This window comes from Dipteris shenzhenensis, chromosome 8 (assembly GCF_047967505.1).
Source record: "Dipteris shenzhenensis isolate YYH24624 ecotype China chromosome 8, Dip_SZ_1.0, whole genome shotgun sequence".
NCBI lineage: Eukaryota > Viridiplantae > Streptophyta > Polypodiopsida > Gleicheniales > Dipteridaceae > Dipteris > Dipteris shenzhenensis.
The window spans coordinates 19,544,433-19,616,521 of record NC_141603.1 but is presented as its reverse complement, the minus strand read 5'-3'; the positions used below and the strand labels follow the sequence as shown (position 1 = coordinate 19,616,521).

Here is a 72,089-nt window from a genome sequence, read left to right as displayed (position 1 = left end):
AACCTCTTATATGAGAAAAGAAATCCCACAACAGGTGGTTGCATATGTGGAAAGATTAATCAGCGAGATAAGGATGCCGACAGATATGCACCAAAGCTTTCAATTCAATGTAGAGGTTACAGTAGAGTCTGGAAAGCTTATGAACTTCAGGGGAGTCTCAGAATATGACTTCTTCAAGAATGAGTCAGCATGGGATAAGCCACAACTATTCTTTATCAATGAAGTTTCTAGCGATGATATCCATAACTTCATTGATAGAATAGTATATACCACCATTAGCAAAGTGGCAATTTGCAACATTATCATTTTTGTTGATAAAAAAGACAAAGAAGCCATGCAGGTTACTCTAGAGCGAGCATGTTCATCAGATTTGAAGATCTATAGTGGTGTTTATGCAGCAAAGAGAGGAGGCAAGAGAGAATGTGGCATAGCGATTCAATCTCTTGAATCATTCTTTTTGTGTATGCGGAGTCCCAACCCTGATCACTCCTTACAAAAGAACATAAGAGGGAATTCAAATAATTTGAGATTGATGCTAGAAGAGCAAGATATTCCCAGGTCCATACATTATCAAAAAAACAACTATGAAAGTCCTGCAAAAAGTGGGAGTCTCTTGCTTACCATGATGGAGAATTTGCTACCGGAAGGTTGGGAGTTCACCTTGTGCAGGATGGGATATTTATTTGAGGATCTCCTCAGAAAAGGCAACTCCACAAATATTATTGAAAGTAAGCATTTCATGGCTTATTTTCAGCTTCAAGCAATGCTATGGTTTGTGCATTCTTCCTTTTTAGTTGCTCTATCATTTCATCTTTATTGATGTTCAATGTGTTCTTCCTTTTGCAGAGCCATTGGTAAAGAGCCTCCTTTTTTGCTCTTTGATCTTCAAGAGCTTTTTTTAATCCCTAGTCTCAGCTTTGTCCCCATCTATTCTGACATCATCGAGCTGCAAATACAATAATTTGATGTGCTTCTATGCCTTTCCATCTCAGCCATTTTTTCAACAGCCTCAGCTTGCTCTCATGCGTGTAAGTCCTTTGCTTCTTCCTCCTTCACCTTGGATTCTACACTTTCCTTGAGCATTCTCTCATGTGGTACTATCTTTGTTGCATCAGTGTCTTCCATATGTAGAAAATTCTTCTTCCTATCATACTGCGAAAAAACTAATTTGAGGGAATCTCCCATCAATTTCATAGTAACTCTGATTGACTGAGATGGAAATTTGGATTTTCCATACTTGTAGTTCTTCAAGTTAGTCATCATGCTCTTGGAGATTTCCTTGAGAAAAAGATCATACATCCACTCAATTGCTCTATTGCTTCTTGAGCATGCTAGAACTTCACAGTTCCTCTCATATCAGGAAAGTTTAACACATACTAAACATCAATTGGCAAGCTTGACCTTGACTCAACCATCTACACTAATCTAAGCATTTGGTTTAAAATCTAAAATATCATTTCTCTTCCATGACTTCCCCAAGAATTGTGTTTGCAAATCACCTCCAAGGATGCCTAGGACCTTTTCAGTCTCATGATTCTACTAATGTTAATCTTCTAACTTTGATAGACAATGTATCCATCCTTCAGATTCACTTCATCTTTTGACTTGGTGAAGTTGGAGAGAGAATCCAAATTGGGCTTTCAAAGACCGTGAGGATCTCTCGTATGTCATGATTTCAATATTAGGGGAGAAATGATTGTGTGAGTAGCTCTTGCATGTCATGATTTCAAGACTAGGGCAGGAAAGACAAAGTGAAAGCTCTTGCACTATGTACTTGAGGTAGAAGAGAACTCTCAATCAAAAATCTACATCTAATCTAGGAGAGTAAGCTCTGATACCATGACAAAACATGTGTGCCTCATGATCTATGGAGCACTCTAAGGTGGATGGAACCTAAGTGCAAACATGATGAAGAGAGTGCTCATGACATGTATCTCAAGTCAATTAGGTTCCAAGATACATTAGCTTGGACTCATAAAGAGAATCTTGAGATAGTGCAAAATGCTTGATTGATATTACTTCAAATAAACCTCTTTTTTATAGGTGAGGGTACTTACATCCATTTGCTTGCTCACATGTGGGATATCTCCTCCATGCCGTGTGGCAGCTTGCCCTTTACTCATACCTTTGCTCTACATGTGCTCATGGCACCACAACTCTCAACATATCCTTCAAGCTCTTTGTTTTTATTATGCATATATGGGACATACCCTTTGATTTAAATGTACAAAATTGGTTCTATCATTTAAGAAATAATTTTCAAATGTACAAAATTTTTATTGAGATATATTTAGGGTCTCTCAGATATATTGCCATAAATTTTTGTGTAAACACTCAATGCATCCTTTTTATCCATCCACAAAATCTAGGAATCCTATATTTAGTTTCTTTCATTTTATTTTTCAAAGAGCATGCTGTGCAACTTTTGTGCATGACCTATTTCTATTCAATATATGCAAATATTTTGTAGTAAAAGCATGATTGCATTATAGGCAATGGGTAGCCCTAAGAATGTTTTTTGGTGCACAAGAGGAAATCATTTTCTTAATTGTTTCTATGTAATATTTGGGGGATGCGTCAATTTTACGAGCAAAAACCTATGAGCAGGTTTATCCGAGCGTGTTTTTCAAGAGATTTTTAAAAATGTTTTTCTTTAGGAAACATGGTTTTTACACTTTTATTTTCACTAGAACTAGATCCCTTTATCATAAAAATATACAGACTAGTCACTCATTCATTTTTACACAACATAATTTTCTTATTTAGAGACATCCCTTTGTACCCCTGTTATTACCTTAAAAAAGTGTTGATTCCTTTAAGAAACATTCCTCATAATCACTCTCAATGTAATAATACTATGCATATATAATTACTTACTAACACATTTATATCATATGGCAATATCTTTTTAGTGTTTTTATAGCATATTTATGGACATGTTTCTAAAGAAGTTTAAATTACTATAAATAAGTATTAACTTGGGCTTATATATCACTCTCATAAAATACATGTAATATTTAATACTATATATGAAATATTTTCCAAAATATAACTCCATAGATGTGCTCAAATGGGGTGTTCCGATCAATTTGAGTGGTTGAATGACTATATTTGGACATTGGATATGAAAGTTATGTCACTTTTAAAAGTGTTGTCCAAGGTAGTTTCGCCAGCGAAACTACCTTGGGAGACTTGCTTCAAAGGGGTTTCGCTGGCGAAACTACCTGGATGGCTTGCTTCAATGAGTTTTCTTTGAAGAAACTCTTTCATGAAGATAGGTTGAGAGAGGGTTTTCAATGTCACCCCCTATTAAGTAAAAGTTGTAAGAAGGATCATAAGGGAATTTTCATAGAGAAGTCTACTCTACATGTGGGTTTCTTCAAAAGCCATCCCATTATGCTCTCACCATTCCTACAGATTCACCTAAAGATTTTTGTATAAAATAGGCATTGCTATAATACTTTGCATATTTCTAAGTGAAACTATGTTTTCTTCTGATCGATTTTTGCCATATTTATGCATAGTTGGAAGCTTTTTTTTTCCTTCGCTCGGACGCTCGGAAGATTTCGCTCAGAAAATGCTCATCCCCATATTTGGGCAACTAGTATATAGAGCTTACACATGGCCACGTGTCCTCCACTAAGAACTAGCATGGTGGGGTAGTAGCACAATGCACCCTCCATATCCCTTCAAGGATAGCACGACCATTAGTTCTCTCTAGAAACTAGCATGATGGTTATACTAGAGCCAGCTATGGACTACACAATGCCACACATCCAACTAGAATGAGTGAAATGGGTTACATGATGGCAAGTGTAATGCAATATTGATCAACACAGTGATGGTACTAATAAGCTAAAATTTGTGTGGTAGGATGGCTTTGAGTAACACATTGTATCTCACATAGTGTGATGTGTTCCACATCAAAACCCAGCATTGTGGCTGAATAGGATATTATATCCACCATGTGTCAAAATTTCTTAAAAGATGCGAGCACTACAATGTAGTTAGCCACCAATGGGATGACATATGGCATTGTGTAGGCTGTAGCATTAGAGTAGTACTACGGTGTAGTTAGCTAGTAGAGGACATATGGAACTCTGTATGGTGTATCCTGCTACAACCACCACAAAACTAGTCCTAGAATTAGATACAAAGCATTGTGTCATAGTGCATTACACTTCATAGATGGGGTTTAGAGTGTGTTGCTACAAACACTATGATGTTTCCTAGTGGAGGACATGTGGTGTTGTGCAGGCTATAGCTTGCATGTACCACCATCGTGCAAGTTTCATGGAGGACATGTTGCATCATTTAGACTACAAAGCAATGCTTTAGAGATGTGAAGGATGTAGTGCACTCATACCTATAGCATGGTGGTTCTTGGTGAAGAACATATGGCATTATGAAAGTTGAACTGAACAATACTCGTCTTCCATGTGCCACTTGTGAAAAGGATAGTTGGCAAATAATTTATTACTCGTGTATTAATAACTAGATTACATTATATCTAAGAAAAGTAAATTTCAAGGATGAGATTATACCAATTATACATACGACAAGTATTGAATTAGAGGATGAGAGAAAGGAGTGCACAACTACCATGGGCTAACTACACTCTAGGTCACAAATGAAGGAAAATGAGAATATATACTTCTTCTACCTTATGGTTAGGATTAGGGTTTTCTCATGTGCCATTTTAGAGTTCTCTCTAGGTGTAAGTATATGGTTCACTATATACTAAGACCTATATAAGCAAAGGGTTCATTACAATTTTTTTAATCTTTTTGAAATAAAAAATTAAATTTTGCAAATCTAAATATCATAACAATATGTGCATAAGCAAAGTAGCTATGCAGCTATACATCTTAATTTATAAGCTATAATAAAAGAGCCCTCTTAAGCTATAGTTGGAAAACTCCAATTGCTAACAAAACTATGAGACTTTGTTTAAGGAAAGTCACTTGGTGAAGATACCTACAACCTATTCAATCAGACAATGAACAAGGTCAAAATCCTTATGAGAGCATTTTCTCTCATGATTTGATAATATTCTTTGTTATTGCATGAAATATTATATTATTTGCTATTTGTGCTCATATTATTAGTATAGGGCATATTTCCCTTCAAAAATCATTTTAAATTTTGATAGAAGTCTATAGAACCAAACTACTTCAAATTTTGATAGAAGTCTACAAAACCAAGATACTTCACATATAGCATTGGTGGGTCCTTAGTATCCTAGTTTTGTTAAAGATGAAGCCATATTTGTTAGCTTCTTGCTTTTTCAAGATAAAGCTACTCAACCAAGGTTGAAGCTATATCCACTTGTACATCTTCTAAGAACAATTTTTGTTGCCATAGAGGATGACCCATTTTGGGATTTTTCATAAGTCAACTGCAAATACCTACACACCAAGAGATATCTAGACTTAAATAAATTATGCTTTCAATAAGATATCAATATTGGTGAGGATCTTTGTTGAGAGACTTTTCACGTTACATTGTAGTTATGTAAAGCATTTGGGTACATTTTCTCTAAATTAATGCATTATGCATGCATCATATTTGCATACTCATGTCTTCTACAATGTCTTATGTATCTACAGACTTAAAATGTTTGATACTCCATGTCCCATAAGTGATGTGTTGTCTATGTTGGAATTTATCTTAAAACATAAACTCTAATATACTCCATGTCCCCCAAGTAAATTATTGTCTATGTTGGAATTATTCATGCATAGTACTTCATTGGCTTTTAAAATTTTCCCAAGTTCTCTAAAGTGTGCGGTTAGATATATTTGCATGGTGTAATATGTTATAAGGAGAAGAGCCCTCCAAGAAGAGAAGAGAAGAGATGTAAAAGGTGGGCAAGTGATTGCTAACAAATAAGAGAATCAAAAGGAGGAGGCACATGCCCATGCAATGTATGCATGGTTTGAGAATCTATGATCCATCTATGCAACGTTGCAATCATAGATCTAGAGAGTGGACAAAACAATATGCTTTGATTAGTAGAATGGAATGATTCTTCAAGAATGCACAAATAATTTTTTCTTAAAGGAAGACAAATCTATCCACTCAGGATGAGGATGGATTAAAGTTTAAAAGAGACAAAGGTACATGACTTTAATAGGCATAAGGGATGAAGAGACCCATAGGTGTATGCAACTACTATAGCATTATAAACAATAAAAGATCATTCTTTATCATCACATTGAGAAAAAAGACAAAACAAGGCATGTAGCTCAATGTAAATGGAAAAAACTACACAATAAGTGGATGTGTCATTATAATTTGCAAAGATGTGTGTGTATTTTATGAAAGCCCTTTCTATAGAGTTTTTCTTGTATAAGAACAAATGTTGATGTGGTGACACACTACAAACACTATGATGCATGTCAATGAATTGGGAGGCAAACCTCCCATTGAGATTGTGTCCGACTATAGGTTTCACTTCATCGATTTAGTCATCAATGCGATGATGAAGGAACCCCTCATACTACATAAGAAATTGACAAAATACTATCAATGTGCAAATGGTTAGGCCAAAGAATGAACAAGTTCTGAAATGATCATCCCTAAGATGGTAAATGAGCACCAAAATTATTGGGCTCACAAGCTCCGAATAGTACTCTGGCCATACTTAATAAAATTCAAGTTTACAATGATGCATATCCCATTCCAATTGGCATTCTGTCTCAAAGATATCATACCAAATGGAATTGTTGTGCCAAGCCTAAGCATGATTGTATGACACACGAATGGCCAACAAGAAGCTATTGTTAGAATTGATAGAGTCAGGTTGAGGTCTAGCCTAGGTGGAAGGTGTAATCCAGAAGAGGACTAAGGAGTGGCATGACCACCACATCAAGAATCCCCCAAAGATGCCATGCTTGTACTATTGCATAGTGATCCATTGGGAATAATGAAACAAAACCTACAATATAAGGCATCATTAGGACCCTACCAATAAAAATGCATTAACAACAGGATGATCACCTTGGAGGACCTAGGAGGTAACAACGAAGGAATATCAAGGTGTATTGGCTACATGAAATTTAGTCTAGTAGAATTCACTAAGGAACTCCCAAAGGGCCGGAACTCAGGCCACCAATCCAAAGGAGATATTAAATGTCAAATCAAGGTTAACAGGCTGACCATGCAAAATCATGATTGAGGAAAGCATTATAATTAAAAACAGAGACCCAAAAAGGTAAGAGGGCATAATCATAGAAAGGAGAGACATCGAAGGGAAAGTGAATCGACCATTAATATGTTGTTGAGGAAGCAATCCCTCAAATCATGCTTGTATAAAACCCCCCAAGATAAGAGAGCTCGCTTTCTACAATCACAAGCCAAATGAGAGCTCAAATTCTTTTGTCTCAGAGCCTCCAAGCCCCTACCATCACTCTTAAGCCTCCACCCCATAACATCTATGATTGCCAACCAACCCCCAAAGCATACAAGCATGAGGGTTAAAGGGGATGCATCAAAGAAATAAAGCTAGAGAAGCCAAACAGCCCCACCACCCGTAGTTTTCCAATTGGCTTCACCTCACGAGGGTAAATTAATTTCATGAGCTACTTGGAGTTCATCCCTCAACCAAAGCCTTGCTACCATGAAGGTCATCGACTCTTACAATAGCTAGACAAAGATTTTTGGTGTGAAGGGGTACATAGTTACCATCAGTGATGATGAAATGGCATGAGTGCTCAGGCTCCCCGAGACCAATGATGACACCCTCAACCCAATAGCAATCGACTAATTGTCTTTATTCAATGACAATGCAAGGTTGTAGGGTAGGGCTATGTCACCAACAAGAACACAACCATAAAAGCCAACACGTTCTTTCATTTTTTGTCAAACAGTATTCAATTATTGAAGACCCTGGCCACATGCATGCTGTGAAATGTTGGTGTAGTAAGCTTTGAAGGCCAGAAGAGAGGCACTTATCATGTGAACAAAGCTTATAGGTTCACAAATAAATGACCAAATCATGGAATCCAGTTTTGGGATGGTAAAAGGTCAAGCACCTCAAAGCCCACCTCTTCTTGTTAGCTCAAAGCATTGAGGATATGAAGAGCCAACCATTGTCATCAGCCACTATGAATGTGCTAGATAATTTGTCCCATGATTCCCCAAGAGAAACAAAGAAAAGTAGTGGCCCCACCCATCAAACCAAGGCTAGAGCAATAGGAACAACAACAACAAGCACCTTTGGCATGAGTAGCACCTCCATCTACATAGGAACCCACACAACCAACCCAAGAAGGCAATGGGAAAGGCATTTCTAAACCCAAAATGAGATGAGCTAGCCAACCAATAGCCCATTGATGCCATATCTAGAGCTCAAAAATCGACTAATGAGTCTACTGACTAGCATGAATAGTTAAATACAAAGTGCCGATGACTCCTCCCCATCTCAACATCGCTTGATGCAATGAAATTGACCTCAATCACTACTGCAATGTGTATACATTGAAGGTTTGCCAAGCCATGAACCTCATGTGCCACATTGCTGAGAATTTTCTATCGCTTGGCATTTTAGATTACAGATGCCAAAGGCTAGAGGAGGAGAATGGATCAAGATTGGATCATTGTATGCAACATGTGTCCTTGAAAGAGGACCAAAAGTCCTAGCAAGCCAAAATTGCAAAGGCCATTTAGGAGCGAATCACAACCATCCACAAGGCTGACAACACAATGAGAGAGATAGTATCACTTCTATGAAAAGAATTCAAGAAGCTAAAGAACACAAATCAATGTAGAAAGACATAGGTAATGACGACTAGGTAGGATACTAAATTGAAAACCCGAGTTGGCATCTTGAAGGTGCAATGCAAGAAGGCCAAGGATAAAATCCAGTATCAAAGGCAAGTTGAAAGAAGTGTAGGACAAACTCGATCAAGAGGCTCTAGAGTAGCCAAATGGATGTGGCTAGAATAAAGATGACCTACAACAACAAGTCAGATAACTCTTTCAACTCCTCACCAGTCTAAGACCCAAAATGCCTAAGCCATAGAAAGAGGGTGACAAACAAGATGAGGGCACAGTGCAAGAGCAATGGGCACATTAGCCTCCATGACCCCGAGATCCTTAAAAGGCAACCCTAGGCATGAAAATGGCAAGTTTAGAAGGGGTGAATTAAGAAAAATAGAAGGTTCATGCTGAGAGAATCTGAGTAGCTAATAAGGAAAAGAAGAGGGTTGAAGAGAGCCAAGCTACCAAGTAAGAGAAGACCTGAATGAATGAAGAATTGACAAAGCTAGCAGCTAGTGATGCCCTACCAAGTAAGAGAAGACCTGAATGAATGAAGAATTGACAAAGCTAGCAGCTAGTGATGCCAAAGGACAAGTCAAGAAAGCAACAAATTAAATAGCCAATGAAGTTAAAGAGGCCCAAGAAAATGAAATAGTAGGCTACCCATGAAGCAGAGAGTCAAGCAATTGAAGTAGTAAGGAAGGAAGCCAAAGAAGAGGTTGAGGTGCAAATAGCTCAAGTGGTGAAAGAGCAAGTAGCCAAAGAGGCAATTCACGTGGTTAGCACAACACAATGAAATATGTGAAGTAGAGCAAAATCAAAGCCATGAAACTCCGAGAGCAAGAATAGGCACAAGTGGTAGTTAAGGAGGAGCCCATTGATTTGGATACCGAGGATCAATTGCCATTGGTGACCCCACAAAGGACCTACTAACAAGCAATGCACAAAGCCACTTGACCTACAAAAGGTGGAGCACAAATGGTGCTCATCTCCCCCATATCCTTATGAATCTAGTTCAACATGAAACGAGCATGGAGGCATGCCATCAAGCTAAGTCTTGACAAGAAACAAGGGACTACTTCCACAAGCAGACCTGGTAAATCTAAGCGATGAGGATGTAGCTCAAAGAAAAGTTGGCAAAAACATTATACACCAAAATTGACTTTTGGGGATTCAACTACGACCAAAGGAGAGAGATATGTTGGTAAACTGAAAGGAAAGAGTAGAGTGGACACAAACTCATAATACTTGCATTATGGAATGAACAAGAGTGAGGTCCTTATGTAGGCACCTCTTACATGCTCACTGACATTATTGATGACTTTAGAGCTCCACAATCATCTCCTTAATCTGCTCCTAGATTCTCTCAATCATCCTATGTGGCTTTCCACCACCTAACTGTGCTTATGGGCACCTAACTCTGCCTCTAGCACTCACACATAGAAACCAAGGTGTGCCTGAGGCATACACCTTGAGATATCCCAACAAACCCCCCCTCAAGGGAATGCCTCAGACTATGTCAAATGTCAAGGATACAGCTAGCACAAGGTGTCTCATGCCATCTCATGGTGGTCATGGATCTATCAATGGCTAGGATCTCAAGCTAGCAAGGAGTCCCATGGGTGTAAGGTAAACAAAAAGGGATACAAAAAGACCTTCCAATGGTTATCTCCCCTGCATGTACATGCACACAATGTCTGCAGGAGGTACCATGGAGCAAAACACATACACATGGCCTACATCATGAGGTGACCAGAGGTGTTTACAAAACACACAAAACACAATAGTTTATTTCATTCATTTTGGAGGACTATCCAGGCTGAGTACCTTGACTCAACATAAAAAGAGAGATCTGGAGCATACATAGAGATGATTTAAAATGCATAATCTTCAAAGGATGCCTCATCTTGTGGAGGCACATCAACTTAAAGTAGATTGGCATTTTCTATCTTTGAAGTTGCTTCCTTTTTGGCTCTGCAAAACTTCTCATGATGATTGTTTTTGCCACAGTGTTTGCATGGATTGATTTTGAAGCAGTCCTTTGAAAGATGATTTGTCTTTCCACAATGATTGCAAGGTGTAAACTTGCCCTTCTGGATTTTTACAGCATAAGCTGTGTCATTTCCTTTCCTGAGCTCCATATGCCTTTCTTCTTCTTGGAGAGCAGAGATAATACCTTCAAGATTAGGATTAGGAAGATTTTTCAAAGTGGTAACAATATGATCATAATCTTTAGGCATACTCTTAAGCAACACTGCCATAGCATCATCTGTAGTGATAGGAGAGTTGATAGAAGCAAGTTGAGTCATAAGACTCCGCATGTAATTGACATGGGCTACCAAAGGAGTGCCACTAACCATCTTCAATTCAAAGAAAGAGATTTTAAGTGATAATTTAGAGATGTGAGAGCTAGCACCAAAAATCATGTCAAGCTTTTGCCAAGCTTCTGAAGGAGACTCTAAGTCAGAGATGTGATGAATATAGTCATCTCCTAAAGCAAGAGCAATGATGCCATATGGTTTCTCCTCTCTAGCAGGATCTCTTACCAGGCGTGTCGGAGCTGAGGATTCTCCAGCATTGGAGGCTGTAGAAGAAGAAGTTGAAGCTGACAAGTCCCCAGAGGTTTTCCCTCATCAATGCAAATTTCACCTTCATCTGCCATGTGTGGAAGCCCTTTCCATTGAACTTATCTATATTCAATATGATAGCCATGAGAGGGTCTAACCCAGGTATTGAGCAGTGTCTTCTCTCTTACAAGGCTAGAATAACAACTGAAAGGCTTCCAAATATAAGCATTTAATATAGCAAAGACTAGTGACCAAAATTCAATCAATGATGCTTTTTCTTACATGCTTCATAGAGGTGGCTAAAATGAAAGCTTTCCAATCAAAACCAGGTATATTAATTCAAAGCAAAGCTAAAGCCACAATTGTACTGATGTTATTGAAAACTTCAAAAACTCGAGAATACTAGAGTAGCATTTTATGTAGCATCATCTTCAAAAACTTGTCAAAACTGTCAAAATCAAAAGACTGAACTTGGAGGGCTTGTATCTCACTCTTCAAAGCAAAGGAAAAGGGGGTTTCTAAGGCAAAAGAGAGCTTATATACCACAGAAGGTCCACTGAGGAGAAAGGGTGCAAAAACACGTCAGGGCGCCATAGCTTGTCTCTATTTTCAACTAGTTTTTCTCTGTTTTCAGCTTGAATATGCAGCCATTGCTGCTCAGATTTCAGCACAAGATAGCTCTAAGTATGGACAAGCTCCCTCTAAAAGGAATTAGAAAAGCATGGAGCATGCTGAGAGAAAACGCAAGAAGAAAGGTCGATGAACTGTGCGAAATGGCGACGAAACGAGGGAGAGATTCTTCAATTTCTCTCTCTCTCTCTCTTAGCTCATTTGTTCACCATTGTGTGTGGCTATATGGTTTCTCATTGAGCTATTGCTTCATGGTTGATTGTGTTGCATGCTCAATTGTTGTGGCTTGCCTTGCTCGAGTTGCCTCTACATTGTGGTTGCGCTTGGGTTGCTCTATCTTTGAGTCTTCCAACAAATTTTGTTGTGTTTGTAGCCAATTATTCATCTTTTTTTTCATTGTAACCTTCTTGATTGTGTGTTTGTATTACTGCCACTAGCATTGAGATGTGCACCTCATTTGTTGTGCTTTGCCTCAGTGACTTTGGTACTTGTTGAGACGTCAAAGACTTTGCAAACTTTTTGTTTGAAAGAAAGTGCTACCTATTGTGCCAAATTGTTGTGGTGCATGATGGCTCCTCAATTCATCAAGTGGCCCTTTGTTCATTCAGGTGGGTGGGGCAATTGACTTTTCCAGATTACTAGAGGCATGTCTCATTTGTCAAGTGAATGCAAATCATCATGAGTGAAAGCATTGCGGTGGGGCAAGGGGAAATGCACAACATAGAGAAGAACGTTGAGCTTTGAGAGGAGGGGGGGAGAGAGAGAGAGAGAAAGAGAGAGAGAGAGAGAGAGAGAGACAGAGAGACAGACAAACAGACAGAGACAGAGAGAGAGAGGGGGAGAGAGGGGGGGAGAGAGAGAGAGAGAGAGAGAGAGAGAGAGAGAGAGAGATTTCTATTGCTGAGAGTTTTATAGTGCTTTAATAGCCAAGACTAATAGCAAGCAGTAAACCTACGTAATGGCCTCAACAACTATAAGGCATATCTAACATGACTTCGACAACAAATGCATCAAACGAGCAAAAATAGCAAACAAGTGATCATGGTTGATGGGACATAGGAAGCAATAGACCGATGCAATGCCAAGTAGTAACAAAAAGATAGCACAATCCAATAATGAAAAAACTAAAGAGCTTTTGCAATAAGAGGCCTTTGGGGTCCAATGATACCAATGAAAATACTAATGATTACTTGCAATAAGAGGTAGTTGGGGTCTAATGATAGGACCAAATCAATAGGAACAATGTAGGCAACAACCAACCACTCAAGTCACCATCTTCAAAACCTTCAAAGCTCCTTCACAAATTTTTCACAAGGTTTGAGACCTAGGACACATGGCATATTGCCATGGCATACAGTGCGTTAGATCAAGTTTAGGTATGGTTAGCATTGGTTAGCACAATGCAACATGGTACCATAGCCGTATGGTAGATAGGCTTGTCCACAAGCCACATGGTAGTATAATGCCATGTGAATAATATTGATTGCATCATCATGCCATGACATCACATGCCACAATAGCATGGTCACATCATTAGCTACCACATCAGCAATGCCACATCAGCATGGTCACATAATTAGCTAACACATCAGCATGCCTACTCAACAATGTCATGTGACCAAGATCATGTCATAAATGCCATACTTTTTCCTTTTTGATGACCGCTGTATTGCATTGAGACGTCTCTCTATAGATAGCAATATGCATGCCCAAACTTGGAGCAACATCACTCTCCAAATAGCTCATTGATCCCCTTTCATCATGAATACCTCTTGTGCTTCAAATGTGGACCAAGTCTAGGTCTTAGTAAGCTCACAAATCCATTCCCTTTGTCAATAATTTAGGCCTTAGGAAGAGCCATTTCATTCATGGCCCATTAGACATAGTAGCACTTTCCATAGCTAGGTGTAGCAACAACAAAGGAAGGCGGCCAAAGACATCTAACACTTGACAACATTACTTAATGAAGAAGATCCAAGCATTGAGGACATGGCCTGAGCACCAATGGGGGGTAATGTTGAACCCTAGGTCCAAAGTGATAGAGATTTAATGGTCAAAGATGAATGGACAAAAGTTGAGTAGCAAATCACAAGCAAAGGAGTGAGGGACTAGCTTGTGCAACACATGAGGTGGACAAGGCAAAGCAAGAAGTGATCCTTCACACAAGTCAAAATTGTCTTCACCAAGACAAAACCAAGATAACCATTTTTGGAAAACCACAAGGTGCAATGATGGGGGCCACAAATATTAAAAGATTCATTGGCCCTGCAAGGAGTGTCACGATAATTTCAGTGCTCAAGTATGGCACCTACCCTTTTGATGGGTGGGTGCACATGGTTGTAAAATGTGGGTGGTTAGTACCACCACACACTGTCAAAGTCTTGTAAATAAGGTCATAGAGGCTAGGGAATTAGGGTCACCTTGTTGCCAATACAACTCATGTGCATAGTGTGCAGTTGAAGAGTTGGTTATATATTTCCATTTCCACCAAGAGGCTAAGTAATGAAAGGCATACCCAGCTTAGGGATGAGAAACTTGATTCGGGTCACCTTGTTGCCAATACAACTCATGTGCATAGTGTGCACTTGAAGAGTTGGTTATATATTTCCATTTCCACCAAGAGGCTAAGTAATGAAAGGCATACCCAGCTTAGGGATGAGAAACTCGATTCTTAAAGCAAATGCCTTGGCAAGCACCTTGTGGGTAACTTTGAGCATAATAAAGGGTCTCCAATCCCCCATATTGATCCTATCTAGTCTCTTGGGAATCAAGTTAGCCAATCCCAAATTAACACTAGTGGATAAGCTACCATGTTGCCAAGATTCATTCACCATGTGATCAAGTCAGTTTTACTCAATGGCCTAAAATGCTTCAAGCATTCTAGTGGAGGCCCATCCATCCTCAAATACTTCCCATCATTTTTAATAGGGAATTATTGAGCTCATTTGCATTGCTACATTAGTAGCTATAGTGGTCTCATGCTTCTTATCCATGCATGCCAATAGGGAAGAGCATTCTTGTTCACAAGCGACATCTATCTTAGATGGTATTCCATTTGTTCACTTGCGCCCTCACCCAACCTTGTACATGGACTTCATGACAACTCCCTCCCTTATCACCACCATATCAATGCTCTACCTAGCCCTCTTCTCTACAATAGATTGAAAAAAGAACTATGAAGGGTAGACCCCATTGCTTAACCATTTATTTAGTGCTTCAATTCTAGCCCCTTCAACACTTCATGATTTGTCATCTCAGAAACTATCCAGCGTAACCTTGTTGTAATGGAATCCTCAAGGCTAATTTGAAGGTAGAAAAGGAGAGCCTTCCTAGGTTGTTTGAAAGAATGAGACCAAGGGCTTCATGCCTTCACCCTGTCTTCCAAACTTACTCGTGAACAAAATAACTCTCTTGATGGTAGCAGGATCCCATTATTCTCTTTTAAATTGACATTATAGCTAACCTCTTGATGGTAGCATTGCACTATTTTCTTTTAGATTGACCTTAATAGCTACTTGCTAGCACTCTTACACCCTTGGAACATACATCACATCTTTCAAAAATGATACATTCATCTTAAGGGGGATAGGATGGGTGGAGGTAACACAATTTGTAGAGAAAAGCACCACAAGATTGGGCAATTATCTAAAATTACAAAGAAGGTTATTACTCCACCCCCTCGAGGGCTCTCTTAGCCACCACCCACAACAAATGGCATAAAGTGTTCAATTCTTATAGCCCTAAAGGTAGGGTGCCATTGTTTGTTAGCAGTCCACCACCTTGTGGACTCTCTTAGCCACCACCCCTAACCAATGGCATAAAAGTGGTCAATTCTTATAGCCCTAAAGGTAGGGTTCCATTGTTTGTTGTTCCAAGCAAATTTTATGCCCCTCTAGTATCCAAGTCACTATAGTCCACAAGCCCTAATGACGAGCTTGTAGTTTGAGGTGACTAAGAGGAAGATGCACTTCCATGATCATAAGTGGAGATTGAGATCGACATCTTGAAGATCAGGGTCACAATAAGCACAAAAGCATGGGGGTATATAGAGACAAAGGCATTTAGGTCTACTAAATGTACATGCTCACCCAACCCTAAAAATGGAACCCGAAAAGAACTTAAATAATGAAAAAACAAAAGGGTTATGAGGTCCATTTTTGGAAAATAGATATTATTACATTATTTCAAAAAATGTAAACCCTAGACTTGAAATTTATTTATATAAAGTTAGTAATGAAAAATGAGTTTTAAACTCCTTACTTGGGAAAAAAATATTTTGGTATTATTTGAAACAATAACTTAAGTTGACTTGATTATCTTAGACTATAAAATACAAATCCTAAACCCTGATCCCCTAATTCTTCAACATTTCCTAGAACCTCCACTAGGGTCCAAGCTAGCAACCAAAATGCCTACAAACCCCAGATAGTGAGTGGAATAATAAGATTCTTTTTAGATGCTCTTTAATTTTCAAAACAATTACAATTATTAAAAAATTATTTTGAAATTAAAACCATTTAATGAAAAAAATTGGAAGCTTTGATGCAAATCCAATCCCCGATCGGATTTTCATGAAGATGTACACAAATTCAATCTGTTTGATCAAATTCACATGAAGATGCATGCTAATATGATCCTCAAGATCAGATTAGCATGCAGTCCTTGTGTGGATTGCATGCTAATCCGATCCTTAGGATTGGATTGGTGTGTACCCTCTGTGGAGGTTGTATATCCACATGCTAATTTGATCCCTGGGATCTGCTTAGTGCACATCCTCATCTGATCTTTGGGATCGGATTTGCATGAGGATGCATGCTAATTTGATCTCTAAGATTAGTTTTGCATTAATTTGTGTGGATTTTCGATCCCGGGGATCGATTTTGATGTATCTCTCTTGATTTTCATCTCTTGATAGTCATTTTTCATGAATTTTTTTGAAACACTTATCTTTTAAAATGGTTTTCTAGCCTTTTTTTTTTTGTTTTCTTTTGTCATTTTTTAAATGTAAAATATACAGCTTTTGTAGGTTTTTTACATGCTTTTTGCTCTAAAAAATGGTTTTTATGCTTCGCAATGTTTATTTTGCTTTGTTTTAGTTATTGTTCTTGGTTTTAAGCAATCGTTCCTAACACAATTGCTATTTTGTCATGTCTCCCTTTAAAACCTAGTACTATTTTGAGGGATTCTTAAAAGTGGATAACATGCAATAGCTCTCACTTAATATGTAATAGTGTTAGTATCCAAATAGCTAAAGTGTTGTGTGGTTGGTAAGGAGTCCCAATTTGCTTGTTTTTGTGACATAGCCTATAGTACGTGTACTCCCTAAATATTGAAGGAAGAAGAAAGGAACATGATGGATATGTACCCTTGGTAGTGTTATTTTGATTGAGCACTTTCGTGTGTAAAACAAAGATGGTTGGAACTTACCAATCATCTGTTAGAATAGTAAAGGGGGGAGAAAGAAGTTGGTATAGGCTATCAAATGCGATGATAAGCCTATGAGAAAACCTTTAAACATAATGTTAAAAAACTATGATGTTATCAAATGTCCAACAAAAATTGTTTTATGGAGGCTACAATGGAAGAAGCATGCACTATCACATTTGCTATGGGTCGACCAAAACTTGGTTATGGAACGTTCGGGTAAACCCAATCCATAAGAAAGCCTTGGAAAAACGGTAGCAATAACTAGAGTTGGTTTTAATCTCGGGTTGTTCCAATCACATGCTTAAAAAGCATTAGAGTTATAAAGCACTATGAGCACATTCATAAGAACATGGTTCCTTAACGTTAGAGGTAATAGATTGATAAACTAAAATAAAATTTGATTTAAATAATATTAGATGTGGGAAAGAAAATAATATCATAATGCAATCCGCATAAGTTAACTTATAGCCACCATAATTGGTTAGAGAGAGGAGCATCAATTTTCAAATGTTGAGACAATATTGTCGTCTTTTTGTTTAGGTCAATTAGATGTGGAGTGTAGGATTGAACACATGTAAGGAAATATAGCATTATAAGCCCCAATGAGATCACACAAAATACGTATTGTGGAGCCTACGATGGAGGACCAATGACTAAGGGACATTGCATGGAGACATTTGTAATTCTACATGAGTTTGAGAGGGTTTAGAAGTACAGGTTTGGAATGCATACAATAGTGGGAGAGGATAGCTTATTCAAGGAAATAGGTTTAGAAATGCATACCTGTGGGAGGGGGGCCACCTTATTGAAGGAAATGGATTTTGAAACATGGGTGCTTTGTGTGTTCATACTAGGTGCCTAAGCATGGGCAAGTGGGGCGCACCTTGGCGTGGCTCCCACTTGGTGTGTGTTGATCTGTGGCACAAAAAGGGGAGTGTTGATAGGCTTGGTTAGCCAAGACCCTCCAACTTGCTAACAAAGGGTTTTTAAACCATGCACATGCCAAAATGAAGACATCTGCCCTTGTAACCACATGGGGCATCCCGATGTACTTGTTCGTTTACCTCTTTTTTTAAATCTTATGTTTACTTGGTTATAAGATTTTTTGACTAAAAAACTCGAGACTCGTAAGGATTTCTTCTCTGAATATGCCTGAAAACCAAATCATTCATGATCATCCAAATCCTATGAATGAGCAAAGCCCACATAAAGCTCCACATTCTCCATTTAGGGTCTGTCATTTGCCCCTTGTCTCCCAACAATGCAACTTTCCATGAGATGTGAATAGCCATGTGTGCTTTGCGAAGGGGGGAGTTGCAAACTTGAATTTGGGTTCATTTGGAGGGAAAACCTAATATTTATGCTGGCCCCTACTCAAGAGGAGGAGCTCAAGCAGCAACCAGATGTTGTCGAAGGGATAGGGTGGTTTGTAAACCACCCCTCTGATGTGAATAAGCTATAAGCAGAGTGAGCTAGGTGGGTTGCTAGAGGGTTCCCTTGAGCACGGGAGCTGGGAACTCGAGTAACTCGCTCAGGTTTGTGGGGTGTGGGCTGGAGAACGCGTCCATGGGGCCTTAATCTATGGATCAACATAGTTGATCAAGTCGCAAGTGGGGACGGCAGGGTCTAACACAGGAATGCGGGCTTATGGAACACACTGAGCAGGAACGCGGTCTTAAAGCGGGCAGAAACCAAAATCAGGAAATGTGACGAGAATATGAAGGATTGAAATTTGTAAGGAAGTGGCACGTGGCGGGCAGGGAAGGGGTCCGGATATGCAGGGTGGGTGAGGGTTGCGTGGCCGGCCTTGGTTGAGCCTTGATTTGTCCCACATACTCAAATGCAGTCTCAGAATTCAAACAGCGAAAGCACGAAATTGACCAGTTTATTATTTTTGCCGCAGAAATTCCGCCTTCGCTGAGTGCTCTCTGCGGGAAAAGCCTCTAGTTTTCTTTGGGTGCGCCCTGTCGGATGGGATGAATGTGGGAATGCTGCGCGTGGAGACGCGGTCCTCGAGAACAAAAAAACTGCGCCGATTTCGCTACGTTGTATTGTAGTTTTGAACTTTGAAACCACAAAGATGAGAGAATACTGTAGTGTGCAGAGGAGATCAGAGGAGTGGCATTTTCTTTTGCTTGGTGTGGTGGGTGATGGTCATCTAAAATTCCACGGAGAAGATGAGCAGCCATGATTCCCGTGGCGAGCGGAGTACGCCATTGCCGGAGAGCATGCTGTGAATCGCTCAAGCAAGCAACAGAATATGGGCGATGGGGCGATGGAGACGATGATGAAAGACACCTTTTCCTGCATTTTGGGATCGGCAACGATTCAGCAGCAAAAACAACCAACTCATCGAAAGCAAACTCATCAACCATATAAATCATCTTCCTTCCTGGAAATGGACATTTTCTAATTACACAATCTAGCATAATTAGGCTTCAATGAGTTTTTGAGGATCACATTCTCAACACTCATGATCTATCTATGCACACTCTAAGGTCCAACGCATGCACGCGTGCACACACACACACACGTTGAAGCACAACTTGTGCGTGTTCTAGTGACGGTGTGCAGTGACTTGCCCAGGTCCTGAATCTGCTCACGCGATTTTGAACAAACCGGATGCTACTGTTCAACTCCCCCTCTCCACACTCTACAGTTGGAAAAACTGGTCCACCCAGCTTATACTTTAAAGGGAAAGGAGAAAAATTTCACAAAAAACAAACGCTTTAGCTTCAAAGATTTTCCCAAAAAATAAAATACACTAGTTTACCAAAACCTTTTTTTTTGGGAGAAAAATACTAGAGAAGATATTACAAAGTAATTGAAGCTAAAAGCTATCAACCAAAACCTTTATTGTGCCATGTTCACATAAGAAGCTTCATCCTCCCTTTCTATTATGTGGGTGATTAGAGGGTCCTTCTCACATCGGAGCCAACAATGTTGGACATGTGGGTTCAACCAACCTTAGACTCTTGCAAGTGAGGATAAGTACTTATCATCAACTTTATGGATGATGTGCTTAGGTTGAAAGGGGGTCCTCTTGTTGATGTATCAGCTTTGAGTGTTACACCCATGGTCCACTACGAGGGGCACCTCTGCATGGAACCTATGCTCTTTGAGCAGAATTCAAATGAGGGCAGTTGCTCTGGTAGGTAGAGGCCCTATCGCCTGAGGTAGTGTTTCTCGACATTGCAAACTTGATTAGGATTTAAGGAGCTTTGAGGTGGGTTGGCACCCATTCATCGATAGATAAGAAAACTCTCACCAGAGTGATCATTAGTAGCACGATTTCAAAGGGTATCGGTTTTAGTGCCGCTAATTGCAATTCAACTTTGCACTATTAGTCTTGCATTTTTGGCATGTGGCCTGAAAAAGGTGAGAACAACTTTGCTTTGTAGGGCCATGAACAATGGATCTAAGAGAGGGGAAAAAGCCTCCTTGTCTCCATCTCCAAGCTAACTAATAAAGCTCTCGGGAGTGAAGCTTCTCTGCTCTAGTCAAACTTACCAACTGAAGAGTTTGGATCGCTCATCCTCAAATTCCTCATGCTCAATATAATGGTGGGAAACCAGCTGCAGGTACCTCTACTGCAGAACCTGGCAGCCATGAGGGGGTGTGTACGTAGTGTGCCTTTAAAAAATCCAGGATAAAAATTCACAGCGTTTATAGATCAATTTCTGATGTCAAAAACTTGCTTCATTCATTGTTTTTTGTCTAAATTTCCATCAGATCCACACATATATGTGTATGTATCTACAGTCATATTATATTCTAGAGTCATATTATATACTCTGTTTTGCTACAAGTAGCCCTGTTGTCTCTGGCTCTGTGCCCCAATTTACCAGCGAGCTAAATCATTTCAATCTTTGATACAAGCTCTGTTTTGGCTTTAAAGTTCTTTAACACCAGACTGCTAGCAGCATAAGGCATTGCCATCTTCAATTTTTTGATACAAGCTCTGTTGCTGTAAAGTACAGTAACACCTTAAAACCCACCGTTTCTCTCTGTCTCTCTTCAACATCTGAAGACCCCCCATTTCTCTCTGTCTCTCTTTCTCTCTCTCCTTTTCTGTCTCTGTGGCCTTCCTACTCCCCTGTTCATTTAAGCTTGTTTCCCCTCCTCTTGTTCCTCTGGGTTGCTCTTTTGCAGCTTTTACTCCAAAAGCCCTCTCCACTTCTGCTGCACCTAATAAGCACCTGCTGCCCACTCCAACTTTTACCCCTTTGAGATTTTCTCTGTCTCTCTCTGTCTCTGTGTTCATTTTCCTCCCCCTTGCTGCACAAAGCATCAGATCATCATCATCATCAGCATATGAGAGGAACAGCACCAGCAGTGACTTGCTGCTCTTGCTCTTCCGAAGCCTCCTCCCCTTCTCGATTGCTCTAGTTCCCGTCTCTGTTCATCTCGTGTCGGCTCTTCGGCCGTCTTGCTCTGTCGTTGCTCCCTAAGCATCATTGCATCTCATTTGGGCGATCGAGCTTTCATAGCCCCCTCCTCTTTTGTTTGGGCAGGAGCATCTTCTTCACCTGTGAAACTCTTGGGAATCGTCCACCACGAGGGGGGCAGCTCCTCTGCAATCACCCCCCACCAGGGGAGAGCTTTGTGTGGATCGTCGCCTTTGTCTGGTTTGCACCTGCTTTTTCTCTTCCTTGCTGCCCGTTTTAATCGTTATTTTAAACTTCCTCCCACCTGCTTCCCTTGTCCAAAAGTCGAAACTTTGTATCATCGCCTCCTCTTCTTCCCCCTTGCTTCTGCCATAATCTGTCGCCCCAGATCTCGGATTTTGGCTCCTGGGTTCTCTGAATCCGCGTCTGCTGCTTCAATGAGACCATACACTTTCCAACTTTTCAGTTCATCTGTTTTAATAACCGCAGGCCCCTGACTTTGAACTGCGAAAACGCCTTAGATCAGGCCTTCCCGTTCCAAATTCCTGCCTTCCATTGCCTATCGGCCATCGGTTTTTCGCGGCATTGAGCGCCATGGGTGGGCAGGTTCAGCAACCCAGTACCGCTTCTCACTATGATCACCATGGGAGCCTGCATTCCGGCTCACACACGGGAGATGCAGCCGATGCTGTCATGGCTAGGTGGTTGCAGTCTGCAGGGCTTCAGCATTTGGCCTCTCCGACGGCTTCACCTGCTTTGGATCCTCGTTTTCTTCCGAATTTGCTGATGCAGGTAACCCATCTTCCCCTCTCGTTCATGTGTGCTCGTTGAACAATGTAGCTTATTGTTAAGGCTCGGATCAAGAGCGTTTGAGGTGCTGTACGGAAAGCCAAAATGCTGGATACTACTTGGAGTTTCGATTCGGAATGTCTGTATGCGTCGATCTGTAGCTCTTTACACGCTTACTCGAACGTCTTCCAAGGATTTTAATTTAAGTGGCTCTGATTCTGCTTGTGGTTAGCCAGTTACTAACATATACATACAAAGCATTGTGTTAGGATTATGCAAGGCACGGCGGGCAAACTATGGAAGACAGGCAGAAGCTGTTTAGGCTGATAAAAACTATTAGCAGTGGCGTAGAACCTGCTGCCGAACCATTGACACCTCCTCCATACGGATCTGGACGGCAGAATGGTGTGGATGGGCTGTCTTCACCTGAGCTGCGCGGAGAGATTGGGGCTGGAATTTTGGACTTGCATTCCATTGACGACATCGAACTTTTGTCGGAGGTATGTCCGCTAGGTTGCTCATGCTAGCTGCTCATGTTAACCAAGCGCCATAAGCCTGTGCTTCCTATTATCTATGCTTTTGCTATTTGGAGCAAGAAGCTATCCTTTCTAAGCATTTATTTTTTGCGACTTTTACATGTTATCGAACAGGAGGGCCACAATTGAGGCCTGCAGTTGCCTCTTTGCTGTTTGCTTGATATTAACCAATGGGTTCCCTTGACGCTCTACCTAATAAATGGGATTTGCATTCAGTGTCTCTCTGTTTGATATTTTCTATTAAAACTAGTAAGAAGGGGTCTCACAACCGTTGGTTATGAGGCCTCGAGGTGTAACATAGGTGTCTAGCTCAAACCTGAATATGTCATGAAGGTGTCTAGCTTAAACCTGAATATGTCATGAACGACTTCCAAGTTTGTTCTTTGGTATCTTTGAAACCCTGCTTCTAACTTACAGTGGGTTCAGTTATGCTAATGTCGCTCCGTGCTCCCATCGTGTCTCCTGTTATACTTCTCATGCAATTAAGGTATGAGGGCTGAAGTACAATGACAATTGCATCTTGTGCTTACCTTGATCAACTGCTAGCCAATATAATTGCAATTGCTTATGGTTTACATGTAAAAAAGCATTGTATTTTCCCCCTCCCTACCAGGGAAAACTGTTACCCGTCTTAATGAACAAAAATGAATTATCGATGAGATTTTGTCTTCAGGTCTCCCATGTGCATATTGAAAGAAAAGTGACCGCTTGCATGGTTTTAATGTCTAGCAATGTAATGGCAGGATGCTATACACGAACCTTTTGAGTCCTCTCCCTTTGTCACGGTGACAGAGAGAGGGTATGAAAATGAATCTGAAGCTCTCTGGTCAACTAATAAGCCTCAGAGTAGCAAGCAAAGAACCAATAACGAGAGTAGCCCGATGAGAGCAGCTTTCATTGAGAAGGAGGTGACTGGTAAAGACAGTTCAAGTGGCCTTGCAAGGATCAAAGTTGTGGTATGCTGTTCTCTCCATCTCTGTGAACAATTGCAGGACTGGAAATATTGCTCTTGCCTAGTGGCTATAGTTTCCATTTCACTCCACATCCTTTATTCTCATCTGGTTGACATGCAGGCAGCCTCAATATTGACCCGTGGATTTAGACGTTCTTGTATATTTTAGTGTAAGTTAACTACCTTTTTTTGCAGGTTCGGAAAAGGCCTCTCAACAAGAAAGAGTTATCTCGCAAAGAAGAAGACATTGTCACAATTGATGGGAACGGATCTTCCCTTACTGTTCATGAGCCCAAACTGAAGGTGATGAACTACATACATGCACTGGGAGGCTGAGTAGCTGGGAGCTATTTAGGTGCTAGAAGCGAAGGTTTTGAATAATTGAAGTAACTGTGCCTGATATGATAGGTTACTGTCAATAAACATGCACCCCCCACAATCCTAAGGTTTGACAAAAATACAATTTTGAGTGATAAGGTGAAGTATGGCGGAGTGGCCACAGGACGTGATGCAAGGGGGGGGCATGCAAAATTTTTTTTTTGGTAGGCCTTCTCACACCTAGTGCTACTGTGCAGGTTGACCTTACAGCATATGTGGAGAAGCATGATTTTGTATTTGATGCTGTTTTGGACGATCAGGTTACAAATGATGAGGTAAAGTTTGCTTGGATATGTTTCTATGGCTATGCCGTGCAGTTCTGAATGCAGCTTGTGAAAAATGAGCTCTATGTTGTGAAGAGAGTGTGGGGCTTCTTGTTAAGATGCACACTTATTTCTACAACCTGGTTTTGTTACACTCTTTCTTTGTTCATTTATTCTTTGCCCTCGTATCTACCGGGGATTTAGTTTCTTGCACTTCTTGGACATCCAAGAAGGCATCACCAGAGAACTGGAAGTTCCTGTCCTATTCTTGGGTAGGCACCCTAGTTATCAGAGCATGCTCTATGGTTTATGTAGAGGCAAAATCAGAATGTAATGTTTTTTTTTGCACGGGAATAAAATGGCATGCAGTTGTATTCAGATACTTTTCATCTGACCTGTGTTACACTGCTAGCTGCATTATATTTTCCCCCCTTTGAGCTGATCACCTGTTTTTCCACAGCTTATTCATATACTGATGCCCAATTTTGATTTGGCTGTCATGTCGTGATCTCTGCAGCTTGTTGTTCCAGGGTCTTAATAGGAGAACCTCAGTCTTTCTTTGAAAAATGACCTTGGTTTCCGCTCTATAGAGTATCTTGTCAGAGTCTTTTGAACTTTTTATTACAATCTGATCTCAGTCTTGCACAGAATTGTGACGGTTTAATTATTGGATGAGATTGTTATGTAATGTTTTGATAGTTGTGGTTGTTGTTAAGTGTATGACAGCATTTTTGTAATTGTCATATGATATGTAATGCTGAGTGACTCTAAAGCCTTTTTGAACAGTTCGCAGATAATCAAACTGTAATACATTCTGCTTTGTGTACAGGTGTATAGAGTAACTGTTGAGCCAATCATTCCTACCATATTCCAACGAACAAAGGCAACTTGCTTCGCTTATGGCCAAACAGGTGTGAGTTTTATTAAATTAAAGTGCTTCTGTTTTTGTAATCCCCCTTGTATGACTTTAGAGCCATTCTTCAGACATCTGCAGGTCTAGGCTGTTCAAGTTGATTTTTCTGTTTCTTTGTGTTACAACTTGGGAAGTCCTGTGGTTCTGTATCTGACAATCCTTGACACATGAACTGTTTCTTATTTGGACACTTATTGCAGGGAGTGGAAAGACTTTTACCATGCAGCCTCTACCTCTTAGAGCCTGCCAAGACATCCTTCATATGATGCAGCACCCATCTTACAGAAATCAGGGGCTCCAATTATGGCTTAGTTTTTTTGAGATTTATGGTGGGAAGCTCTATGATCTTCTGAATGATAGGAGGTTTGTAATATTCAACTGTGCATTCTTTTTGTCATGTTTGGATGAGCTTCTTACATGACTCAGTTTTGCGTGTGTGGGAGATTGAGGATAGAAGCTCTTTGAAAGTGTTTATATTAGCTCAGGTTATTTTGCAGATAATCCTCTTTTAATAAACCAAAGCTTCACGCAACTGTGCAGTGCATAAAATGTCAAAACCTTCCAAGTCATTTGCGAGAGGCAAGAGAGACAATGTATATTGAGATGTGCATTTATATTAGACATACCTGCATATACACCAGAGCACAAGAAATGTTTCTAGGGTTTGGCCTAGAAATGCCAGGCGTTTCTTTTGTCGAGGAAAATCAGAAAAAGCAAGAATAGAAGGACAAATGGTATACTTTAAAATGTAGTGGTCTGGAGCCAGCATGGGATGGCTCCACTTTCTTTTGCCCACTTGCTGATTTTTTTGTTGCATGATGGTGCTAGACAGGACTGGGCCATTAGCTTGCTTACCATAATTGTCATGTATTTACTTGTGTTTTGCTCATCCCCCTACTGATAGTGGGGACTATAATCGGAGTTTTCCAGTCTCTTGGGAAACTCACTTGTGTTTCTTGGCTTGCGAGGCAGTCAATAGAGCGAGCAAGAAAAAGCGAGTGAGCCCAAAAAAGCGAGCGACAATTAGTTGAAGTGGTTGGAAAATCAAGCAAGCAAAGAAAGAATCTAAGTTTTTAATAAAATAATTGCTTGAAGTACAAAGTATTCAAAAAGGTGGTTATGTGTCACAAATTTTATATTCTGATGCACACAAGTTTTTTAGATGGTGCAAAAAGGCATGATATTCATCTAAATCATGCCTTGTCATTTGATTTGATATGTAACATTATGCCATTTATATTTGATAATCAAAAGATGTAGGGACGTTAAAAACTCATCTTTTGGGCCAAAACAATCAAATGTTGACATCTTGCCAAAATATAGGGATGTGAAAATGTCCTCTTTTGGGCCAAAACAGGGAGCGCGTTTTTGATTTACAAGTCCAAACGGGGTCATGTTACATATCAAATCAAATGGCAAGGCGTACTTTAGACGATTATCGTGTCTTTGTGTACCATCTAGTAAAATTTAATGCACCAAAAAATGAATTTGTGGCCAATTTGCTACATTGGTAAGATTAGTGGGAGGTAAGAATAAATCATTAGGGAAGGATATTTTTGCAGTAATAAAGAAACATGGGTTTTGTTCCAAGAGTGAACAGAGTTAAAAAACCTAAGCATTTACATATGCATGGAATCTAGACTAAACCATGCAAGGAGTCCTTGGAAAGATGATCTCAATTACTCTAGTGGAAAGAGAGAACTTGATTGCAGTAGGGTTTGTCTTTGATAGTTAAACATACAAACTGTCTCATGGATGATGTGAAATTAGTGTTAATGGCTTTAGAGTTATATGCATGTTTAACCTTCTGGCATTGAGGGAACGTATGCACTTTTGAGTAAGTTATTATTTTTTGCTACTAAAATGGGGGATTTATAAATTTTTTTTTGTTTTTTATCGCTCGCTTTTTTTGGCTTGCTCGCTTTTTGTCGCTCGCTTTTTGGTAATCCTCTTGGCTTGCCATGCAAATGAGAACTTGTCTTACTCCTCCCATTAGCATCTCTATTACATGACCTTGTAAGTTTGGTGCCTTGCACTTTACTGATGCCATACCTAGATTGTGTCATGAATGACCTTGATGGAAGTTTTCCTTTGATGTCCTTCATAAAGCTTCGAAATATGCTGCCATTTCTTCCTAAGTTGTCTCCCCTTTTGGAATGTATTTTCATGGACCCAGATAGAAAGAAAGAAAGAAGTGTTTTTAAACACTTGTGGAAGGCTTAAAAGTGTCTATGAGGCCAAGTTTGAAATAGAAAGAAACCCCTCGTAGGTGTTTGGCATACTCCTAAAGACCTAATGGAAACACGATAGTATGGCATCATGTGGAGATCCAGTTTTCCAAACAAAACTTGTCATAAGCTCTATGGTCTGATTCTGCATGGTTGTGTGCAATGTGGAATATATTTGACTTGTGTAGTCTTATATCTGAGATGACCAATAGTTCACAGCTCTATAGCTAGGCTTGTATCTGTCCTATCCCATCTATTCCTGTTATTCGCACATATTCTTCACAAAGTTTTGCCATGTTTATATATGAGCACAGGATGGCATGACGCGTCCATCTCCATTTCGTTTATATCTATTTCATCTATCCTCAGTGAGTCGTTTCCCTGTGAAACATGCACTCCTATTTGCCCATTTGCAGTTCTGGCATTGTGATCAATTATTGTTAGTACAAAATGACAGACCCATAAGTTTCAGTTTTATGATCTGTAAATCTTGAAATCCCAGCCTGTTGTACTATTAGTATAAAAGCTCTGAAATTTCTCTTAATTGCAGGAAGCTATGCATGCGAGAGGATGGCCGCCAACAAGTTTGTATTGTAGGTTTAAAAGAATTTACAGTCTCAGATGTGGAGCTTGTGAAAGACTACATCGAGAAAGGGAATGCGTCACGGAGTACAGGATCAACTGGAGCAAACGAAGAGTCTTCTAGATCCCATGCAATTCTTCAGCTGGTCATTAAAAAACATTCCAATAAAAAGGAGGAGAGGGGTGGCAAATTGGTTGGGAAGTTTTCATTTATTGATCTGGCTGGCAGTGAAAGAGGAGCTGATACTACAGATAATGATCGTCAAACTAGGTAATGTATCAAATTTTGACCACTATTGTTAAGAAGTGGTGCCTCACAGGTTCATCACTAATTGGTTCTGAATTGCAGAATTGAGGGGGCAGAAATCAACAAGAGCTTACTTGCTCTGAAAGAGTGCATAAGAGCGCTTGATCATGAGCAAGGTCACATCCCTTTTCGAGGAAGTAAGCTAACTGAAGTTTTACGGGACTCTTTTGTTGGTGACTCTCGCACTGTCATGATCTCTTGCATTTCTCCAAATACTGGCTCGTGTGAACACACACTCAACACACTCAGATATGCTGACAGGTATATGCTGGCACTCTGTTAATAGATTACGGGGCAAAGGGACTACCATGTTTGTAGCTTCATATTAGGAAGGAAAACAATTACATGATATTTTTACAGTTTTTGTTGAATGCCGATTTTAGCCACACAATTTGCATGGTTGGCAACATCTTTATTGGAATGGTTGGCAACATCTTTATTGGAATAAATTGATGTGTGAGAGACATAAACCCAGTGCTACTCTCACCTTAGCTGCTATGTACGAGCTTCAGCACTATGTTTGGTTGAACTGCAGTTTCCTGTATGCATGCATAATAAGGTAACAGAGCTATATGTCCTGGATGCACGAGTACTTAAGGGCAGTTATGAGACATGCCCTGAAGATATCCTAGCATGGCCTGTTTTTGCAGTATGGATGGCATTCTTGATGGTTTGAAACCTTCGTCTGATCTCTTTTGAAATACAAACAATTCACCTTTTTCCATGGTCTGTGAGCGAGGCCTTAAAGAAAAGCTTTGAGGGCACATTGTGTGCATTGCATTTATGTATGTTCCCATTATTTTTTTCCCCACCATATCACTTCCCTCAGTAAAGAAAATCAATAAGAAAGATTGTGAGGGCTTGAACGTTCCAGCCTTAAATATGATTATACAACCTGATCTATCCGCCTGACTCAAATTCTAAGGATGAGATAAGAAAAGAATCTTACCAATTGAAGCGTTCCTCGTGGTTTGTATAATACCAATTCCCACATTAGAAAGAAATGAGAAATGCTCAAAAAACAAACACTCCTATTTTGCTCAATGTTGTGGAAGAGCATGTAGGCTCTCCTCACATAACTACGAGGATACATCTTTGTGAGAGTATTTCTCATGTCTGTAAGACAATCCCTTCAGGTGGTTAGTGCGTAATTTGTGAGCATAGTTATTGTTTAAACTCCGTACAATAGACTCTGACACCATTAAGGCCCTGCTTTCTTTTGCAAGAAAGTATTGTTTAGTGTATTTACACCTAGGGATGTAAATTTTGAACTCTTTATTTTGTGGCTTGTTCAAGGAAGTCCTTCCCCCAGGGTTGCAAGAAAACCTTTCTGCATAACTGTGGGATGAGATGGCTTTTAACCATGATATTAAATACTGCAAGTGCAGAAATGGAAGACTTGAAGATTTAAGGAAGTTTCTCTGGGTATAATCTGAGCATTCTATTGAGGAGCAGCCTATTTTGTTACAATCATTTCATCATGTGGAATTGGTGTTCTTACTCTGTAGATGGACTTTGACAGGCATCGTTCTCTTATGTCTCTTTGCCATGGAGCACTTAATGTGATGCATATCTGAAAGTCTTGGTTTTCTAATTTTGTGCTCCCTAAGCATCTGATCTCTGAGATCTACTGGATCTGCAGCCTTTTGGGCCTTGCCCGTTGCATCCACTTGATCCTTGGCTTTGGTCTCAACACCTTCAGTAAACTCCCACAGAGCTCTTGCCTCCATGTGATTCTGTATCTTTATTGTCCAGAAAGGATAGTTAGTCCATCCAGCATCCGCTTCCTACCAAAGCTAGAGATCAACAACCAGATGCCTTGGTTGCCTATGTAGATTCCCTAAGACCAACGAATCAAATAACTTTGCGCTTGCTGAAAGCCCACTTAGCTGAATTGAAGTCACCTCTCTTTCGTCAAGCAGAGGCCACTGCTTAAGTTGCCGTTGCAGATCCCTGACTTGTTTTCACCTTAGCTCTGATGCCATGTTGGACAGCAAAGATAATGGGCTCGCTTGCTTAGGCTGTCACCAGACTTGTGGACACAAATGGATTATAGAACACATACAGACATAGTTGCATGCCGAAACAGAAACGCCAGAAACGAAGTTTCTGAGCTGATGCCAAAATGGCGAAACAAGGAACGGCAATATTGTACAACTTATGTGTTAAAATAAATTTATGAGGAGAAGGGGGAGGGAGAGTATGAGGAGGAGGACTCAACGAGGAGGATGGAGAGGAGGAGGAGGACTCAAGGAGGAGGATGAGGAGGAGGAGGAAGAGTACAAGGAGGAGGGGGGGAGAGTATGGGGACTCGGGAGAATGAGGGAGAGTATGGGGAGAAAGAGGAGGGACAGCAAGAGAATGAGGAGCAGGAGGATGGAGAGACTAGGGTACAAGAGTAGAGTAGGAGACTAGGGTACAAGAGTAGAGTAGGAGAGTGGAGAGGATATGAGAGTATAGAAGAGTGGGGAGGCTAGAGTAAGAGAGGGTAGCAGAGTGGAGAGGCTAGAGTAGGAGGATGGAAAGCGTATGGGAGTGGAGAGGCTAGAGTGGAGAGGGTAGAGGAGAATGGAGAGGCTGGAGGGTGTTTTAGAAAAGCCCTGATTTTTTTTTTGGGGGGAAAAAAATTAAAATTTAACAAAAAAAGCAGCCAGAAATGCCGTTTCGCAAATGCTGGTGTTTCCGTTTATGTTTCAGGCGCAAGAAACAGAGTTTCGTGCAACTGTGCATACAGTTTCCGTTTCTGTTTCAGGCGCAAGAAACAGAGTTTTGTGCAACTGTGCATACAGAGTGGAGAGGGTAGAGGAGAATGGAGAGGCTGGAGGGTGTTTTAGAAAAGCCCCGATTTTATTTTTTGGGGTAAAAAATTAACATTTAACAAAAAAAGCAACCAGAAATGCCGTTTTGCAAATGCTGGTGTTTCCGTTTCTGTTTCAGGTGCAAGAAACACAGTTTCGTGCAACTGTGCATACAGATGTGAAGAGTTACAAGCAGCATGTGTGCAGCAACATCATGAAGTATATAAAGCTCTACTAAACGCGAGGAAAATACTCAGAAATTACCCTGAGAGATGCCACACACCTACAGCCAAGGATGCTGGCAGGTACACCTTCTGTTGGAGTAGACATGCTCCTACTTGTGCTGTATGCTGTCTCTTCTGCTTTGTGCTTCTTGCTGAGCTTCAGTGGGATAACTGGGGCATAATGGCATATACTGGCATACTGGCTGACTGATCCTGCTCCCTGACCCGATCAGGGTCTGCAATGGGTCGACTAGTGGCCGGCCCTCCGGTATAACTGCCCACCTTCTAGGGGCTGCCAACCTGTCCCAACCTTGGCTGGCCCGGACCAGTCGTGGCATATGTAAGGGCTGCACTACTGACATGACCCCGCAAGATCTGACCCTATCACTGACCTAGAATCTCGTCCTCGATACAACTAGAATCATAGCACAGGTGCCTCGATCCTCGCGACCACCCTCGAGCACGAGGGCTACAGCTCGGCTCATCCATAGGCCTGTATCTAACCCAGGCGTCCCATACCACCTGAGCCCGTCCAGAGGACCTTCGATACACCACCTATGATCTGCTATGTAGATGGCCAGAGTCCCGGCTGGGTCCAAGCCCCATCCATCAGTTGAGGAGCGCTTAACTGATCTACACAATAGCACTGGCCCTTCCTCTATATAGAAGGAAACCTGCTATAGATAGCACAATGCTATGAATAGCTCCCTCCATATGAAGCGAGCACTATATATGAATCAATCTCTATATATAGCAAACTCGGCTAAAAATAGCCATCCAGTCCTATGCTATCCCGTGATCCACGTTAACCTGCTATCCAACCCTAGGTACACCATGTACATGACATACTCCCCTTCCTCTAAGAACTCACTCCTGAGTTCACTAGAAAGCTCGAAAACTCTCTGTGAAGATGAGTCCATGCCAATAACTATACTCTGACTATCAGTTTGAGTGTGCTATACTTTCCATGAGTTTCAAATCAAAGAAAATCTAAGGCCAAAGCCACAATCTTTGATAACCAACCCAAGGAAAGTATTATCTCAATCTGAACAAGGTTACATATCGTCGGATTAAATCCACAAGTGGGATATGGCTCTTGCAGAGGTAGTATGGATTGGACATGCTGTCCAAATATGGGATGACAGGCTGTAAGCCTATTTCAGTTCCTTTGGAGCAGAATGTGAAGTTGAGCACAGATGCAGGTGAGCTTCTGGAAGACCCTACTATGTACAGACGCATAGTAGGAAGTTTAATTTATATGACTATTACCAGGACAGATTTGAGATATGCTGTTGGGTTGGTAAGTCAGTTTATGCAGGCTCCAAGGAAATCGCATTTGGATGCGGCTAGATGTATACTGAGGTATGTAAAGTCCACATTGCAGTATGGACTATTTTATGAGACTGGGGTTCAGATACAGTTGCATGGATACATTGATGCTGATTGGGCTGGTAGTATTTCTGATAGACGATCTACCAGTGGATATGTGTTTTCTTTTGGGAGTGCTGTAATTACTTGGAGCAGCAAGAAACAGCCTACAGTTGCCTTGTCGAGCACAGAGGTTGAATACAGGGGTGTAGCAATGGCTACATGTGAGGTAGCTTGGTTGCATAAGCTACTTTATGATATGCATCAGTCTATAGATGGGTCAGTTGTCATTTATTGTGACAACATGAGCAGTATACACTTGGCAAATAACCTAGTTTATCATGCTAGAACATCGGGTCAGTTTAATATTGTAGCTCGAGCTACGTAGGCAAGTCGTGCATTAGTCACTTGCTGGTTAATGGAGTTTTGGCGTACTGAGAGCTCGAGGACATGGCGACTCTAGGCTAAGGGCTGCAACAGCAGCCAGCAAGAGTTAATAATTGGAGACAGACAAACAAGTAAAATAATAGTAGCTACAAATAAAATTTTAAAGTCAGAAAGGTCAAAATGTTATATGTGTTAAGCCTCCTCCGTAGCTCAAGTAGTCTTAGGCCCTTGTATCTTCTCCACTCCCTATTGATAGCAATCAAGGTCCACACGTGAGGTGGCATCAAATTTTCACGAGATGTCTGGTAGGTGTACTTGTCTACTTAGAAACCCAGCTCCCAAAACAATCAAGGTGTCTCGTGGGTGTACGTGCCTACTCAGAAAGCGAGCTCTTAAAACAAAATGACACATTCTTTCTTCATTCTATTACTTGCACGTCCTTCTCAACCTTTAGATTTTTCCTCGTTTCATCCCAACGTGCTTTTCACACCCCACATAGGTGTCCGTTCATAACTCATGATGGAAGAATCTTCATGGAAGTATCAATGGGCAAAAACACGCTAGATTTAGAGCAAGTGCTTTCCTTGCTAGAGAAAAACAAAAAAGCAACCTGCTTTTTAACAAAAAAAATAGTCTCGCTTTTAATAGATCTTGTTCCGCTTTTCTCTAGCCAGCCAAAAATAGCGAAAACGCGCTAAAATCAGGCCATACGCTCCTTCCCAAAGCCAAGCGCCTGCCCCAAACATATTGCCCCTATCTGTGATGCCCGAATTTCCTAGACAAGCTGTTTTCTAGGCTTATGAACGCTCTCCTTCCTCCTACTTCTCAACTGCAGCAAATCTAGGTCTCTAGGGTAGGAATCTCATCCTTGAGAACCCATAGCAAATTCTTTCCCTAACCAGCCTACTCTCACACGTCCCCACACAGCCAATCACATCAACAACCCAAGCGTGGGAAGTTATAGGTCAGAAACGATTCATCCTCATATCTCTTGCTGAAAGCATCGAGTCTTCTCATCGCCTATCCTTCTCAAGGAATCACGATTTTCAAACACATAGCAACCGAGAGAGAGCACACATCCTATGGACTTCTATTTCTTCCACAACTCTCCCAATCATGAGTGCTTATCATCAACCAACGATTCAGCCCATACATGAGCGGAAATTTAGATTTGCAAGAGCAATCTCAAAAAGCGTACTTGGAAGACATCTTTTCTGCATACCTCGCGTTGAATTCAATCGTGATAGGACGGCTCTGATACCAAATGACACAACCCCGCAGGATCTGATCCTGTCACTGACCTAGAATCTCGTCCTCGATACAACCAGAATCATAGTGCAGGTGCCTCGATCCTCCCGACCATCCCCGAGCATGTGGGCTACAGCTCGACTCATTCATAGGCCCGTATCTAACCCAAGTGTCCCATACCGCCTGAGCCCGTCCAGAGGACCTTCGATACACCACCTATGATCCGCCATGTAGATGGCTAGAGTCTCGGCCTAGGTCCAAGCCCCATCCATCAGTTGAGGAGCGCTTAACTGATCTACACAATAGCACTGGCCCTCCCTCTATATAGAAGGAAACCCGCTATAGGTAGCACAATGCTATGAATAGCTCCCTCCATATAAAGCGAGCACTATATATGAATCAATCTCTATATATAGCAAACTCGGCTAAAAATAGCCATCCAGCCCTATGCTATCCCGTAACCCATGTTAATTTGCTATCCAACCCTAGGTACACCATGCACATGACAGCTACCAGCCTTTTGATGCTCGTCATCAGCCCTAGTTGTTGGCCTTGCCATGCTTGCTGAGCAGCCTACATGGTTGACAACTCAGCCCAGGTTGCTACACATCAACCAGCCCTCTCTTCTGTCCAAGCTGCCTGTGTGGTGCCATGCTCCTGCCCAGCGGCAGTTCATATGTCCACATCATCTATCTCTTGTGCCCACATGTCACCTCCATTCAAACCCACACCTAGACAAGTGTCAAGTCACAGAGTCCTCGTGTGGGGGCTCATAAGTGGGGCATTTGCCCTACTATTCCAGTTTGTGGTTTGCATAGTTTTCAGTTACATGTGACTTCTCAACTATTGCTCAAGTCTCAGGTACTATGTAATAAACACAGGCTTGTTATTGATGAAGTTTTTCCTTGCATCATTTTTTTGAGATTGCATTTTTCTTACAAGATGAGGTGACATCTTCTTTCCTGTAATTTTCTTTTATGTGTTACCCTTGACACAAATGTAGGTAGTCAATCGCTAAGCATTTTAGGACCTTTCTGATACTGATTTGGAATTGTCATTCATAGGGTCTCAGTTGAAGCATGCTAGGGGAATGCAACGAATCATTGACCCCCTTGATAGCAGTGGGCCCTTTAGACCTTCTGTACAGTGTGGCATATGTGGCGAGAATTATTCGTGTATTGGATCACGGTTTCATTGCTAAATCTATGTCCTCTTTCGCTTGTTTTCAACGCTCGATAAGACATTCTTTTGCTTTTAGGCTGGCCAAGTACACAACTTGCATGCTTATGATAAGCATGCATGCGGATTCATACATCGTTAAAATTTTAGAGAGTTTTGCCTAATAAATTTGATCACGTCTCTGATAATGCCACAAAGTAAGATGGGCAGCAATATGTGAAGTGGGCAAAAAAAGCCACAAGGTATTTGTTTACTTTAATAATTCAGTAAACTCTTTCATGGATATGTAGGGAGAAGGCAGGATATGTCATAACATCAAGGGCATTTAACACTTTGTGATTAAGCGGGAGTTTGTTTCTTAAATCCCTATCCTATGATGGCGTGAGAGAAATCATCATCTTGCATCACTGGAGAAAGAAAGTGGGACATGATTGTCCCAAAATGTTTGCTGTTGGCAACAGGATCTATGTGCCATTGAGAAAATGGTGTTGATATGTCGCTGCTGTAATATTTTCTCAATAAAGTATTGTCTTGGAAATTTCTCAACTGGTCACATAGAACAGGATAGCTATTTTACACATGAAAACAAATGTATTCACGAGTTTTTGTGGTTTTACCTTTTGTTCTGTGTCCCTTTTAGAATAACTTGACTGTTTCCAACAATGCACTGCTTATGGTGGGCTTGCCTTAACTGTCATATTTTCTCCCCAATTGATTAGTCTCACAAGAGCATCCCTAAACTGATGTTGCAGAACCTTTCATTGATGGGTTAGCTTATCAAGAGTCGTGTAGTCTTCTTGAAGTAATCCTTGTATATCACCAAATTGTCTGATTTATGCAGCTTTATAAAAAATATCTTCAAAAGACTGAAGGGTCTATGAGACTGAAAGAACATGATACAATGAGCTGAAAGGGTGGGGCCTCTAAGCGGGCATCAACACCCAAGACGAATACAACATAGTCATAATCATAAAACTCCAATACATAAAAATATATGCTGTGATGTGGCAGTATTGTGATGATCATCTGGAATATGGGGAAGGTGTGAAGCCTAAGAGGGAGCCAACGATGTATGACACTGCGGTGGCAGAAAGCCTGTGAAAGAGCACTGGGCACGGTCTGTTGGAGTCTAGTTTGTGACCTCCCCATCTGTGAGCCCACAAATGAGGAGAGAATGGGGGAGGGGCAATAGGGAGATCTCAGGAAGGCTGTTTGGATCCCTGCGGGAGCAGAGATGAGAGAGAAAATAGGGCTGCTACATGGGCAGCATATAGAAGAGTACGTGGCTGGCATTGGAACTGGTCGGAGCAGATCTGGTGGTCAGAACTGTATGAACAGAGGCACGAGGTCTGAGAGTTCCACAGGTTGAGGTTGTGTAGGAGTACCTCGCAAACAAGTGCAGACGAGGTGCAACCAGCTCGTGGATATGATGGACAGATGGCTCTGACTTTATGGACATGGAAAGATGCTGCAGCACGTGCTCTATTAGCAAAGCGTTGAGTAGATGTGGACCACTGTTCACTCAAAACCTGTTCTCCTACCTCCTTGTAACTTCTCGAAAACACCTGTATTGCACCCCTAGAGCTTTTGTGGGCCTCGTATGTGTGCTCGCAATCACACCTCCCTGCTGCTCTTGCTGGACATCCTATCATAAGGCAGTGCTTGCTCGTGGATGCTTGACCTCCTTGCTGCTGTGAAGGCAGCCCAATGGTGAGGCACAAGTTCCTCCTGATTCTTCCTTTTTTTGCAGCTGTGAAGGCAGCCCTTGATGAAGACCTATGAGCTCTATCTTTGCCGCAAACAGTCACTCCCTTGCTGCACTGATTTGCTCCTTTAGGCATGCTGAACGGCCCGCAATATGAACTAGTAAATGAGTCCCAGAGGGGCCCGTTTTATAGGGCTTGAACTGCTCTGGACTGGCCTACCTAGTCTGCCAGTCAAACGACTGGATCAACAGACTGGCTGACAGACTGCCAGTCAAACGACTGGATCAACAGACTGGCTGACCAGTCTGTTGCACCCCTTTGGTCCCTGCAGCCTATAAATAGGCCCAGCCTTGTCTTGGTCCATTTTCGCATGTCTGCTGGTCCTTCCTGGACAGCCATGACCTGCTGTGCACCTGATTCTGCTCCAGTCTCTGCTCAGTCTGCAGCACCTTCCCCAGGCCCATACACTGGCACCATCATGCCATGTGCCCACGCACCTGTTTGCTGGTCCTGCTCCAGCCAATCTGGATAGTACATTGGACACACATTTTTTATACGATTTGGTCTACATTGGACAAATATATATTGCTGGTTCTACATTTCTCTTGCATATTGTTCATTAATTGTTTACACATCTACATAGACCACATCATGGAATTGAAGTTGGATATTGTGTGATTCTTGGGCACCTATCTCGTTGTGCTTTAGCTTCTGTTGTGTGCAAGGAGCGTTGGCCTAAGCAAGACCTCTCCTACTCTCTTTTCCAACACTGTCGAAAGATGTGGTCCACGATGGTCTACTAGCTATGGCCTTGTGTCGGACAAGTGCCACTGCCATTCCTTGTTGGCCATGCCTTTGATTTGGTGAGCACAGAGGGAAAGTGTCCTAGTCTGATAGGTGCCTCAGCCCATTGGTGAGTCTGTTGTCTCTTGCTTTGGTCCTTGGATCCGCCATCTCTTTGGGGCTTGTTGGTTCGTGCTGTTTGACTTGAAACCTTAGTGATCACGCTCTGAGTTGAGTTGAGGTGTACACCTTGATCTCCCCTGTGTCAAGAGCAAATGCTTCTTGTGTCAGATGGCCTCATGAATAAAAGTCACTAGGCATCTTTGATCTGGGTAGGACAAGAAACTAGATAGGGATCTTAAGCCATCTTGAAGAGACAATAGTGATAACGACTTCGGATCTCATAGTATATAGGGCATAGTGCTCCTTCGATCACATAAAGTACATATGGGACCCTGTTGATCACATATAGTATAGATGCCACCCTCTCCGGGTATGCCCTCAGCCATCCACTCAATCTCCCCTCCCGCCGATCATGTAAAGTATAGATGCGACCTTGTCTGGGTATGCCCATGCCCTGAGATGTCTACTCTCAATGCGAAGTTAGGTTGATGAGACACGGAATTGCTTGATGGGTGGGGGAGATGGCGTCAACGTTGCACACATTTTGAAAGTGTAAACTTGAGAGGGAGTAAGAGAAAGAGAGAGCTACACAGGGTGAGGCAAGATAACTTCTTTTATAGCATGGAAATGCAATGCCAACCAAACATATGTGTGAGGGTAGAATGGAAGCATGCAGATAGCCGACCAGTTGGGTGGTGGGTGTGCTTGACTTGACCCAAGTTAGGTCGGGTGACTTGACCCAAGTCAAGTCGGCTAACCCGATCCAGGTCAAGTTTGTCGTTGTCCTTGGTCATTCGACTGACCCAACTTCATTCAACCATAATTTTGGCCTAGTTAGCCCTAGCCAACTATTGCAAGACCATTCTGAAACAAACCCTCATCCAGCCCTCTAACTTGCTCCTAACCTTAGCTAAATGCCTTGGTAAATAGCTCCCAAACTAAGTGAGGAAACTACTCCTTTCAAGGGTGGAAACACCCACATAGAAGTCCTCACTCTCCACACACGAGATACTCCAAATTCTAACAGATGGATCTGCGTATATCTTGGTGGGTCAATGAAGCCCTCCTTTGAAATCTACAAGCAAGGGTCCATGTAGAAGCTGAGCTTCACAGAAAGCTCATTGCGTGCCGACTAAGTGCTGAAAGTGTGTAGCTATAAGAGATTCTCCCTAGTAACCTTGTTGAGCTCGTGATATGTCAGTGTGATCGTAGGGGCCTTGATGCTATACAAAAAGGGGTTAATCTATCTCTATGGAGCCCTAGACTCTCAATCCATGTCCATGTATGTGCATACCAAGACGTCTTATATTGCAAGAGCCGTAACTTTAGATGCGGTAAAGGTATGTGTTAACCTAGAATTTTGTTTTAGGCTATAGTGGGGACGTTTTGAACTCAGCCAGGACCATTTGTTGTGGGACTGACGGCTTATTGCCGATCATCTGTGAAAGCAAGAGAATTTGAAGCCTCTCCACTGGAGTCCAATACATATGGCGCCCAACAAGAGCAACCATACATATCCACTCAGCAGGCCAAAGAGTAAAAGAGAAGAGACTTAGTTTGGGGGATCTTGGAAATGCGAGTAAAAGCATTACAGCTCAACTCTAGCAAGCGTGGCGTATCCCTTGCTTCATCAGTCTTGCATTGTTGGTCTCATTGTGAAAATTGGGCTAGAGAAAAGTACCCCCAAGTATGTATAGGATGCAACAACCTCCAATGGTAATCCATCCACTGTGAATTGCTCTCTATGCATGGTTGTGTGGGATGTATGGAAGATCATGACTTTGATTTTACCAAGGTCGATCTTCAAGTCATGCGTCTCGCAAAGAGTATGAAGTGCATCCAAGTGTCATTGGAGGCCCTTTGCTAAGGATGAGTAAGGCCACATCATCTTCGTAGAAGAGGATCTAGATCAGGCATCCGGCATTAGAGCAGCCATCCCTCCTCTAAGGGTCCCAATGAAAGTCTCAAGCTCATCCATATAGAGGCCTAACAAGGTCGGTGATAACGGTCAACCTTTTTTTATCCCATTAGTACTCATAATCTACTCTATACACTCTGCACAGATGCTCTCATAAAGTGCCAGGACTACCCAGATGATTTGTTAAACACACCACAACTTTTGCAAATGTCTGATGAGGCAAGTTGAGGGTACTGTGCCAAAAGCTTTACGGAAATCCACAAAGCAATAGTAATTTTGTGCTTTGGCCTGAATGATACATCGAAGTGTGAGTATGTGACCTAGAGTCTTGTGATTGGTGCGGAAGCCTACTTGTCCCTCATCTCTAAGTCCTTGCAGCTCTGTATACCGCTTAACCTTTGTGTCAAGCACTGATGCATATACATACATACATACATACATACACACCTACATACATACATGCATGCATGAGGGGGGGGGGTTATTAAAGTCCTTGGAAGACCCAAGGGGTTATGAGACTGAAGAAAATCATATCTTATAAAAGTTGAGGGATGGAGCCACTAAAGAGGTTGCCAAGGCTGACATATGAGATGAGAAGAATATGTAGAAAAGTATATTGCGACTTCTCTATAGGAGGGCACAAATCCATATGTAATGTACAAACCTGAGGGTTGGGAATTTGATATCATCGGTGGCAAAAAGTGAACAGGAGGTATGGCATGATAGATGTGAGTTTTAGGGTCAGGTAATATGAGTATCTAGTAAGAGGGGATGGGGACCTCCGCTCGAGAAGCTTTTACTCAAAGTCTTGGAGTTATTGCTATCAGAATGTTTAGTAATTCCTCCTGATTCTTGTGGATGAAATTCTTCTTTTTTTGACGGACTAGACAATGCTATTCTCGTTTGTTCTCCCATTCAAACAGAAGGTGATACTTGGTCACAAAATTGATGTTGATTGTGGAACGCTTGCAGTCATCATACGAGCTATTGCAGGCAACCAATCCAATGGGTAACAGGTGGATGGATTTGGTGGTAAAGGGAAATATTTGAGAGCATCATCATGAAGGGATCGGGTCCTTGAAGCGGTTCTATCTTCTAACAAGCGGTGTCAACAATATCAGCAATCAAAGTAGAGAGGCGAGCAACATACGTAGAAGCTAGTATGTGGGTAAAGTAGACCTTATGATAGGTGATGTGAATAAGGGGATGCGCTTAGAGTAGGAATTGAGCTTGAAAATCTAGAAGTCTATTATGTAAGAAGCAAAGGAGGAGATGTCATGAGGAAGTTGTCTCCTTGTGGAAAAAGGCGAGCCCGCTCGAAGAAATCCATTTGTTAGGACTATTGTAGACAATCAGGTCATGTATCTTTCCCATAACGATGAAAGAATGTCCATACGAGGTGATTGGACTTCCCTATTTCCAAAAACTCTGGATATACTTGTCTTCTCCAAATCAATGTTAGGTAATAAAATAGGCTCGGTCTACAGTCCTAGCATTGAAGGCCTCGAGAAGGACGACTTTCTTGTTGCTTGAAAAGTCCATGATATCAGGATACATAGTTGCATAGAGCAACATCTCTCCCTCTTGTTGGAGCTCATTGGTTAAATGTGGAGGTACCCAAGTCGAATATATGAATATGGCATGTGGGTCACGTCCCTTCATTGAGATATTTCCCCTTGAGAGATGATTGGTATTAAACTACGTCTTGGCCCCAATCATGTTCTTCCTTTGTCTATCTAATGACTCCATGACGTATCCACAAACTACTAATAGTAGGTGCTTTGCACTGACTATTCTCTATGTTGTATGTAGAAGACATCTCGCCTTGTGGATGGTCAGGTGTCCTATCCTCTGAATCTTGCCTCCCTTGGTTTGGCTGTGAATGGCATCCATTTTGAGTCCAATCAAGAGCTGCCCCTCTTGCACTACTACCCAACTTCCCTCCTTGTAGGTGGCATCTCTTGCAAGAGGGTGAGATTCTCATCCATATGGACTTGTGGATGCTCTCGAAGAGTTGTGCATTTGCATAGTGTCACTAGTTGGCTCTAGGTGTCCCTGAAGCATGTCTGGGTTGATCCCGTTGAAGTCGTGTCCTATTGCGAAACCTCAATCCCATACTCATTACCCTCAACATGGAGGTCGCAAAGTGGTGGCATTTGTGATGGTGGAGGGAGTGCAAGGGATCCCACGTACTCAGATGTTGAGAACCATACTAACTCTCTATTGCTCAAGTAGAGTGGCTTAAAGCGTTGACTTTTTCTTGCTTCACTACATCCATGCACTTGGAAGTCTCCTTGGCTATCGATTGCATCGTGGACATGCACTTCTGTAGCCATACTATTCCTTGTGGCCATGCATATTTTTTGTCACAAGTTTGTTTCCTCCATCCAGAGAATAGTAGCCTCACTCTGGATTGTCAAGGTATCCTGTGTAAGGATGTTGATCCGTCGTCGTTGCTTGCCCTTTCGATCTTGGAGATGGTGTATCTCCATAAGAAGGTCTAATGTGACTAAGGGCTATTGTGGTGGGTATGTGTAAAAGGGGGAGGAGTGGGGGGTTGAGGGTGACTAGGAGAAAGTTTGGTAGTAGTGAGCAAAGAAGTCTAGCAGGACAGGGGGATGAGAGGGCTGTACGTGAGAGGTAGGGGAGACAGAGGAGGTGGCTAAGGTGAGAGGGAGACATCATTAGTGGGGCATCATGGTGGAGGGTCGCATATGTATCTTGGAGTCGAGATATGGTATAAGTGTTTGTAGAAGGCAAAAACATTGACATAATCATTACATCTCCCATGTGGGGAACTAGAAGTGCTTATCACACTGCTAATAGATTATTGATGAATCTAGGAAAATAGGAAAACATTATCATGATGTCATGTATGACGTGTTAGTTGCCCAAGCTTTGTGTTTGGATTAGTAACATATTCTCATGCATTGATGCTTGACATTCTCTACGATGGCCCATAATGTGAGGATGTGGTCCAAGCTAGAGTATGACATGTTATGTGTATATCCTCGTGGTCACGTCAATATCTAGGGTCGTGATTAACATTTGCGGTGGGTAAAAAAATTGTCATCATCGTTACTCACTCCCATGCGGGAAATTGTACGTGTTTGTCACTTTCTAATAGTTTATTGATAATCTAGACAGAGATGAAAAAATTCTTGTCTTGTCATATCATACGTCAGTTACCCAAGCTTCTTGTTTGAAGCAATATATATTTCTTGCACTGATGCTTGGCCTCCCCCTCTAGGATGGCCCCTAATGTGAAGATGTAGTCCATGCTAGAGTAAGACATGTCACTTGTATAGCCTCTTGTTATCATTTATGGGAATTAATTTAATTGCATCACTATTGCTTATTTGTATACCTTAGCCATCTAGTGATTACCATGAAACTTGAAAGTCCCATAGTTGCCTACATCAATGTGGCCTCTTGTTTTGTGGATTGGGATTATGAAGCTCATGGTCCAAGGCTTCATTACAAGGCTTGGCAAGGATCAAGATGGTCTTTCCCAGTTTACTTAGAGGTATTGATGCTCTTTGCCCTTGCTACTCTACAACATTATATTGCCTCTTTGAGACGAGAAGTTAGTGTGTGGATTGGGTGGGATGGGTTTGTTGGTGAGGTCATCGAAATTGTCAGTTGATTAGCTACACGTACAAGTCCTATAAACACGGTATCAAAATAGCAATGCCTTGAATGGGATACTTCCATCTTTTTCCATGAGTTTCCTTCAAAATTCCTTGGGATGCTTGATGCACACAAAATTGTCATTTCTTGTGTTGTACCAAGCATTGGTACTCTCTTGCACTCCTCCTTGGGGTGCTTTTGCTCGTGCAAGCATTGGTTGACTGCTTTACACTTGTCAGTGGGGATGTCATAGTAGCTAGTCCTTGCTATTTTCAACCTTATGAGTGACTATCATGAGATTGAAACTGCACTATGTTGTGTTTTAAGAGGATGAGTTTGGGCATGTTCCTTGAGTCATCTAGGTATATCCTGAAAATAAGGTTATATGTGGCTTTACAGCTAAGGTCTACTTATCCCCAGTAGCAAAACCTCCCTTCACCTTCATGATGCATTCTTTCTCCTGCTCGAATTGCATGTCTTAAAAATGTAGATGGTAGTGTCCTGCGGAGATGGGTTTTATGGTCAATACAGTTCGAAACCCTTGGAGTTGAAAATGAGAGCCTTTTTCTTAAGAATTGAGTTCTCTTGTTGCACAGCTTCGTATGCATTCAAATTGTGGGATGTGCTGTCCTTGGTATACACTTGTTTGACTTCCTAGAACTCAAGTTCAGATGTTTTAATAGCATTGGTCTGCTTAGTTCGGCATCTGATTTAGCAAGTCATTCTCTTTCTTGAGCGTCAGTGCTGTCTAATCCCACCAAGCATAGCAAATTGCAATACGACATCTTTGAATACAGTGAAATCCATCATTACTCCTAGTGCATAGGCAGTTGTAGATTCTAGTTCTATAATATTAGAGAGAGAGAGAGAGAGAGAGAGAGCAATCTACTTACTGCATGGTACGCTTGCAGGGTGAAGGGGCTTTCCAAAAACAGTAACTCCAAGAGGGATCCCAGTCCCAGTACAGGAGTGCAAGTGCAGAGGGATGCTGCTGTCTCGTCACCTCCCTCAACTTCACCAGAAGTCTCAGATAACAGTATGGAATATAGGGCTGCAGAAGCTAGTAAGAAGCCCATTGAACAAGTATATTGGCACAGTCAGCTTGGAGAACAAGATGGACGATCTTTCACATCGTCGAATCAAGGTGTTATCAGCAGGGATGACAGTAAAAGAGGCTCTTTTTCAAATGATAAAGATCGGACCAATGCCAGAGACAGCATGTCTAACAGTTTCAATAACCAGCGTGATTCTGCAGGAATTGGTAGTTTCTTGGACAAAAATGACCAAGAGAGAGTTTCTCCTCCACGACGCAAATTAGTGAAGGACGATAAGTACGACCGATATGGGAACTGGGTCTCAAATGAAGATTCCAAAAATGAGGGCAACAATTCATTACCAAAACGTCCATTATATAAAGAGGAGCCTGCCTCTAATGCTGCTCAACCAAGGTCAAGGGAACCTGCTGATGTGTTTGTTTCACAGAATGGATATGATGGTCACATTACTGCCATACTGGAGGTAAGAAGCAAACTAGCTGAATATTTCTGAATAAACAATTGTTCCAAGACAAACACCAATCTTCTTTTTAAGTTGCCTTGAAGGTTTTTTCCAATTTGTGCCATTCTACACATTCATCTCTGTTGTCCTCTGGTGTGAATTAGCTATAATTAATGTTCTCCTCTGATAAGGTGTGCAGAAGTTATGTTGCCTTGTGTTAATGAGTGTGAGTCTCAACTGTGTCCTATTTTTGTCATAAGGTACTAGTTCATGAGGCGAGTCTTTGTGTGGGACTTCTGTTATATTACGGAAGGTTTATCACATGGTTAGTTTGGGTTGTGTGCCTAAAGGCTAGATACGTTAGGGAACTGTAGATACGAAACCCTAGGTTAGTTACTCTAAGGTTTTTGTTGTAAAAGAGTTCATGTCCAAAATTTGGCAAAGAGGCTTATGATACTTTTTTCATTTCTAGGTCCCATTGGCTGCTATTTGCAGCCCAGAGCCCTGTGCCCTCTTGCAAGAATAAAAAATTCAAAGCCCCAAGTGGCGTGAATAATAAACGACCAGGCAATTCCTCCATGCATGGACATCCGTGGGTAGTGTGGACGCTGCTGAAGTTTTAAATGTTCATTGTTGATTCATCTTTCTTAATTGATGGTTTAAAAGACAAAAAGCTTTGGCGGCTCTGAGTCAACGTTCAAGAACTTGTTTAATATGTATGAACTTTGTAGAGTGTGCATTGTATGTTATTTAAGATCTCAGAGTCAACTTTCAAGACCTTATTTAATATGTAGCCTTTATCAGTGTGCTTTGTTTTATTTAAATTTTTATCTGTCATCTTATGCAGAATGTGAGATCATTGTAGTTAATACTATATATAGTATGTATCTAACATCCTCAATATTTATGTTTTGATGTTTATTATTAGTTTGAATCTTTTTTGGTTTGGTTGTCAATGTTTTTTAGATTTCAGGAACTTTAGGTGCTCACGAGCACCTGAAATGTTTATAAACTTTCTTGCCTGACATACCTAACAACTATGGTATATTATCTTCTATGCATGCATACAGTCTCACTTCGTGAAGTTAAAGGAAGAGCAGTAACATCTGGTGGACCAAGGTAGTTTGACGCACGTGTTCTGTGTGTGATTGATGCCCGTCTTTACTAGGTGTGGTTTAAGTTGCAAACATATCCTTTGGAGGGGTCCCTGTTTAGGAACGAGACCAAAGATTTTAGTATGTTGAATTGAATAAGGAGAGGTATGAGAACAGTACAGATTGGCAATACTAATTTAGACTGTGGTAGACTCTCAAGAAGCTCTTGGAATGATGCAGAAGAAAAAAAGCTGATAATTTTATTTACTCTTGTAACGCATCTGTGCGCTCACCTGTGTGCCTGCATGCATATGTTTTTCCATTAGTGGAGCGCTGTTTCTACCTCATCCTGGATTTATATCTTGAGCTTTATTTCTTTGCAATGTGTTATGCTATATGCAAGTATAATGTTATGCATTTGGCTTCCTTTTTTGGTGGGTTACATCGTGCAAATTGGATTTATGCCCGCTTTTCTTGGCAGGAAGAGGAGGATCTGATTGCTGCCCATAGGTTGGAAGTGGAAGATACTATGGAATTGGTTCGAGAGGTAATTTCTTTTTACCTTGCAAAGCTTCAACTTTTCAATGGCTCCAATTCTGAGAAACTGGCAACCACCTCTTGAGAGGGCTTAGTTTTCATGTCCAATCTACATTCAAGACAAACAGGACTATTACAGATCAGAAGTTGAGAACCTTGTGGTGTTAATTTTTCAAATAACTTAAGACACATTTATCCATTACTCTGAAACATACGTGTGAAATTTGTACTTAGGACACAATTGAATTTTGTAGTAGCTTTATTATTTTCCCAGTAGCTTTACTCTTTTCCCAAATACAGATCTTTTTTTCCTAAAGTATATGGGGTAAAGTATTTTTCCATGAAGGGAAATTAAAAAAATGCCTAGAGCGTAGATAACATTTTCGAGTAAGGAGGAAGTAGGTGGGGTTTTACTTTTCACATGAAATAGTATATGATTCTGCAGAAAAGGAGGTGGGGTGTGGAAGAATATGCAACTGTGAATGCATACTAGATGAAGAAATGCAGCTCTTGAGCCTTGAACGTAGCAATGCATAGCAGTCAACTAGAGCTTGTCCGTGAGCCACGTCTGGCATCTCATCCTCGATCGAACGATCGAGGAGTCAGCAACCCCGCCCCCCCCTCCTCAATTATCATAAAGATGTTACACCCACACGGTGGGGTGAGAAGATAAATACCGAAGCAGGAGGAGTATGTAAATGTTTTTGCTTCCTAAACACGGTTCCTTCCGGATCCTCCTACTAGTATCCATCCTTATTTCCTATACAGCCTTTTCGGTTTCCAGATCCGTCGCACCCATCCGCGAGGGGCCTGAAAAACTAACAAGCTATGAATCAGGTATGGAACCAAAGGGAGGGGCTTGGATCCAATTCCAGATCCGTTATTATATGTTTGCCCCGGTATTCGTTATTCCCGACGTCGAGACGGTCTCTCCCTATCCCCGGGCTATGAGTTTCAGGGAATTGGGTCTATTTGCTTTTACTGAAGTGTCTATCCCCATATCCATATTAATTGTCGGTTCGATTTATGCATGGTGAAAAGGAGCATTGGAATGGTCCTAATTTCTAACTATTCGGGTAAGAGGAACGGAGTCGACTCCCATGGGGGGAATCCACTAATTAACTCCGTGGAGTCCTTCTCCCCCGATCAAGACACATCAAACTCGATTATTTTGACTAACAGATATGGAACGTAAGCTAATATGAGTATTATAAATAACAACGGCGATTCCAACATCGAGATGCGGGGTCGATTACCCGCTTGGTCGACTAGACATAGTTTAGCCCACAGACCTTTAGGTTCTGATTACCGGGGTGTCGAGATCCCACAAGTCAAAGCAGGGGATTGGCCTTCTATAGCTGTTGCTTCATATGCGTGCGGTTTCGATTATCCCCGTTCCCAATGTGCATATGATGCAGCACCAGGAGGATCCTTAGCTAGTGTGTATCATCTGACAGAGGTGCGAGACGATGCAGATCAACCTGAAGAAGTATGTACAAAAGTCTTCGTTCCGAGAAAAGACCCTAGGATTCCATCCGTTTGTTGGGTTTGGAAAAGTTCCAATTTCCAGGAACGGGAATCCTATGATATGTTAGGAATCACTTATGAGAGTCATCCGCACCTACAATGTATCTTAATGCTTGGGAGCCGGCTTGGATGACCTTTACGTAAGGATTATGTCGTACCCAACTTTTATGAGCTACAGGATGCTTATCGAATTGGGACGGATGCAAAATTGAAAGCCATCCTCCCACTAGCCAATTCTGTATCATTCTATTTAATCTTGTGCGGCAGGTGAGGCTGGTCTACCTTATTTGAGACACTTGTTTCTCGTATGATCAATCGCATCCACGTATTTGCATCGAAATCTGCACCTACATATGCACGTTCACGTGTATGTAGGTGTGGGTATAGATACATACCCCGACCAGTAGATCAATAAGCAATTCATCTTTTTTTTTTGGATTCTCCTATTTCCAAGTGCGGTTTTCGCCCGCAGCCCTCAGATCAAATTATTTCCCATCGGTATGCTAGGAACCAGACTTGAACTGGTGACACGAGGATTTTCAGTCCTCTGCTCTACCTACTGAGCTATCCCGGCCAGTGATTCCGCGATAATCCCAAACAAAGATCCCCCGTCAATTCGTTTGAGTTTCATTCTTGCAAACGTACTCCCCAGGCGGGATACGTAAAGCGTTATCTACAGCACTACACGGGTCAATACGCACAACGCTTAGTATCCATCGTTTACGGCTAGGACTACTGGGGTATCTAATCCCATTCGCTCCCCTAGCTTTCGTCTCTCAGTGTTAGTGTTGGCCTAGCAGAGTGCCTTCGCCTTCGGTGTTCTTTCCGATCTCTACGCATTTCACCGCTCCACCGGAAATTCCCTTTGCCCCTATCGTACTCTAGCTCAATAGTTTCCATCGCCTGTCCAGGGTTGAGCCTTGGGATTTGACAGCAGACTTAAAAAGCCACCTACAGACGCTTTATGCCCAATCATTCTGGATAACGCTTGCATCCTCTGTCTTACCGCGGCTGTTGGCACAGAGTTCGCCGATGCTTATTCCTCAGATACCGTCATTGCTTCTTCTTCGAGAAAAGGAGTTTACGACCCGTGGGCCTTCTACCTCCACGCGGCATTGCTTCGTCAGGCTTTTGCCCATTGCAGAAGTTTCCCCACTGTTGCCTCCCATAGGAGTCTGGGCCGTGTCTGAGTCCCAGTGTGGCTGATCATCCTCTCAGACCAGCTACTGATCGTCGCCTTGGTAAGCTGTTGCCTCACCAACTAGCTAATCAGACGCAAGCCCCTCCTTGGGCGGATCCCTCCCTTTTGCTCCTCAGCCTATGGGGTATTAGCAGCCGTTTCTAGCTGTTGTCCCCCTCCCAAGGGCAGGTTCTTATGCGTTACTCACCCGTCCGCCAATGGAAACACCACGGAAGATGCTTCCCGTCTGACTTGCATGTGTTACGCATGCCGCTAGCGTTCATCCTGAGCAAGGATCAAACTCTTCATGAGATTTCTCCCCCACTCTGCTTTACCCGCTACACGAAATAAGGGATGATTCTCGTGAGTCCAATACGAGTAACAATTTCTTGGAATTGTGGTAAGAGTTGGTCGTTGATGGGGATAACGAAAAGAAGTTTGTATCTTCTTCACATGCCCGTAGGGTATTACGGAGGAATCAATCAATTTGCATAAGATTATTTGCAACGAATTGATTCCCCTCCGAGCGAATCGCACTCCTTCATATACATCGGGAGTCCATTGGTGAAACGGAACCAACGAAAGTTTGTGAGTCCATACTTTTCGGATGTGAACCTTTCCGACGCTGTTCGATCTCGCCCAGATGACTATCTAGTTGTTCTGTCAAATCAATGAAAGATTCTTCATTCCGAATCTCTATATCGGAATAACCCTCTTCCCATCAATCTTATTCAGCGAGTCGCACGTGGGGATATGGATAGTACACATGGGGCTTGTCATGTGCACTGATTGGTATCTGACGTGTACTAGGTACACAGGACTAGCTCAAGCCTGGAAAGGCCTAGAGCTAGGCAGGCTTGATTCTCGGGTTGAGTGGCAAGGGTACGAACTATTTATAGGTCTTCGCTATTTTTGGCGCTGAGGCCCGAGTCTATAAAAGGGGCCCAGGGGGTTCAGTTCTCAGTGTGTAGTTGGGAGCAAGTCTCGTTCCCAGGTGCCAGGTCTGATCCTGGATTGAGTCGCGGACGCGCGCTTTATCTTAGCGTAGCCCAAGGCCCAGTGGCAGATCCAGGGCTTCTTAGCGCCACTTGGTGGTATGGGACACCAGGCTGGTTTGGATCTGATTGGGAGTTCGTGCCAGTAGCTCAGCTCGTGGCTCGGAGGGGACATCTTCTGATTCGGGATCACATCCCGTAGATGTCATGGTTGGGTGGTGAGCAGCCTGCTCAGATCTGACGTGGTGTGTGGTTGTTTTGCAGATCAGGGGTTTCAGGAGTGCTGGGATGTGTCAGTTGGTATCAGAGCCAGCTCTTGAGGTAGGAACTTCTGATGCGGGAATTTTTGACGAATTTTTCCTCCAGGTATGCCCTAAAATTCGAAATTTGTTGCTGCGTTTTCTGCTGGGTTCCTGGGTTAACAGGGCAGACAGATGTTAGGAAAAGGAAGAAGTAAGGAGGGAGAAATTTCGAGATTCCTGAAGGAGCCTGTGACAGAAGGCTGTAGGAAGCAGGAGAGAGAGCAGAGAAGTAGGAAAGAGAGGGAAAAGGGCTGCGAGGGAGGCGGAGATGGGACGCCCAGGGCAGTACGGAAACAGGCGGGTGCAAGGAGAGGCTCAAAGGGCAGCGAACAGGCTGCGATCAGCCTCTGTGGAGGGTGCTTTTTTCGAAAAAAGCACCCCCTCCAAAGCTGGGGGAGGTTGGCCTTTTTTGGAAGCAAGGCTTCCTAATAAGGCTGCCCTGCTCCCTATATAGATGGTGCAGGGTACCAGCCCACCCACAGCCTCGCAAAGAGCCTAGAAGCTGCATCGAGTTGCGTGCCTGCCTGCTCCCGCCCTGCTCCAGCCTGTTTTGCGCCTGCGCCAGCCCTGCATCAGCACCGTACAGCTGCGCCAGCCTGCGTCAGCAACCGTACTCTGCCTGCGTCAGCCATCGCCATCTGCCCGTACATCCGTACAGCTGCGCAGCCTCCCATACGGTACCTGTGTCAGCTGTACCTGCAATCCGTACGGACGCTGTACAGCCACGACAGCAACTGTACGGCCTCCGTCCGCACCTGTACGGCCTCCGTCAGCAGGCGTACAGCCATGTCAGCAGACCGTACGGCCACGTCAGCAGCTCGTTCACCGCAGGATTTCGCACGTGTATCCGGTAGCGGGATCAGCAAAATTTGGGGATTCGTGGGCTTCCGGTTCGCGATTCCAGCATCTCCGTTCGACAGCATCTGTTGGGACGGTTTTCCTCTGCTCCATTCTCCTTTTCGCTTCGGTTCAGTCAGTTATTTCTCTCAGTTTTTGTTCAAATCAGATTTCGGTTATGTCTGATTCTGCAAATCCCGAGTTCACCATGGGAGAGCAGGATTTGGATTACACTCCTGTGGGAGAGGAGGATCAGGGTCTCTATGATGACCTGATAACAAAAAAGACCTTCAGTGAATTTACGACTGCTTTTGATGGAAAATTCGAGCAGGTCAATGCAAATCAAACGGGGTTGACACAGCAACTCCAAGGGATTCAAGCAACTCTCACCCTTCTGGCTAGCACTGTGCAGACACTCACGCATGTGGATGCCATGGCTTCAGTGCTAGGCCCGAATATAACTCCAGACCCTTTTCCGGGCGACCAAAAGTCTAGAACGAAGGAGGTAGTTGACACTTGGTTACACAAGTGGCAGGTACACTTCCAGTTCCACTCATACCCAGATGAGAAGAAGATCCAGCTCGCAGCGAGGTTCATGTCAGGTAAAGCATTGCTATGGTGGAAGGAACTCCAGCCTAAGCCCGATACATGGACAGATTTTGAAGGGGTCTTCAAGAAGGAGTTCCTGAAGAAGGAGGATGATTACGATATCGTTGGCAAGCTCAAAGCCCTCGATATGTCAAAATTAAACTTGACCTTTGAAGTTTATCTTCAAAGATTTCGGGATCTGCAAACCAGGGCCACTAAGATGGATCCAGTGACCTTGTTAGGTTTCTTCGTGGATGGTTTGCCAGATTCATATAAGTTGCAGATAAAGAACAACAAATGCACAACGTTGCAGGAGGCCATGACTTATGCGCGCATATACGATGATACCATGGCCGGTGCCAAAGCAACCACAGTTTTCGACACGAGTGGAAAGAACAAACGCAAGTTCTTTCAGCATACGACTGGTATTGGGGAGACGAAGTCTACGGACAACGCCTCCAAGAAAAACTTGACTCCAGCAAAGAATGGTAAAGCCCGCTTCCTTCGTACTTTGAGGCTCAAAAAAGGACGTTGCTTCTATTGCGAGAAGCGGGGCCACACAAAGAATGAGTGTCCCAAGTGCAAGAACCAAAAGTTGGTGCTTGGACCGAAGCTCCAGGCGGGTACTGGTACCAAGGCCAAGGGAGCGAACCAAGTCGCGATGACAGGTATTTTAGTAAATGTCATTACCTGCCCACTCTCTTGTAATTGTACTTTCAATACTTCGTTGTTTGGTTCCCATGATCTTTTCCGAGTTTATGGAGAAGTTATGGACCAACAGGTTCACATTCTCTTTGATCCAGGCAGCTCTCACAATTTTGTTAATTACAAATTTGTGCAGAAGATGGGGCTGTCCACAATACCTAGCGACCACACCTATGAGGTGCAGCTTCCAGCAGGGAAGCAATTTTGGGATCGCAAGGTTGAATCGCTTCCTATCCGGATTCAGGCCTACACGGGAGCTCTTACATGTTATGTTATGCATCTGGAGCATGTAGACTTGTTGATCGGAATAGAGTGGTTTAAAACCCACAATATTCAGATCGGATGGACGGAGCATACGCTTTCTTTTGTAGATAAGGACACCACATTTTGTATTCAGTGTGATAAAATTCCCTCTTCTCAGGGGCCTATTGTATCTGCGATGCAGCTTCGGAATATATTAAACAATTCTCATTATGATGTCTATCAGTGTGTTTTGATTCCACTTTCTTCATTTGTTGTTTGTGTAATTAACAAGAATGAATTAAGTGTGTTTGAACACCGTGAATTGAGAATGTTGGTACATAGTTTTAAGGATGTATTCCCTGCTCAACTGCCGGAAGGTTTACCTCCAGAACGGGCAGTAGATCATCGCATAGACTTAGTCCCAGGGGCTCAACCTATCAGTGTATCACCTTATAGGATGAGTCAGGTAGAGGAGGATGAGTTAGCTTTACAGCTTCAGGATTACCTGAATATGGGCTATATCCGCCCAAGTAAATCACCTTGGGGTGCACCTGTCCTCTTAAGAAAGAAGAAAGATTCTTTTGGAGAATGTGTATAGATTATAAACGATTAAATAAAGTGACAATTAAGAATCGCTACCCTCTCCCTTGTTCCGATGATTTGATAGACCGTTTGGCCGGAGCGAAGTATTTCACTAAGATTGATTTGCGTACGGGTTATCATCAAATCCGTATCTATGCTAAACACATAGATAGGATCGCATTCCGGACTAGGTATGGTTATTACGAGTTTCTCGTATTACCTTTTGGTTTGACTAATGCTCCTGCTACTTTTCAGCAGATGATGAACGATTTGTTCAGGGATTTTCTGGGCAAATTTGTAGTAATGTTCTTAGATGACATCTTGGTATATAGTCGAACGCTTGAAGATCACATAGGACACCTTCGGGTTGTCTTAGTTGTTCTAAGACATCATAAGCTCTATGCCAAGATGAGTAAATGTGACTTCTTTATAAAGGAGATCATTTACTTAGGACACAAGATTTCTTTTGAAGGTATTAGCATTGATCTGGATCATATTCAGAAGGTTTTAGAATGGCCTATCCCTCAGACTGTGAAACAACTTCGTTCTTTCCTAGGATTTACGGTATTTCTTCGAAAGTCTGTGCGTGATTATTCATATATCACCGCACCCCTGACAAACATATTGAAAGGTCGTGGACGCAGGTCTACTCAGTCGATTCCTTGGAATGATGCAATGAACAAGGCTTTTGAAACCTTGAAACTTTCTATCAAGGAAGCACCCGTTCTTACATTACCCGATCCTACTCGGCCTTATGTTTTAGAGGCCGATGTGAGTGATTATGCGATTGGGGCAGCTCTATTCCAAGAGGGCAGACCTGTAGCTTTCCAGAGTAAGAAGCTGGACGACACTCAATATCGTTGGCCCACACTCGAGAAGGAACTTTATGCTGTAGTGTATGCTCTTAAGGTTTGGAGACACTACTTGTATGGTTCGAAGTTCCTTGTATTGACTGATCATCAGTCAATTAAGTATGTGTGATGGATCAGAATTGAGGGGAAGGAAAGCTAGATGGGCAGAATTAATGCAGGATTTTGATTTCGAAATACGTTATCGTAAGGGTTTGTTGAATACTGTGGCGGATGCCTTAAGTCGAGTTAAGTTTGTAAATGCTTTGTCATTTACGGAAATATCCTCAGACCTATTTCAATCCTTGAGAGGGCTATACGCAACTGATAGTCATTTCAGTTCTTATTGACAGAGAGTCCAGGATGGGAGCTCCATGGTTGACCAGGACTCAGGGATTGTGCCACCTACGGTACAGGCGGCAGGAGGTCAGTGGATGATTAGGAACGGCTTGCTGTTCTGGACCTTAAATCCAAGATTCTCTGGGAGTGTCATGATGCTCCTAGTGCTGGACATCCGGGTATACATAGGACTTTGTCTCTTGTGAAGCATACCTTTTATTGGCCTAAGATGCGTGCATTTATTGAGAACTATGTAGTAGGTTGCCGAGTTTGTCAGGTTACTAAGGCCGAACGCCTTAGAAGCGTGGGTTTGTTACAGCCATTATAGATTCCATGTAATAAATGGGAAAGTATTTCCATGGATTTTATTACTGGTTTGCCTCGAACGCGCAAGGGTCATGACTCCATTTGGGTCATAGTCGACCGTTTGACAAAAATGGCTAGATTCTTACCTACTAGAACAACTATTTCAGCTGTTCAGCTGGCTCACGAGTTTGTGGACCACTTGTTTAAGCTGTATGGTTTGTCATCTAACATAGTCAGTGACAGGGACTCAAAGTTTACAAGTAACTTTTGGACACTTGTATTTGAGAAGGTTGAAACTACTCTAAGTATGAGTTCCTCGGATCATGCACAATCCGATGGCAGTACAGAAAAGGTCAACCAGTTGATTGAAGACATGCTTTGGGCATATGTATCTAAGAGACAGTCTTCATGGGAAGATTATCTACCTATGATAGAATTTGCTTACAACAGTGCAAAGCATTCTAGTACTGGTTACAGTCCTTTTATGCTTATGTACGGGTTTCAACCTAAGTCACCAGTTATGGTTGGATTAAAAGGGATTCGAAATGATGCTGCTAAGAACTTCTTGCAAGACATGCAGGAAATGTTGTAGTTTTCCAAGGAGTCTATTAGAAGTGCCCAAGATCGGGACAGATTTTATGCTAATAGACATCGTTCACCTAGAGAGTTCTTTGAAGGAACGATGATATATTTGCGAATTCCTAAGGAAGCCAAGAGCCTAAGTACTGGTTTGGTTCCAAAATTATCCCCCAGATACTGTGGCCCATTCAAGGTCATTAAAAGAATTGGACCAGTTGCATATCGACTAGAATTGCCTCCTGATGTTAAAGTCCATCTAGTCTTTCATGTCAGTAGACTGAAAGAAGTCTTGGGTGCAGATGATCAGCTTGTTTCTCCTCATGAGATTATAGAAGTTACAGATTTGGCTTTTATTCCTCACGAACCTGAGTCTATTCTTGAATTTCGTGAAAGACAGATTCGTAATCGTACTATAACGGAATACAAGATCAAGTGGAAGGATCGTGTTGAGGAGGATGCAACATGGGAGACATTACAAAACCTCCAAAGAACATTTCCAGATTTTTTAGCGAACTCAGGAGTGAGTTCTTAGAGGAGGGGGAATATGTCATGTGCACGGATTGGTATCTGACATGTACTAGGTACACAGGACTAGCTCAGGTTAGCCTGGGGAGGCTTAGAGCTAGGCAGGCTTGATTCGCGGGTTGAGTGGCAAGGGTACGAACTATTTATAGGTCTTCGCTATTTTTGGCGCCGGGGCCCGAGTTTATAAAAGGGGCCCAGGGGGTTCAGTTCTCGGTGTGCAGTTGGGAGCAAGTCTCGTTCCTAGGCCAGGTCTGATCCTGGATTGAGTCGCGGACGCGCGCCTGCATCTTAGCGTAGCCCAAGACCCAGTGGCAGATCCAGGGCTTCTCAGCGCCACCTAGTGGTATGGGACACCAGGCTGGTTTGGATCTGATTAGGAGTTCGTGCCAGTAGCTCAGCTCGTGGCTCGGAGGGGACATCTTTTGATTCGGGATCACATCCCGTAGATGTCATGGCTGGGTGGCGAGCAGCCTGCTCAGATCTGGCGTGGTGTGTGGTTGTTTTGCAGATCAGGGGTTTCAGGAGTGCTGGGATGTGTCAGGGCTGGGGGTATTTCGTAACTAATTGATTGAGCAGCAGCTCTAAGACCACCTGGAGGGGAATATTTATTATTTGAACCATATCCTGCCATAAGTAGTTATCAAAGGATTTAAACAAATATAAGATCTCTTGGATCTTTTGGAGAGACAATATCTGCGAGAAACAGAGCCCATTTGGAGAATATATACCTCGGTTTTTCACTCCTAACTGGTGGAGATACTTTTATGATCTGATTAGAGAGACATATCCAGAAATAGTACTCAAAGTAAGTGATGACTTGAATTACACTTTTCCCAGAATTACGGAAAGAGTTGCTGAGGATATAGGTAATGCTAGAGCTTGTTTATCGTTAAGCCTAAGATCAAGACTCAGAAACGATTCCATCTGTAACGTATTATCTAAAATAGATCTCTCTATTTTTGAAGAAATTACTAACTAAACGCAGGTGTCGCATTCAAGATGGTCAGTCTTTAGGTTTTCGAATAAGTATGCCCCATCCTACCTCGTTTTTTCGATATTATTTGTTCTTGCATTTCTCAAGCATTATTTATCTGCTGTTTTGGGTTCCAATTCTCCTCACTTGTGGAAACGTTTCAATATCACCAGATATTTAATAGACCCAATGCGTGGGTTTTATCTGGAAAAGGTAATGTATTCTCCCTCAACAAGGTAAATGTAAACGAAAGATCTACTGATACATTCCCTGAAGAGATTCCTGAATTATACAAATAATATAATCTTCTATTACCTTGTGAAAAATGAACTAGATTCGTGGATACTTCGTAGGAAAAGCTCCGACACCCTTAAGATTAATAAACAATTACTGACTCAATATCTAGTGACAAATAAAACTATTTCCAAGTATGAATCGAAATTAAATTCCAATTACGATTCATTGTTATCTATCAATCTCGCTCGGATCTCCCTTAGTGAGGGAGATTTGATGAGTGAGAAAGATTTCAAGTCCAAGAAGATTTTCAGTCCCCTGGAAAGGATCTATGAATTCGACCCATTTCTATTTTAACACAGAATGCCGTCGAGCGCAAGACCTAATTTCTTGGATTTGATTTCAATTCCAGGGGACCGCCAGGGGCCTTAATTTGTTATCGCTGCAAAATCGTCATGACGATAAGGAGTCGATTCCAAGTTAAGGGATTTAACGTCCCCTGGACTAACTATGAATCATAGATGTACTATCAAAGTCCAGAGGATTGTCGCTGCAAAATTGCCCCTGTCCAAGAATTTACAGTTCACTAAGAAATCATAGCTAGATCAATTATAGCTAAGAAAACTGTCGAGCGCAAGACCTAATTTTCCTTGTTATCTATCACTCTGGTTTTGAGATCCCTCGGTCTTAGTAGAGGGAGATTTGACGAGAAAGATTTCAAGTCCAAAGATTTTGAGTCCCCTCGAAAGGATTTCTGAATTTGATCCATTGATAGTGTACATCAGAATGCCGTCGAGCGCAACCCCCGTTTCTATTAAATTGAAAGAATCTGCGGCGGAAAGAAGAATTGGTCTCTTTTGCTTTCTTCTAGAAGACTGAAGGCAACCCCGCCTTGAACGTACAGGTATCGGATGAAAACGTGAGATTGTCTGAAGAAAGATGTGGCATCAGTGATGGCTAGAGTGGTAGTTTGAAAGAGTGGGAGAATCGATGAGGAAGTGGAATGACCATCGATCCAGCACCTTCGGCATAAGAAAAAGTGGGCTAGCAACAAAAGGACACATGATTTAGGCAGTGCATACTTTTTTAATGTAATGGGATGTTTGCAGGTTCTGTCATGGGTGAGTCATCCCTTTGTCACGGATGAGGCTGGCCTCCGCATACATAGTGCTGACAGAGACTCAGTACAAAGACCTTTGTATAAATGGATGCTCAAGTATGTGTGGGTGTTTGGACTTGGTTTTGTGAGAGCATATAGGGTGTATACCCATCGTTGGGTGCTGATGACATCGGTGGGGATGTCAAAGTAGCTACTCCCTGCTATGCGTGATGGAGTTTATGGTCTTCAGGGTTATGACCGACTGTCATGAGATTGACACTGCATATGTGTGCTGTTTTCAAAGGATGAGTTCATGCACGTTCCTGAATTCATCTAGATATATGTTTGTAGTTTAAGAAAATCGAACCTCTAAATTAACATCTGAATGTTTTATCTGTCTAGACTCTGGAGTGTCGAAAGACCTGGTCTTGGGGAAGGTTTTTTTAAATTTAAGCTTTGATTTAGAGTAATGTCAGAAAATGCAGCTCAAGGAATGTATATGACTCTGAAATAATATATGCCTCAGGTTGTGTTATTTTTTTAGTATGGGAGATGGGTGAGGAGCAATGAACAAATTGAGCATTCCTAGACATAACGTGGAGTCTGGCCAGGAATGGTTGTCTGAAAGAAAGAGAGGAAGGGAATTACATGTGAAAACGAATTGAAGCACATTTCCACTCAAAGTGTGAGTTTAAATAGGGGTACGTCCAGATTTGTAAATAGGTGGGTATCATGGATTTCAAGCCACATCTGATGGTAAAAAAGGTGGATGTGCCATGGGATGATGGATGTTTGGGAAGTACAAGAGGTGGATTGGTGAGGTAGCCCTAGAGATGAATAAGTTTTGCAATTTGAAGCCATAAAGGCCCAAACAGGATTGTATTTGAAAGGGCCTTTAGCCCACCATTCTTGAAGCCAATGCTTTAAGATGTAAATTCAGTAATATGAGTGCTTTTCCTGGACAATTTCTTGAGAGCATGATTTTTAAATAATCATTTACAATATCCTTCGGTATGTGCACTGCTATAAGGTGGTAGTATAGATTGCCTTGTCGGGTGTTAATTATAATAATTGTTGTATTGACATACTTTTAAAACATATCAATCATGCATATATACACGCCCTGTATGTACTTAAATGCACGCTCACATATATGCGTGGTGTGTGGTGTGTACATATAAGTATTTAAACACCCATGCATGCAGATATGTGGACATGTCCACACGCCCCCCCCCCCCCCCTTAAAAAAAAAAAAAAAAAAAAAAAAACACAGAGAGAGAGAGAGAGAGAGCACGCGTGCGTGTGCACACAAATGCTCGAGAGCACTAAATGACCTCATGAAGTACCCCTCCATTGAGTAGTGCTTTTTCATCATTTTATATTGCAGGAGATGAAGCTTCTTACCGAGGTGGACCAACCTGGGAGCCGCATTGATCGATACGTTTCTCAGTTGAGCTATGTTCTATCACGAAAGGCAGCAGGAATTGTAAATTTACAGGCTCGTCTTGCAAGATTCCAGCGCCATCTGAAGGAGCAGGAGATTCTTAGCCGCAACATGGGCACAGGTCGACAGTGACACAACCTGAGTGAATCCAGACAGGTGTACATTTGAAAGTCTTGCTGATTCTCTGAAGGATCGTATGAATGTACCTTTGCGGTAAGAAGATAAATATTCAGTCATTAATGCCCAAAAATTTATACTATATAGTTAGCTGTGTAACTGCAAAAGCTAACTGGAGCAAAAGGTTGGGATTGTTTTGAGTTAGGGTTTTTGCTGTCCAGTAAAGATCCACACTTACATATTGAAAAGGAAAAAACATCCAGTCTATTGACTGAAGGCTTTTTATGGCAAGCTTTTATGTTCTTCTCTTGCCAAAATGAGCCTCGGGGATAACAAGTTACGAAAGGCCAACGTTTAAATGTCATGCAACTGACTGAAATGGAGTATATAACTTCAACAGCGATTAGCTTTTGTGTATTTGATTCTGGATTCTTGTGGTATAATACTATATTGGTTCATTCCAGCCATGAAAAAGATAGACAAGATCTCCCTGAGACTCAGAATTCCTTATTGCAATGGTTGTTTCTCAGGGCTTTCTTCTTGTTAAAAAAACCTCTGACAGACTCAGAATTCGTGATGCTACTAATCTCTGTTGATTTGGAGATCAGAGAAATAACATTGTACATTCTTCCAAGGTGTTGGATTTTAAAAAAGCGTTGTGAAAATTGTAAGTTTGTATGGAACTTGGAAGATGGTGATGCTACTAATCTCTGTTGATTTGGAGATCAGAGAAATAACATTGTACATTCTTCCAAGGTGTTGGATTTTAAAAAAGCGTTGTGAAAATTGTAAGCTTGTATGGAACTTGGAAGATGGTGATCCAGCAACAATAGATGTCAACCAAACATTTGGCTGAAGGTTTCGTAACAATGCAGCAATTTTAAGTTTCTGAAAGTTTGCTGTTCCATGTGCTAATGGGGGCTGTGGTGATGTGAGAGATGCTCGATCAGATGTGGCTTCCAAGTTTCCTTAGTTCCTGCTGTAATTTCTCAATGGAACATCCCATGTGACACAACCGTCTCACAAAACTCTAACCCTTTTTTGTAGAATTATTGTTTTGAGGGGGGGGGGAGAGAGAGAGAGAGAGAGAGAGGGAGGGAGGGAGAGAAGGCGGGGGGGGGGGGGGGCAGGTCAAATCAATCAGTGTGTACTTGCAATAGCCAACTAACTCACATCATATGTATGTTACAAGTGGACAGTATTGTGCAAGACTGGCATTAGGCTGAGGTGATGTGAGACTATGGGTTGGACATTTGCAAGCTGCTGAATCAATCAGTGTGCTTGCAATTGGCAATTTATATCGTATGTTCGTGTGCAAGTGGATGATGCAGAATAGGATGGGATAATCTAAGAAGACTCTGGATTCGCACGTACAGACTATGTGTTCATCTGGGAGCTCTTTATGAAGCTAAACAATAAGCTCAAAGGTGGAGGCAAGCCGAAACTATTGAACTAGTTCTCAAAACTTGTCTTATGCTAGACACCACAAGGAATTGGCTTCTTTACATCTATGCCGGAGCCATCGATGGTATACTGGTATACATGCTTGAAAGGGTAAAATTTTGCCTAGTTTAGTGATCTGTAAATTATAACAAACAAAGCTTTGGGAGACTTGTATGAGGCATGCATGAATCATGCTGTCAAGCACTTTAACTTGTTTCTAATATAATACAAGAATTGCAACCTATGTACTGGAGGTTACTTTGTTTGCATGTTGTAAGTCTCCAAAGTTTTCCCTTTTCAATCAAGGGAAAGCAGGAAAGAAATAAGAGTATTCAAGGGTCAACAATGAAGTATCCAATGTTTGCTGGAGGCCATGCAAATCCCGTGTCTTAAGTCAGGGGAGGGGACTATGTGAAAATGGTAGAGGCGGAGCAGCAGCAGCTCGGCTGGTTTATGCGTTTCGCCAACCTGAGCTGGCTGCCTGCACTCGAATCCTTCTGGCTACTCCTTTGCTGTAACAGCGTAGGCCACAGGCTGTTGGCCCCTAGCCGTTTGCTGATTGGGGGGAGGGGGTAAGAACCAACCAACCCAAAATACCAAACTTACCTGCAAAAATGCAAGTAATGAGCCATATGCAAAAGTATTTTATGTCAAATGGTATAAGATGTGATTCTTGTAAAAATGAAAGGAATGATTCTTTCAAAATTTGTAACTAGGCACTTTATTCTTTTGTAAGGTGTACAAAACATTCTTTTGCAACGAGCCAAAATAGGAATGCAGTGTTCTTTGCAAGCATGTAGGAATCCAAAGGAGGTCATCAGCTTGGAAAAAGCAAGGAACAAACCACATCTAAAGCTGCATATGAAAATGTGGACAAGATGAAGATACAACTTGTAGATTGTTGGCTATCTGTGGTCGGGTACTCACCAGTATCAAACTATACCAACAATCACTCACATGAAATATAAGAACTAAGTAAAAACACCTGAGAAGAGATTTCACACCAAAACTGTAATTCTATTGCATCAAGCCTGACAAACCTCTGCATCCCCACGGGGCTTGTTATGCCATTTTTATCATCATAAGCCTTCTCATAGCAGCTCCTCTTTATGGCCTTGTCGTCCATAATACTTGTAGTTGGTCTTCTTACTTCTCTCCTCGATCTTCCCTTTTCCTGTACTACAAATGCTTGCTCCCTTGTGCCTACAATACTCATCTCCACTTTCCTTTCCTCACTCGGTAACATTGCTACAACATCATGAAAGTTCAAAGAGTCAGAGCTTATCCTCAGAATGATGATCGGTTTGTTGTACTTAGGTGGAAGACTTCTCAATAGGATTGCTTTACCATCCTCATCATCTACTCGAACTCCAAGGCCTTGTAGTTGCTTCATGATTGCTTGCATATGGTTCAAATGTGTTGCCAATGACTCACCATCACCCATTTGAAGAGCAAAAAACCTTGTTTAAGCATGATCTTTGGATTTTGTACTCTAGAGCTAAAGAGAATTTCAAGCATGCTCTTTTCCAATCCTTGGTTATTTGCTGGTAGAGCCCAAAACGATCGCCCATAGGCCCTTCTCCATAAAAAGTAATTTGACAAACAATTGCCACGAAAGGAAGTTTCTTTCATCCAACTTGATGACTAACTTTTTTGGCAAGCTTGAGACCAGTTGTCCATATTTCTTCTTATTGTAGTAGAGCTTGGCTGCAAACTTGAGCTATTATGTTAAGAGGACACCTTTGACATCTTCTTTCTCTCCTGAGATCTCGAGGAACCTTTACTAGGTCAAATCTCGGTGACCACCTTCGTAAAAACTTCAGGAGTATGAGCCCTCAAATGCATCAAGCGTGATTGAGGCCTAATGTGATACCAATGTTGGCCTTCTGTGCTCGTGGGTGAATACTCATGGATATCAAAATATACAACAATCACTCACATGAATATAACAACTAAGTAAAAAGACCCAAGAAGAGGTTTTGGAAGAAAACTGTAACTCTATTGCATCAAGCCTCACAGACCTCCACACATCGCTATAGGGCTTGTTGTGGAGACTACGAAAGATGATCATAAGCCACATAGACTACAATATCCACCGGCAGGGGTCAACAAACAACTGGACCAAAACTATGTGAAATGACAAAGTCCAAACTATGTGCCAACACACGGTTGGGCTCAATAGTCACACAGATAGAGAGGAAAATACTACAACACATTCAGTGAATGATAACTAGAATAAGTCACAGACCATCATCACTGGATGAGGTGACCTATATAGCAACAAGAATCGACTACTGAGAAACCCTGAAGTGCCTCTACTCTAGTAGCTAGCTCCAATCATATAGGGTCACCGCCATGTACTAGCTTGTCTCCAAAAAGTTGCCAAGGTAATGAGAGCCAACTCTCATGGAGTCGGAAGAGACACGAACAGCCTTGGAAGAGAAGGGACTACAAAGATGAAGAGAATTCTACCATGTCATAATCTGCATGGAGGTTGGCCAAGTGTCCACAACACTTTACCACCCCTACTAAAGTTCCCCCTAATTCCACCCCCCCCCCCCCCCCTGAATTGAGTAGGGGAAAATAACTAGGTGACAAAAGGAAAGCTACTTGAAACAAGCAAAAATTTTAAGCTCAACAAGAGCTTAGAATGCATAGTCCTCCCCAAGTCGATCATTGGAACTAGTACTTGTACTAGCTTAGCTCCATGCTCATTTTCTTAATTGTCTTCAATCATCCACACTTGGAAACCCTTGTTATGCCCTAAACCAAAAATATTGCTACATCTTATGTTACTATTAGGAAATCCTTGCTATGCCCTAAATCGAGAGAGAGAGATAGATAGATAGATACATGTTTTTTTACTTTGTAGCAACAATGACAAGGAGCCAATTCTGACTCATCCGAAGTCGACCGTTGGGATCGAACACACACACACACCACGACACGAACCAGTACCTCAACCACCAAGACCCACGCGGGTTTTACAAAACTTGGTGGGGAGGGACGGCTTATACGGTAGATAGATGTTTTTTTACTTCATAGCAACAATGCCAAGGAGCCAATTTTGACTCATCCGAAGTCGACCGCTGGGATCGAACACACACACACCACGACACGAACCAGTACCTCAACCACCAAGACCCACACGGGTTTTACAAAACTTGGTGGGGAGGGACGGCTTATACGGGAGATAGATGTTTTTTTACTTCGTAGCAACAATGCCTAGGAGCCAATTCTGACTCATCCGAAGTCGACCGCTGGGATCGAACACACACACACCACGACACGAACCAGTACCTCAACTACCAAGACCCACGCGGGTTTTACAAAACTTGGTGGGGAGGGACGGCTTATACGGGAGATAGATGTTTTTTTACTTCGTAGCAACAATGCCAAGGAGCCAATTCTGACTCATCCGAAGTCGACCGCTGGGATCGAACACACACACCACGACATGAACCAGTACCTCAACCACCAAGACCCATGTGGGTTTTACAAAACTTGGTGGGGAGGGACGGCTTATACGGGAGATAGATGTTTTTTTACTTCGTAGCAACAATGCCAAGGAGCCAATTCTGACTCATCCGAAGTCGACCGCTGGGATCGAACACACACACACCACGACAAGAACCAGTACCTCAACCACCAAGACCCACGCGGGTTTTACAAAGCTTGGTGGGGAGGGACGGCTTATACGGGAGATAGATGTTTTTTTACTTCATAGCAACAATGCCAAGGAGCCAATTTTGACTCATCCGAAGTCGACCGCTGGGATCGAACACACACACACCACGACACGAACCGGTACCTCAACCACCAAGACCCACGTGGGTTTTACAAAACTTGGTGGGGAGGGACGGCTTATACGGGAGATAGATGTTTTTTTACTTCGTAGCAACAATGCCAAGGAGCCAATTCTGACTCATCCGAAGTCGACCGCTGGGATCGAACACACACACACCACGACACGAACTAGTACCTCAACCACCAAGACCCACGCGGGCTTTACAAAACTTGGTGGGGAGGGACGGCTTATACGGGAGATAGATGTTTTTTTACTTCGTAGCAACAATGCCAAGGAGCCAATTCTGACTCATCCGAAGTCGACCACTGGGATCGAACACACACACACCATGACACGAACCAGTACCTCAACCACCAAGACCCACACGGGTTTTACAAAACTTCGTGGGGAGGGACGGCTTACACGGGAGATAGATGTTTTTTTACTTCATAGCAACAATGCCAAGGAGCCAATTTTGACTCATCCGAAGTCGACCGCTGGGATCGAACACACACACACCACGACACGAACCAGTACCTCAACCACCAAGACCCACGCGGGTTTTACAAAACTTGGTGGGGAGGGACGGCTTATACGGGAGATAGATGTTTTTTTACTTCGTAGCAACAATGCCAAGGAGCCAATTCTGACTCATCCGAAGTCGACCGCTGGGATCGAACACACACACAGCACGACACGAACCAGTACCTCAACCACCAAGACCCACACGGGTTTTACAAAACTTGGTGGGGAGGGACGGCTTATACGGGAGATAGATGTTTTTTTACTTCGTAGCAACAATGCCAAGGAGCCAATTCTGACTCATCCGAAGTCAACCGCTGGGATCGAACACACACACACCACGACACGAACCAGTACCTCAACCACCAAGACCCACGCGGGTTTTACAAAACTTGGTGGGGAGGGACGGCTTATATGGGAGATAGATGTTTTTTTACTTCGTAGCAACAATGCCAAGGAGCCAATTCTGACTCATCCGAAGTCGACCGCTGGGATCGAACACACACACAGCACGACACGAACCAGTACCTCAACCACCAAGACCCACACGGGTTTTACAAAACTTGGTGGGGAGGGACGGCTTATACGGGAGATAGATGTTTTTTTACTTCGTAGCAACAATGCCAAGGAGCCAATTCTGACTCATCCGAAGTCGACCGCTGGGATCGAACACACACACCACGACACGAACCAGTACCTCAACCACCAAGACCCACACGGGTTTTACAAAACTTGGTGCGGAGGGACGGCTTATACGAGAGAGAGAGAGAGAGAGAGAGAGAGAGAGAGAGAGAGAGAGAGAGAGAGAGAGAGAGAGTTCTATTAATGTCTTTGGGAGGCCTCATGACCTATGAGACAAAGTACAATTAGCAAAATAACTCGTACAAGCTCTTGTGACCTGAAGCAACGGGCTTGCTAAGGATGTCTTTGGGAGGCCTCATGGCCTATGAGACAAAGTACAATTAGCAAAATAACCCGTACAAGCTCTTGTGGCCTGAAGCAATGGGCTTGCTAACGCCCTTGCTGATTGTTAAGCTGAGCTAATAATCTCAAAATACTGAACATGCAATGCTAGTTCTCCAATCACTTATTCAAGGGCCATGGTGGCTCTTCGATGAGGCACAAAGATGTCGCGTATCTGCATTTGTCGAGCCATCACTCAGTGTGGCAGGGGGCATGGTCTCCATGATCTATGTATCTAGCGGGCAAGATCAAGGGTGGCACCTCGGTTAGGGAAATATTCTGAGTACTGTGGCAATGGTTAGGATGCCTTTTGTGCATGCTCTGGTCAACCTCTATGTGACTAGCTCCACCACTCTATGACTTCTCTTCTTGGCGATCCACGGAGAAAGAGAGAGAGAGAGAGAGAGAGAGAGAGAGAGAGAGAGAGAGAGAGAGGAACTCCCTTACACTCTCAGGGTTCATTCAATTTTCCATGTGTCAAGCAAAGTCAAGGAGAAATTAGATGATGGAGGTAGTCTAGGATCTATAGAAATGATAGAGTAATGGGATTCGACCCATGTTCCATATGAACTTGAAAATGTTGGACATGAAATACTTGAACGGGGGAATAGTGTTACATATCTAGCTAACCCTGTTAGCTAGTAACGCACCTATGGGTAAGTGGAAACCCTATTTGGGGAGGCCAAGAGGTTAGGATGAGTAATCGTAGCTAGAGTGTTATAACTAGATTGATATCGAGATGGGAATGGGGACTATATGCTAATTATAGTGGTGGACTATGGATATATTGGCAAATGGGGATTAGTGTTGTAGAGACTAATTGATACCTAGATAAGTCCTACTAGAGGCATGGTAGTGGTAGCTGACAAGCTAACCTAAGGTTGAGTCATGTGTCTTCCCCATGACTTCTAATGCTAGAGATCAGTGGATTGCTCTATGATTGGATTGTGAGTTCTAGACGAGTGATCCTGGTAATAGACTTATGAGCCTATATAGATACAACCAAGCACGTCCCATCCTTATTCTTTTCCAAGGCTTACATTTGTTTGTTAGCAAGATTCTCAATTCACATGGATACACCCACGTTTATCTAACTTGGCCACCAACCATGTCGCAACCTTATTGTTTGCCAAGGCTTACATTTATCCTAGAATGTCCATTACTTGTGTCTACTTTGAGGGAAAATTCTTGATGTAGTTCCTTTCACTAGAGAGTATGCTTATACATCCTCTTAGGAATAGATGTATCCCTTTGATTCAAATCAAGATGTGGTCTATAGTGTGTTGCACCAACCACACTGGCCTTGCAACATGGTCTTGGCCTTGATGTCACCTTGCATATTAAAGCTTGATCTCAAACTCTACTCTGAATCTTTGGTACTGCAAACCTTTGAAGCTAATGATTTAGGAAACTCACCTTGAGCCTTACAAAGTTAGGTTTAGAAGGAGGACGTGCATTGATGACATTAAGATTCATTGGGGCATTGAGGTGGAGCTTTCATACATTCAATCACGTGCTATGTATCTACATGGATGATGCTAAGATGGGCATATGCAATTACGACTTCATTTGTCTGGGGTAGGCTTTGATTGTATCTACATGGATGATGCTAAGATGGGCATATGCAATTGCGACTTCATTTGTCTGGGGTAGGCTTTGATTAATTTTTGATTGGGCTTCTCATCGATACTACATATATATACCAACACTTAATGCTCTAGAATATATATTGCATACATATACTTACATTTAGTCTTCTAGAATCACTCAAAGTACCAGCTAGGTAGAGGAAGTAATCCATCATCGAGGCTTTAGTGGGTTGCTATAGCTTAACCATGTATTTTTGCAAGTTTTTTTGCCTGAAAATGGCATTCTCAATTTTATATATTACATTTATTTATTGCTTTGCATTAAGTATAGCCACATATACATCATAACAAGTGATGACGGCCAACTCATAGGAATCACTACCCACAACCCAAGTCATATGGGGTGGAAGTACTTTGCTGGTATATTGAAACTCTCTCTTTTCGGAAAAGTTTATTTTGCAAGACATCTTCCTTTCTTCTACTAGCTTCCGTGCTTCCTCCTCACTTTTACTTGTCTTATGCTATTGGTGTAATTTTCAGTTGACTTGTCTCCATGGTTACATTATGTGACTCAGGTTGCATTGGGCTAGGTGGAATTATCTGGCTTGTATCCTTGCATATATATATGTGTGTGTGTGTGTGTATGTATTCCTCCCATTTGGCCTATATAATGACTCAAATTTTCTCTCATCAAAGCATCTCATTCGACCACTACTTTAACTATAGGAAGGCTAGAGATCAGGCAGCATTAAGAGTTGCCAACTTATCCTCAATTTGCTTATGCACTTATGTTCCTACTTGCACTTGTGTTTATGTCTCTCCAACTTCTTAAAAGATTCATAAAATAGTCTACGTAGTCATCACGTTCTGCTTGTTAGACTATTTAATTGCATTGTCATAATTTCTTACATGTTATGAGTGAACTAATTGGACTATGGGGAAATCCATACATGTATATATATATTTTTATACATGATCTAAGTTAATGTGTAGTGGGCTATGTGTGTGCGCATCTCTCTCTCTCTCTCTCTCTCTCTGTGTGTCTTTGTCTCTGTCTCTGTCTTTGTCTCTATCTCTGTCTCTCTCTCTCTCTCTCTCTGTGTCTCTCTCTGTCTCTCTCTCTCTCATTTAATGAGGGCATGTGATCTTCTCACAATAGTTAGAAGGGCCTTACGTGTTTTTAAAGGAAAGTGACTCAGAATAAGAATGGAGATCTTGTGAGTCAAATTTGAATTGGCTAAAGAGTGCACATAGCTAAGAAAGGACTCACAAAGTGGAATCTTAGATGGAATATGTCACAAAGTGGAATCTTAGTGGAATCTTAGTGGAAGCTTCTAAGAAAGGAGAGGGATATGTAAGATTTGAAAGGCCATGTGTCATGATAAAAAAAAAAAAGGTGCAAGCTTCAAGAAACTCACAAAGTGGAATCTTAGATGGAATCTCACAAGATTCTAAAAGGGTGCCAGAATTTTTGGAGTCTTGGGACTTTAACGTATACTTGGATAGGCTATAGACCTAGATAAGGACTCCCATTTTTTGCAAGTTGAGAGAGTTATAGTGTACTGAGAGCATTACATTTTTTGCAAACTAAGAGAATTATAGAGTACTGGCCCCCTTGGAATGTGTAAACTCACGTGAATTTATGGCCTAGAGTCTTGTAGATTGTATTAAGGACTAGTCAGCTATTTGCCTAGCGAAAAAAGCTTTAAAGAGGACTAGTCATGTAAATTGTATTAAGGACTAGTCATATAGTTTGTTTTAAGGACTAGTCATGTAGATTGTATTAAGGAGAAGTCATGTAGTTTGTATGAAGGACTGGTCATGTAGATTGTATTAAGGACTAGTCACTTGTTTGCCTAGCCACAAGAGCTTTAAATATGATCTTAGTTCTAGACTTAGGCTTCACACCATCAGAGCCGACTTGATCATTGTCTAGTGTGAATTGAGTTTCTTCCAAGGAATACAACCAACAATTCATTGTGCCTCTTTTATGAGCTTCTCTATTGTTGTTATTCCTAATGCAATTATTTCCTTCACCAACTTCCCACAATCCATAATACCTTGTCATTCACTATATGACCATCCATATACAACCATCCAACTTGCACTTATGGCACCGTACCTCTCCCTTTTCTAGAACACCTTGTATCTTCATTTCTTTTAGGATTTTTTTCAGCTTCTGCTTCTCAAATCTTGGTGTCCTTTTTTACCACTAGAACATAGTCTTCATCTTCTTCATTGGCCAGATCATAGAAGAGAGATTTCTTCTATCTTTTGGGTTTACTAATCCTTTTTTATCAAAATTGCTTTATGAAGTAATTGATCATATGCCTTCCTTGGATACATGATCTCCATGTAACTCAACTCTCTGCCATTTGATAAAACTATGAACAACCACTAATACAATGCTATTTGACTTGCACATTATTTTATTGTTGGTCATCACCCTCATTTGTACCAAAAAGTTGTACAATGATCCACTTTGACTTTTGGGCTTCAATATGGCTTCTTACTTATTGAATTTGAAACCTCCTCCACAAGGCCACACACACACACACACAATTACTATCCCTTTTTCCTTTTGACCATACTAATTACTTTTCTTCCTTTTATCATCCTTGAAAACCCTTTTTTACTACCCCCCCCCCCCTCTCTCTCTCTCTCTCTCCCTAAATAAAATTTTGTCCCACACTCTTTCTACGCTTTCCCCCTCTTTTTCTCCTAATTTCCCTCAAACCCTCTCCCTTTCCCAATTTAATATTTTTTCCCCATAACCTAGCCCCTTATGTTCCCCCTAATTTTTCCCCTAGTTTTCTAACTTCTTTCGAGTTCTCCTCTAATTTTTTCTATTTCTTTCGTTTCCCTTGTTCTTTCCTAATTTTCATTAATTTTCTCTCTCTCTCTCTCTCTCTCTCTCTCTCTCTCAACTGTTGAGAAGTTCATTGTGGAAGGATTTCACACTTGGTCTACACAAATGAGGTATCTCTTGATGCATCAAAAGCATTAGGGGAGAAATGTGGTCTCAAAAGGGCCCCCAATCAGCCTTTCCTAATTTCAAGGGATTAGAGAGCAATTTGAGGTGTACCAATGAGAGCACTATGAGGTGTGGTTCAATGCCATGTTGAAGTTGACAAAAGCACTTAAGGG

The 72,089-nt window shown here is 42.0% G+C and overlaps 1 protein-coding gene across 5 annotated transcripts; it reads left to right on the top strand.

Annotated features, from left to right (window-relative positions):
- The first annotated feature begins 21,194 nt into the window (after positions 1–21,194).
- Positions 21,195–61,888, top strand: LOC147899233 (kinesin-like protein KIN-13A). 5 transcript variants are annotated; one of them, XR_015541435.1, is made up of 13 exons: positions 21,195–22,567; positions 22,834–23,064; positions 23,844–24,056; positions 24,248–24,355; positions 24,628–24,705; positions 25,523–25,604; positions 25,807–25,969; positions 28,385–28,687; positions 28,766–28,984; positions 44,999–45,605; positions 47,160–47,225; positions 60,465–60,734; positions 61,838–61,888. XR_015541435.1 is itself a non-coding variant. In XM_087378365.1 (13 exons), exons 2-13 carry the CDS (start codon positions 22,370–22,372, stop codon positions 60,651–60,653), a joined length of 2,457 nt encoding a protein of 818 aa, XP_087234491.1. In that variant the 5' UTR covers positions 21,196–22,015; positions 22,265–22,369; the 3' UTR covers positions 60,654–61,579. The 5 variants fall into 5 exon arrangements, 2 of the variants coding, with proteins under 2 accessions (XP_087234491.1, XP_087234490.1); XR_015541434.1 differs by having other exon boundaries at positions 61,831–61,888; XR_015541433.1 differs by lacking the exon at positions 61,838–61,888 and adding an exon at positions 61,395–61,578 and having other exon boundaries at positions 21,196–22,567; positions 60,465–61,273.
- Positions 61,889–72,089: the final 10,201 nt, after the last annotated feature.

Bases quoted from the DNA above. Each gene is read 5' to 3' on its own strand.
- LOC147899233 (XM_087378365.1), top strand. From the start codon at position 22,370: ATGGGTGGGCAGGTTCAGCAACCCAGTACCGCTTCTCACTATGATCAC. The intron at 45,606-47,159 runs GTAAGAAGCAAA...TTTTCTTGGCAG, and splicing joins ACATTACTGCCATACTGGAG to GAAGAGGAGGATCTGATTGC. The intron at 47,226-60,464 runs GTAATTTCTTTT...TTTATATTGCAG, and splicing joins CTATGGAATTGGTTCGAGAG to GAGATGAAGCTTCTTACCGA.